General features: G+C 41.6%; 1 protein-coding gene across 2 annotated transcripts; it reads right to left on the reverse strand.

The window, feature by feature from the left end:
* Positions 1–6,797: 6,797 nt before the first annotated feature.
* On the reverse strand, positions 6,798–37,129 carry GOLIM4 (golgi integral membrane protein 4). 2 transcript variants are annotated; one of them, XM_068406197.1, is made up of 16 exons: positions 36,684–37,129; positions 24,173–24,247; positions 22,735–22,784; positions 21,961–22,014; positions 21,292–21,442; positions 19,871–19,953; positions 19,181–19,264; positions 16,120–16,287; positions 14,968–15,300; positions 13,496–13,734; positions 12,221–12,300; positions 11,618–11,730; positions 10,258–10,425; positions 9,445–9,513; positions 7,364–7,444; positions 6,798–7,039 (listed from the first exon to the last, which is right to left on the reverse strand). In XM_068406197.1, exons 1-16 carry the CDS (start codon positions 36,868–36,870, stop codon positions 6,881–6,883), a joined length of 2,094 nt encoding a protein of 697 aa, XP_068262298.1. In that variant the 5' UTR covers positions 36,871–37,129; the 3' UTR covers positions 6,798–6,880. The 2 variants fall into 2 exon arrangements, with proteins under 2 accessions (XP_068262298.1, XP_068262299.1); XM_068406198.1 differs by lacking the exon at positions 19,181–19,264.
* Between the last annotated feature and the right edge of the window lie 13,771 nt (positions 37,130–50,900).

Consider the following 50,900-nt stretch of genomic DNA (forward strand, 5'->3'; position numbering starts at 1 on the left):
CATGTTCTGTGTAAATGTGTATTTGGCTACAGAAAATGTTAATTGCAAAAAGAACTGGCAATTTGTGAACCCAGAAATATTGCAATTTCATATGAACCAGCTGAGCAAGGCGTGGGATTGCCGTATAGAAAGATCAATGGTGATATTATTTTTTTTTTTTTTCCCCCCCTGATGCTTAAAATACAGTCAGTCCATGCTAGATCTTAAACCATGCATCTGTGATGCTGTACCTGGTATGAAAAAATCCACATCTGTAGCACACCAAAGAGAACCAAGGAACTTTTCTAGGAAGCCAGGGCTCTTTAAAATATCCATGAAGCTTCAGCAGTTTGCTAAGATACAGAGGAATTTCAAATAATCTCATCTTCTTTTTCTGTACTATAACATTTAATAGTTTGAGATGGGAAACCTTTGCTGTCCAACAAGATGAAAACACTCCCTTCGTCCCTTCACTCCTTATGACATTGATTATAATTCCTGTGATGCAGATGGTCCACTAACAATGTGGATTCGATATATGCAGCCCAAATTTTGAGTTTAGATTAATCTAACGGTGACATTATCTGCAAAGGGCTTAAATCCATGAGGCTCAACAAAGCAATTTAGTGCATAAAGGAAGATCTGAGGTAGCAGGGCCGTTCGTGTGGATTTACACGAAGAAGTGGAAACTCAGCCCTCCTAAGAACAACTGTGAAAGGCAGGAAACCTCAACAGTATAAACAAAAACAGGGTGTGAAAGGACAGGAAAATGATGTTTTCTCTCAGTGTCACATTTAAGTAGTGGTGGTCCAATAGTTCTTCATGTTAACTGAAGCACTATGACGTGAAGGTTTGTCTGGATGGGGAAGGTAGTGGGCACTAAGGTAAATTGTGAATTTAATGACATTTGCTGTGAGGACAAGCCCTAAGGGGAATGTCTGGCAGTGTGGAACCGCCATGCAGAATAACCTGGTGAACTACTAATTGCGTTACAGTCAAAATCAATATGGAAAATCGAAGCAAGGCTAGAAACTATGACATGGCTTCTTCCCTCATACTTGCACTGACTCACCTTGGTTTGAACAGAAGCACCAAATAACCCACACGATCTCTTAGTTTTTCTGTTTTTGGGCTAGCAGAGCTGGGTATGTTTCCTGGTAGAGTTTATGTGAAATTCCTCTCTAAACTTTTCTATTATTTTTAAACTGCAGAAGGGTTCAGGTTGTCCAATATTTGAATTTTAAAGACCGTTTCTCCAGAATAAATCTCAATGTCTTAGGAATAACATGGGTTTTGGCTTTGCACATTTATCACTGTGAATTATAACACTTCTACAAAGACTCTCTTCAATTCCAGCATTATTTCTAACAAATTTATTTTAAAGCTCATTAAAATATTGATCTTGAGATTGGAAACATCTCAACATTTTTCATTATTGCACCACATCCCCTAATTTTACAAGCAAATCAATCTGATAACATGGCTACCTGACATACTGCTAAAGCAAGAAGTGGAACCTTTTCCATCTCTTCTAGAGTGTTTGGAAGCCCAAGGAGTGTAAAGGAGTGCAGTTGTCTCTTCTGTGCCATGTAATGTTATTGCTCTTTGGTGAAAGAGGCTGGTATGATGTAGATATTCAGAAAGGTCTAACTTGGATTGCAGGAGAAAGGCAATAGCTGGAAACTCGGAATAGCTCATCTACAAGAGTCTTTTCCCACTGTTCAGGTAGATACAATTCAGCACAAACTGTTTCTTTATGTAATATATATTTCTGTATACCTGTATATTCTTCATACATACCTGTATAATTTCAAGGTAACACAAATTGCTCCATGGACACTAGAGCCAATGAAATCTGGTTTCATGTGGTTTTATGTCCCTCATCCCTACACCTTTTCTGGCACGGTAACCCTGGCTATGGCTCCAGTTACTCCACTGCTGCCCACCTCCTCTGGTCCCTTCTGTATCCCCTGGGTTCCCAGGGGTGCTCCAGCACGATGGCTGGTGCTGAATTGAGCTTGTCCGTTGTGGCTGATGGAACACCTGTGATGCTCAGTACTTGCCATGAGGCCACTCTTAAACTTTCAAAGGCGTAGCTGCTGCAATAGGCATTTGCATATGTTCATTTCTAATACCTGGTGGTTATTCCTGTGGTGAAATAGAAAACTCCTTTAATCTTTCTTTAACATCAGTTTCCTGGCACAGGCCCTGGCTAGCTATGGCTTAAATACAGCAGTTTTCTTTGGCACTGCTGTTGCTCTGAACAGACCATGCTGGAGGTGTGCCGAGGAGCCTGGCAACAGCCCACCTGCCATTTGTGCTCTGAGTACCCTGATCCCCTCTATGTCTTCCCAGATACTGATTTTATTCTTTGGCATGACAGTATGAAACTACTATTAAAGCTAAATCCAGGTGGGATCTGTTTGGATGTGAGGACACTGTTTAGTATTACAAACCATCTCAGCTTAATATATAGGAGCAATCTCATATCTCACCTGTCACTGTAAATGACCAGAAAATTGGCTCCCTGTAACATGGGAGGGCTGTTCACATCCAACTTGCAGCGTCTCCTGTACGCAGACAGCTCGGGGCTTCTGCAATCAGGAGTATCTTGCACAGGGCTGGCCTTGGTTGTTCACCACAATTACTCCTTTAGAAAGGTACTTTGCAGCTTCTGCCAGGAAAGATTGAGCTTGTCTTTTCTACAGGTCAGGGAGAAACTGCAGGTCCTGCCATTTTCTTTGGCACCAGTGGAATAACGTATCCCAAAGAGTCTGTGAATTAATTTAATAATCTCATTTTTACACAACTTTGGCTATTTTGTTCTGATGAACAGCTAACAATTTCCTTTGTTCATTAATTAAGGATGCTGCCTTTCCCAAAATGCCATCTAGGACTATTTTTTGTTCCCTTGACATAAGGCAGTGTATAAAACCCCCTGTGAAGTTTAACCTTTCACTAAAGCTCACCTTTTCTATCTACTTCAGTTCATAGTTAAGGTCTTAATTGCACCTCCTGGACAAACGTAAAATGGTTGGCTTTGACATGACTATGAGCTCTCAGGAGAGTAACTGCTAACTTATTTCTGATGTGAACCAAAATCCCTGATAAGGAGAGGGAGTATGTAAATGGCACACAGAGATGGACCAGTTAGCACAGATACACAAGCAAGGCAGCATTCATATGTTGGCATGGTTGGTTGGGAACGGGACTCCTACCCAACTTGAAGCAGCAGAGCTGTTTGTGGGCATCCTGTGGAAGTCTGTAGGGCTATGAAAATGCTGGGAATTGTGTCGATTCATCACTAAAGGCAACTCTATGAAAACAACAGCTTTTCTGGCCAGTTAGCTCTGTGGTGGACATTGGCGGGAGGGTCTGCTCTGGTGGCTTTGAGGGCACCATGAGTGTTATCAAGGCATTTTGTCATGCATGTGGCTGATATACATAGCGCTTACAATGAAAAAAGTCCTGATAGTTTTGCCACCTCTGAAATTTTGGTGGAGCATTAATTTGTGCAGTTGAAATGCAGATGTGGAGCTAAGGGAACACATAGGCCGCAGCTGACATCAGAGGTGGTGCAAAGGAAGGCTAGGAACTCGTGCAAGTAAGGGCTGTAAGAATAAAACTGTGAGAGATCAGCACCAGGTTGAAAGTCTGTTGCAAAATAATTTTTGCACTGATAAAATAATTTTGCTGTGTGGTTGCAAACGTGTGGAAGATACAGATTAGTACTGGTGATCACGATCAGGAGGACTTTGGGGCTAAGCTCAGCCCCAATCTGGTCTCTGTTCTCAGGTTTCCTCTCAAAAACCTTTTCCAAATCACTCGCACTGCCTTGCCTCTGTGCTTCTTTCTAAGATGGGGTTTAGCACTTTTGTAAAATGGTTTGAGATGTGCAGATAAAAAAAGGCTTGAGAACAAAATATTTATTACAGTGCAGTGACTGTGTTTCAAGGAATCACAGGTTATTGACATCAACGTGCCTGTGAATTTTCTATTGTGTATTTCAGCGTGGAGGAAGAAGTAGAGGCATCGCTAATCTTGTCAGCTGAATCCCTGACTATGACAGAGCTGATAATTCCCTTTAATATGCTGAACTTCTAATAACAATTTACAAATACTCTCTTAGTAGATATGGCAAGGATATTTGGTGTTTTATTCCCTTTAGAAGTGATGATGATGAGAAAATAATGAATAATTTTGCCTTTGAACCAGCAAGAACTATTAAAGCAAGAACTGTGGAAGGGAAGGGAAGCCTGTTTGAAGGCTGATGTGTCAGGTGTACTGAAGGCAACGTTTTATCTTGCTCTGGATACGCAGCTTTGGGTTTCTCATTCTCTTCACCTGCAAATATTTTGGCTGTAATAATATAAATTTATTTCCTGCATGTAGCAGCATAAGAAGTTCTGTGCACACAGTAAACACACTTTACGTGCTCAGACTTGAAAAGCTGAGTGAAGGCTGTTGTTAGCAATGACTGCTCTGCGGCTCCTTTGTTGGGAAAACCTGCAGCAGAAGTGGACAAAACTGGTCAGAAACTAGTTGGCACTTCACTGACAAGTGCATCCGTGTGTTTCATTCCTAATCACAGCGATTTTTTAACGTTTGCTGTAAAGCAGAGCTATCCAGCTCACATTTTTGCTAACATGAGTTAGCAGGCTGGCATTTAGTAGGTTTGGGCAAAACCTGGGTACAAAGCATGTTTGCACGCCGGTGCTGGCTGCTGGTGGCTTTCAGCCTGCAAGCGGTTTCAAACTCCTGCAGAATGAATTCCACTGGGTTTTATTTTTTCCATGGAGTGTTATTGTTTCATGGATTTTATGGCTAGAGGATGCTACTATGATCCTCTTGACCGACCTTTCAATTTGTCTTAGGTAGTAGGACGTCTAAGACAACTTAAGAGCACATCTACAGACACCCAAACTGCCAAAATCCCTAATGTTGGTCCCAACCCTGCTCCGCTCCCCTGAAAATGCCACTGTGGCTCCCAGCTCCCTCCCCTTCTCTGCTTGTCTCTGCTGTGCCCCATTGAGTCTGAACACAGCAGGAGGGAAACTAAAACAAACCACCACACTCGTGAAAGATCAGTACCTATATTCTAGTTTATTGACTGCAGTCAAGTCTCATTATGCCTCAAATAATTAAATACTGCAACCATGACATTAAAAATACAGGCCAATTTACCAAAATAATTGTATTCTGAAGATTATGTACATAATATACATTTTACAGTATCATGTAAACTTTTTTTATACATAAGATAAATCTGATTTATGGTAACTAGAAAACCCAAAATACTTGCTGACAAAAATATTCCTATGAAACATAAGCACTGGATCTGGGACATTAGCAAAATTTGCAAAAAGAATGGAAACCAACTATAAAACATAATATAACAGAGTTAGTAGAAAAATGAATTAAATTACATTCATATAAAAAGTTAAACTAAAAACCTTGCTATGCATTGGTATTAAAAAAGGGAAAAAATCCCCAACGCTCTCCTTTTATATATTAATCCATACTTTCATGGGGAGCTTCTGTGCGCCTCATTTCCAGCAATGGGGCAGCCGAGGAAATCCAGATTCCCCTTCTCCTTTTAACAAGGATTAAATACCCAGGGTCTGTACCAGCACAAATAGTGTAGGTGGTCACGCACTGTGGTTATGGTCACAGTAGCCAACCAAGGCACAGTTCCTGCATCCCCCCCCCCCAATACATTTCAGCACGCAGTGCTAGAGATGTTTGCTGCTCAAAACGGTTCTGTGGGATTTGTCTCCAGTCTGATTTTCACACGAGGGGACACAGAAATCCTTCCAGCATAGACTTCAAAATAAATAAGTAAAAGAAGGTAAAGGCCTTAGTTCAACATCTTGCACCAATCATGTCAACTCATTAAGACGCCTTAACCCTCTCTGCAGTCTCCACAAAGCATGTCACCGAGGTGATGTCATTATAGTTCTCAGGTCAAGTACTTTATTGTTCTTTCTGTAAATCTTCATCCAAGTGACAGCTGTAGTGTTTTGATTTGGCATAATCGATCTTCAAGTCTAAATTGGTTTCTAGCTCACATCTCATCTCAGCATCCCATCCTTTGCATCAGCTGCTATGTAGTGCGTGTCATTGAAGTACCTAGGTATGCTCATTAAAATAAATGCATAATTTAACTGTATATAAACAGCTGCCAAAATTAACAGCTATTAACCTGGCTGTATTTTGAAGGCTTGTAAAACTTGCATATTTTATAAGTGTTCTGCACCTATAAAAGGCCTGGTCCTGCAAATAGCTAGGCATGTGCTTATCTTCAGGGATTTGAAGAATCTCATGAGCTTATGATGACTGAAACTACCCCTGGGCCTCTCCGAGCACCGCAGATCGTGCCTTGGATGGGGCGTGTGGCCAGCCATTGGTCACCAAAGTTGTGTCATGGAAGACAATGAGAGCTGGAGTGGCTAATGGCAACTGGGTTTAGGCACTAGATATATTCCCTCAGATATTGAATGTATCTGAAGTCAGACCAAGTGTCTCTGTGGGACTTGGACAAGGTGGAAGTGTATTCCAAAATGGCCGGACTTGGACAAGGTGGAAGTGTATTCCAAAATGGCCTTTATAAAACATGCCCAGAATTACAAAAAATTAAACCTATATGTCTGTTTATGTACAGCTGTAATAGAAAAGAAATCCTAATCTAGAGTATCAAAATACCGTATCCGTATAAACGTATGAGAGCATCTAATAGAAAAACAAAGTGTAAAATACAACCTTTGTTTGGAAATTAAATATCCCAAAAAACTTGTTGGGTTTTTTTTTTTTTAAAAAAAAAAAAAAAAAACAAAACCACAAAAAACCCCCAACAAAACAAAACCCCAAACCAGGAATTTGTGTGCTGCAAAAGAAAAGAGGACTACATCTCCCCTCGTCTACGAGTTTTTGCTGCAACAGCTCTGCCTTCCTCCTCCTCCTCCTCTTCCTCCTCATAATTTTCTTCATGAACTTCTTTCTGGTTGTTCTCTTCTTGCAGTTTTTGCTCTTGATCTGCCCCTCCATTATTCTTTTCATCTGCCTGATGGGCAAAAACAACAACAGATTCAGTGCAACTGCCAGTTTCCTTATAGTTGATTTTGGGGGAATGAGAGTTAAAGGGAAAGTGACTGTGAGCTGGAGTCACTAGAGCTGATGGACAGAAACAGGAGAAGATTTCCAAAGGCCTCCAGGCAGCAAGAATGGGTGGGGGAGGATGAGCAAAAGGAAGCTGGGACAGCGTGAAATTTGAAGGCCTATGATCTAAAGCAAGCGACAACAATTATGTCATGTCACTGTGACATGAGCACAGCTATGTTCAGTGTTTGATCATGTCACTGCGTGTGGGGGTTTACCCAGTACTTACATTTTCATCATTTTCACCATATGGCTCTTCAGCATTGCGTTCCAGTTCTCGTTTCTTCTCTTCAGTCAAATCCTCCTGGATCTACAAAGCACAGAGATGTTCTGTATATTTTAATTTCCTTTAGAAAAGTAGCCTGTGGCATAAATGTACACATTTTTGCAGCTATACTTCTACAGAATGAACACTCAAAAGAAAGGGAGAAGAGGGCATGGAAAGGTTAAACGAGGAAAAAAATAAACCACCACCCAACCATCAGGAAACTCACTTCCTCCCAGAGCATATTTAACTGTAACCACAATTTTCACAGACCCTCTCATCATCAGCAAACATATTTCCATTCCCATTCCATGTTTTGACTTTCCATATGTATTATTTTCTCCTTGTCCTTCATAGGGAGAGTGTCATGACACAGCAAAGTCATTACCGACACTTCCAGCCCACTGTGGACTCCTAGAACTACTTCAGTTCTGATACACAACGGAGGTATTTAATGGCAACTTTGCCCATGTTTTCCCAGCAGTTGAGCGATCCTCCTGCCAGCTGCTCCTGGGAAACCACACAAAAGCAAAGGGGGATCGGGAGTGAAAAATCATCTCTTCCAACTCTATAGGTGAAGAGAGAAGGAGGCACACTGATCTGTTTTCCAGATGTTCACGTCTTATCTATCACTTCTTTCTTGTATGTCAGCACCTTCCCTTGCTTCCACATCACTTTATGCTTAGGTGCAAATCTGAAAGAGGTGTTACACAAATCTGCTCCAAATGGTGTCCTGCAAGCTGGGTAAGATGCTGCCACAAGGCCACACACCTCTCCCCATGGAAAAAAAGCTGTTTCACCTGGCTGGGAAGCATTCGCCACTCAGTGCTGCCACCTACCCCTGCCACAAAGAGCGAGGATAAGACTGCTGCTTTTCACAGAGCTCCCTCCCTCTAGCACCTGTATCACATTCTCCTGAACAGCAGCAGCAACAGCCTCCTCAACATCATCAGCAGCAGGAGAGGATATTCAGCAGCTGCCTCCAACAGGAGGCAAAGCTGCCTCTGAACACATTCTTTGGGGTTAGGTATGGCTGCCAGCAGAAGGGCAGCCATCAAACCTGGGTCACCTTGAGGGATATATGGGAAAGATTTGAACAGCACCAATGTGTAATATTTGGGTCAACCCTACTAAAGAAACTATTCCTGATTACAGCATCTTAACTCCTTCTTGATTGCTCATTCGATCACTGCTCACTCTTTCATACTTCCAGTAAGAACACTGGTCATAGTCCTTTTCAAAATGTGTATTAAATTGCTTCCTGTAAGCCAAAGAGTAGTTGCCAAAGGCCAACTCTTCCCAGTTCCTAATGACCTGGTTTGATTTAAGTACCCTCATTTTGAACTGGTGAATTCTAAGTGCACACCAGCTAATTTAGACAAAGTGCCTCCCCATAAGGGAGTAATGAGTAGCTGTTTCTATTGCCTTTTGTAAATCATTATGTATGAAGTAGAAAGGAGCAATTGATGAGGTATGTATCGAAGAACTGCAGGGCAGCTTATGCTGGCGCATGCATAACCAGCATGCCATTCAACATAGGAAGGAAAAGGTCCCTTCCCCTCCTTTTCTCCTCCAGTTCAAAGCAAGGTGCTAACAGCTTCCCGACTGTTCGACTCCAGGAATAGTAGGGGCTTACAGAACTGGGATGGCTTAGGAGGAGCACAGATAAATCAGAGCTAAAGAGAAGTAACTGGCCAAGGAAGCCATTTGCCCAGAACAGCAGCGTGTGATTAAGGATGCGAAGTTAGTTAATGAGGTTTTCAGGAATTTTTCCTTGTGTTGTGAATGGCTTAATCTTTTCAATTATGGCACAATTAATACCGTGTCACATGGAAGACTAAAGGATGGCAGCATATAAGCATGAATAACACTAGAAGTGTCCAGAAGTGGACAGCAGAGTAATGGCAAAGACTTCCTAGGTTTCATAAAGTCAGACAAAGTGATTTGGGTTCGTTTTGCAGTTACAGAGAGATACCAGTGTTGAAGGTTAATGGAGATGCCCTATGCTACCTGAGTCCACACATGCCTTATGTCTCGTTTCTTACCTCCTCTTCTCCCTCTTCCTGGTATTGTTCATCCACGTTATCTTCCTGCTGGTCAGGATTTCCTGCCATCTGCAGAAAGATCATATAAAGATTTAGCTCTCTGTGCATGCCAATTAACTTTAGAAGACTGAAGGTTAAAGCTTCTTGTTCTGGAACCAAAACTTTATGTAAAGCCAAAGTAACAATAATAGCATAAGGAGTTATAGTGCGTTCATTAGCATTAATGATAGCCCGGCTACGTGATTTAGAACTGCCCTAAATTAAAAAACAGACAGCAGAATGATTATAATAAAAATTACTTCACAGAATAAAGCAAGACTTTCCATACTAAGCAGGAAGACAATGAAATATTCATACCATTAAAGACCAATGCCATGAAAATACAGATTATCTCTGCCTAGAGGAGTTTACAGTTTAAACACAGTTGAAACGCGCAGCATTCACTGGAACGGCCTCAGAAGGCAAGTGACACCACTGCTTACAGTTGACTGAGTGTTGATGGCAGGGAAGTGGCAGAGAAGGGATTTGTGCAAAGACATGAAGATTGTATGAACATGAAGATTGTTCTTGCAGGGGCCTGTGTGAAGGTAAATACAGGGGCCCTGAACTACAAGACGACAGAACCTTGCTGAGCAGAGCCAGTGATGAAAGACATTCCAGTGTGTCACCAGGAGTCATTCCCCACTTTGACCTGCACATGTCATATATGGCTTAAAAGAGATCTTTAAAAATCCCAGTTCAGTGTTCTCTCGCCAAGCTGTGCTACACTGTGCTTAAAGAGGACTTATAGATGCCTCCTCCCCCTTTACTGACCACCAGGTGCTCTTCCATTCCCGGGTGTCCTTGTTTCTGACTGGTTTGCTTGTGCTTTTCATTTTCATCTGGCAGATTTTCTTCTCTCTCTTGCTCAGCTTCCTCAAATTCATCTTCTCCCTGATTGTTGGGGTCATCAGCAGGATTCACATCTTCCATGGCTGCCTTCTGTAATTTTCAGAAGTGAATGTTAAATACATATTTTTATCTCACAGTCAAATTCTATTTCACTGGAAGGCCACCCTACTGTGAGCTATGTTGGAGCCAACTCCACACCCACTGAAACCAGCTGGAACCTCTCTACAGGCACCAAGGGTCACTAGATTAAACCCCAGCCAACACAGGAGTGTCAGTTCCTGAAAGAAAAAGTACTTCAGCACTGAACACCGACAGAACTGCAGCATGGGCACCTGCCTGCTAAAAGCTGGACTGGATCTGATGACTTATTTCACGTAGGCTGTTGAACTCCTTTTGTTTAGTACCTATCTGACAACTGACAATGCCTGATAAGACCACGTGAAAAAAGATAAGAGTTTAAATGCTCGTGGCTCAAAAGAGCTGATGTGATCTTTCAGTACCAGTCTGTCCTGCAATATTGCCCTTGTCTACATTTATAATAAAAGAAAACACTCACTTTTCATCATACTCTGTCATTCAGAAAACAATAATTTTCTTTCTGCTTATCATTCAGTAAAAGCATTTCTGATATCTTTATAGCTGACAAGTTAAAGATCCTTTAGAAATATTTACTATACAACTTAACTAGCTGAGGGGAAGGGGAGTGAAGATGATAACGCTTGATGTCCCACAACGCCAAGTGAGATGGAACCTGGGGGAAGGCACAGGACTGAATCTCCTGCATCCAGATCTCTGCAGTCGATACCGTGGCTGTGTTCAGTGCTGAAGTATGTTCCCTTTCAAGATCTCACACTTCTGTACTAAACCCAGCTGGTTTCAGTGGCTATTGAGGTGGCTCTTACCCTCTTAACTAATGACAGTATGAAAAATAGCATCACCACTCTTTTTGACTGACCACCAATGAGTTACTCCTGTTATTTTTTTGAATCCAAGTTTACCTGTTCAAGTCCCAGCTAAGTCCAAATCTTTATTGCCCCTAAAGCACAGATCAAAGGAATGTACAAAAGCAACTTGCTTCCAACAAGGAAACCTTTTTTGATTTCGTCCCAAATCAGTAAGGACAACTTTAAATAGATCGTAGATGTAGTTTTACTGTCAGTCTTGTCTTCCTAGCAGACCTCTGGTTCATCTTATTTTTGTAATGCGCAATTATGTTAGATGAGACTTAAGGGGTTTCATTTTAGTAACGATTGCAATCCATAGCATCTTAATTCATACTCACTGATTCATCAGCCTGCTGATTTTCTACTTGATGCTCGGGTTCTTGCTGTTCATTTGCATTATTTTGATCATCATCTTCACCTTCATCCTGGCGCTGGTTGTCACGTTCATAAGCTGACAAATTTTTGATATTATTATTGTATTACAGCAGTTTCTAGTTAACCCTTTTAAGAAAGTCTCCTATATACTAGCTTCCATACGTGCTTTTAGCAGGAGGCAGCCTTTCCCTAAAGAGCATTACCTAACCAGATAATGCAAACAGAATTTTACTGCTAGTAGGAAACCAACACTGAACAATTATGTAATTTGAAGAGATCAAACAAAATCCTAGGCAGAGCCAGGAACGTAACCTAGATCCACAAAGCCCTACCCCAGTAGCTCAATCCAAAGGACACTTTTCCTTTCTGGAATGTGGATATGATCTTTAGTAATACCTGTATTTCAGTCAGTCACTTCAGTCAGTGTTATTTGAGCTTCTGGTTTTAAATTGCAAGTTTATATTTCACTTGAATCCAAGCTGGATATGCAATAATATTAAAATCTCCCACGAAAGGCAGTGTACAGCAAACCTGTGAATGTGGTAGGGACATAAAATTTATCTTACCTCCTTCCTCTTCCTGAATGCCTTGCTCTTCTTCCCCTTGTACAATATCATGGTCCATGTTATCATAATGAGCCTGTTGGCTGAGAAAATTACATGCCAATACATCATTTCAGTTCCAAAAAAGTGTGTTTCTGCTTTAACAAAGAAACCATCCTACTGTATCTCTGCCTCTCCCAGCTCCTGCCAGAACAGGTTCCAGTTTAACTTCCTATTACCTAAAATTTTCTCCTATCATCTTTCCTGAAATACACTTTATAGGACAAAGACTTTCTTGTCTTACTATACTAACTTCTGTGCTTGTATTTATACATCAGTGGGATCTGCCTTGTATTTTCAGAACTCCTAAGCTAGTATATTCCATAATCAAAGCACAAATACTATGAACTGGAAGCAAAGAACCACTCAGATAAAGACAGACTACATGAATCAGATATTTTGTTGAATAAGCAGTTTTAGCTTTCATCTTGAAAGGGGTTTACTTGTGTGGTTGTTCTTGCAGGACTGAATATTTTGACTATCAATTTATGAAAGGCTTTCTCATACCAAAATCCTTTTAGAACACGGGTCAAGTTAATAATTAATATTTCAATGTTACAGCAAAAAAAATTCAACGGGCTTAATATTCCAAAAGATAAAATTGTCACTGACAATTTTAAACTAAGCAGAAGCATAAGGAAATACGACAGGGAGGGTGAAAGGCATGTAGAAGGTACAATACCATAAATATAACTGCATTCACAATAACTTTATGACACTTAACAGGGTGTTGGTTTCTCCTGAAATCACGCTTTTGTCTCTACAATGCAAATAACACTAGTTGCTCTCGGCCAGAAAGTCTTCAGGAAATTACTTAAAAATAGCATCTCACATTTAAGAGGAACTTTAGCTTAGGTACCTTAACACATACCTGAGACTGGAGCTCCTCAGTACTACAAGATCATAATAGCAGAAAATAATTACTCATTTTAAGACAAGGCGTGTTGTACGCCAGAAGCCCCTAACCTCCTCCAAGGGTGTGCATGGCAACACGCACTCATTACTCCAGACTTCAGAGGCTTCCATAGTAAAACGAGAAAAAAAAAAAAAGGATGGAAAAAAATCTGATTGATTGCTATTTTAGGGTTTTACCCTTGGAAAGAAGATGAGGCTCAATGAATTTAGTTTCTGGGCAGTCTAAGTTTACAGCATTAAACCACCCTCTTTCCAAAGGCGGTATGGTGGAAGCCATAAAACCCAGAGCACAGACCATGACAAACTCATGTAAAAGAATTTAACCTTAGCTGGTTTTTATAGAGTTTTTCTCCTTGTTCTGCCTGTTTCTGCAGCTGAAGCTCTTTTTCTTGCAGCTGCTGCTGCTGTAGTAGCTGTCCTCGCAGTCTCTGCTGGTGCAGTGATTCCTGATGTTCTCGTAGCTGATAGGCTTCCTCTGCTCTTTGGGCTGCAAGATGTTGCTGCTCTAGTTGTTGTTCATAAGCTGGCTTATGTCTTTGTGTTACAGCTTTTGTTGACATTATCTGTCAAAGAAACGTGTTAGTCATAGATTAATCATAATTTCAATGATCAGAAACAAACATGCAGAAACTTGTGACGAGGGAAAATTATGCAGATGCTATGTGGAACTGGCAGAATTACAGCAAAGTTATTTTAAGTTTTCCTGTCTCTGCTTAAAGTTTAATTATTTTTTTTGAACACAGACTGGAAGTGTTGGGGTGTTTGTGGAGGACATGGGGAAGGATGAGGAGATAATGGGCTGGGTGAAGCCATGCTTTTCATCAATCATAATAAAACCCTCCAACGTATTACCAGTAAAAGCAAGTTTTGATGGCTGCCAATTAAGACAGCAAATATGTTTCCATTGATTTAAGTGGTCATTTCAGTAGGGGCTGCTTTGAGCCTTAAATGAGACATTGCACGTTTTTTACAGCCAGCAGTAACTTAAACTAACTCCAGTTTCACACCTTAACCTATTGCTGCTGTTCTAATCCACTGCCCCTCTTCAACAATGGCTTCTCATCACACTGGAGTTACAGGATTCATCTGCTAAGAAAGTAAGCGTTTACAGAGCCTAAGGTGAGATCAGTAAAATATATTTTCCACTGGAGATACGGGATTTGCTTGTTTTATTTAGAGCTGCATAGAGCAAGACCTGCCATTGCTGCACACTGATTTCCCCTGGCTATTTCAGTCATGTTCATCATGCAGTTAAAATTTCCCGTCAAACGACAGCGAACGTTTAGATGGAAATGTGTTTACAGAAGGCAGGTATATCTGACAAGGAAACACACTGCAATTTGCTGAGATGCATCAAATTAGTAAGGCGGGAGAGCTCTCCAAAGAGCTGAAGATAAATCTCGTTCTCATCAGCTATCTTCTTCCCATCAGCTACCACAGGCCTCAAATTTAACGTAGGAGATGGGATTCGACCTGTCTGCTCTTTTTTTTCCATTTGTTGCTTTTCATCAGCAGAATTAACGTTCATGAAGCTGCATTTGGCGAGCTCTGCAGTATGTGTGTGCTGAAGTCCAGCCTGAATCCTATGCATCCAAGTGCTTTGAATCCCAAATTTTCTATAAATATGAAAATTTTATGTAAAAAACAGCAAGTGCTCTGAATCCCAAACTTTCTAAAAATATGATGCTGATTTTACCTAGAAATAGGCGAGTACAATACAGGGCCTGCAGTGGTAAGAGACACCTCCATTTAAACAGCAAATCAATCAATTCGTAGAAAAGAGCAGAGCTCCATACCTCTGAACGAAGATGATCACCCAACATGTTGGTTTCTTCTTCTTTCTGTTCCTGTTTTTTCCACTCATTCTCTTCCGGTACTTGATCCTGTTCCTCCTCTAAGCGCTCAGGCTGACCTGCCTGCTCCATTTCTTCCTCTTCAAGTTCTTTTTTGCGTTCCTCTTCAACTTGATCAACATGTTGCTCATCATCCTCTCCAGCTTCTTGTTGCTCCTGAATATTTAGTTCTTTGGCATGCTGGCCCTCATTAGCCCTTCTTTGCAGATGAAAAGGCTCAGCTCTGTCTTCTTTTTCCTGGGTATTTATTTCTTCTCTCCCTTTTGGCTTCTCATTCTGCAAAACACACACAAGATTATGTGTGCACAAGATATCATGGATTTCATATTTTCAAGAGAGCCAAGGACCAGACAGGGATGCCTTTATTCCAGCCTGCGGTAGCAAAGCTGTAGGCAGGAGAGCCAGATGCCTGCTTTGGAACAAGCTACCCCTCCTGCCAAACGGTACCAATACCTGATTCTTGGCTACAGCTACACAAAGTGTTGTACAATTGCATCATAAAGTAGGTTAAGCCTCATTGTAACTGAAGTGAAACAAAAAAAACCCTATTACAATTCTGTATCTACCAAGGAAGGTTTGTATTTTATCTCCTGTAGGTTCTGCTGGCCAAGAACTCTTGTAACATAGAACCACATCTGATATTGTAACTTCTAGACTTTACCCACAACTTCGCTTTTTTTCTTTCTGAACAGCAGATAGTGTGGCTCTTTTAAATATACTGACTTTAAGTGTGCCACTGAGACTTTATAAAACACATGAAAAGACAAATTCTTCAGAACATGTTAAAGCTTTTCTGTAACATGAGATATCTAAAATTTGAGAGACCGCTTATTATTCAAAAAATTAAGATTTTTAGCAACTTCTTGAAACAGCTTACATAAGCCAGTTTTACATGCATTTACAGTCATGGGAGAAAAGGTCATCATGAATATATTTTTCTACTACTCAATAAGATTAAACTGTTCCTTACTACTCAAGAACTGACAAACATGTACAATTAAACATACGCTTCAAATGGAAGTTAAGCACGTAGCTAGTGTTTTGCTCAATAAGAACCATTTCCCACAGCGTCTGGAGCCAGTCAGTACTTTATACCTCCTGATGCTCTTCAGCCACAGCTTCGCGGGGCACCGGGAGGTCGCTGTGGGGAGACGGTGCTCGTGCCTCTGCCTGCTCGTTTGGTCGTTCTAACTTCTCAGGGTGCCGGAAGCCTGGCATTTTGTTGAGTGTGTCCTTCAACTGTTTGTATTCCTCCACCTGGGACTAAAGACAACACATTAATTATAGTGCGTCCAAATCAATTTCTTAATAAAATATAGTCACCTTGGAGTGAACTTGCTGGCAAGACATATGGTAGAGAGACTCGATATTCACATCAGAGCAAATACCAGGGAGGAGAAGGGACAGGAGCTTTTAAAATTGGTTATTTCCACGCAGTAGGCAACATTGACTCACGACAATCTTCTCAGCCAAAGTGCGCATGCACACAAAGTATATTAGAAAAATATCGGTGGGACAAAGACGAAGATTTGTTTTATTCATGCCAAGCAGGAGAATTGTCAAAAGGGGATGATGCAGTTTTCTTGGCAGACTAAAGCGAGGGAAATTGAGAGCACCACACTTCTTTACTGGTAGAAAGAAGTGCAGTTCTTTCAGAAACAGTAGTTTGAAAGTATATATACATGTCAGGAAAATGCCAAATCCTCAACATTGAGACAGGTGTTACACAAGACAAGAGCCAACATAGAGAACTGAGGCAGAGTCACAGCACACCTTTGGCGAAGAGCAAGAAAAAAGAAAAAAAAGAGAAAAATGGGAATTTCTAAAGTCTTCCTGAAATGCAACAGTAAAATGTTGTAATTTGATTTGCTGTTCAACTTTGTACAAGATCAGGATACTTTCAAAAAGCTTTAAAGTCCAGTATGAGAATCCAGACTGGTTGGTACACCAGTCCCTGCCTATACAGCAGATGTATAAGAAAGACTGTCTCATAAAGTAAAACTTCTGACATGGGCAGGATTTATAAAAGCTGACCAGCTGCATGTACAAAAGGTGCTGCCCCACGAGAGGGTTTCTCTGTTGCTGCAGTGGAGGTGGTGGGTGTTTTACTACCCGGTTTGAAGTCAGAGGTGCATTTCATAATCCTTTTTAAAATTGAAGTTAAAAAGTGGCTACAGTTTACACTCGGTGACTGCATGTCCTTCTGTGGTATCATAGCAATCAATAGTACAGCAGACAGGCCTGATGCATTGATGTACAATGCAAAACGCTCATACAAAACAATATCCACAGTGCTACAGATTGACATGATGCAATGCGTAACAGCTCCGAAGCTAGACGCACCTCGAAGCATCTTCAAAAGACTATGGCATCCCATAAAACAGACGGGCCTAAAAGCAAAGCAGAATGCACAGTAATTACTCTTGTCATTCCAGAGGGATACTTCTGTTTCCTGATTCACTGTTGGAGAGTCCAGTAAGAAATTTTAGAGGAAAAAATAGTATTTACTTAACATAAGACTAATATGCAGGTCTCTGATTTTTTTTTTTTTCTTTCCTCACTCACTGACCATGCAGAGGGACTAATATTCCAGGATATTTAAACAGTGCACGTCCAGATCCAGATCAGAATTCAAGTACTCCATTCCACGAGTCATTCTAAGCTGAACATTGTGATTCAAGGCCAGAGCCTAAGAGGCATTTATACTGGCAGAAAGACAGGGTTTATAAAAAAATATAATGAATCTGTCTGGCTGTTGAAGCTATGGAAAAGTACAAAAATTACAATGCTTTAAAGATTCAGGTCACAAATTCATTAGTGCAGTATTGACTACTGATATTTAATGTGTAGAATACACCTAGGAATAGAGGGATCATTTATTGAGCTGTGTTTCTAAGCAATAATCCCTTGTGAACTCTCTGTAGCGGGTTTGCAGGAGGAACTGTGCAACGGTGCTAAACACCTTCTGTTCTGAAAGAATGTGCAAGACCCTTCTGTTGAAGGAAAGGTTCTCCATGTGAGAAATGCCACATTCTGATTGCAGATAGAAAGGCTTTGTGTGTCACAGGTTTTCTAATTAAAGAACTGAATCAAAGCCAGGAGAAGGATATGGAGCTTCCCTTTGGATTTGGCGAACCTTAAATCAGACCCTGCATCTGCCCTTGTGGAATTCCAGATGTTAGCTAATACATACCAAGTAGCTAACGTGGCCAGTGGGAGAAGAGCTTAAAATTAGCTGCCAGAATATTTCAGTACTGGAAATTAAGATTCTTCATATATTTAGTCTGTGAGGGACTTTCCTGGCCTTTCCCTGTTTTTTGAATATCTACACATATTGACATGCACAACAAGCAGAACTGGGGAAAAAAAAAATGTAATGCTTTTAGTGCTGCTAATGATTTTGTGGACCATGAAAATACTTAAATGAAGAAAATTAGTCAGGAATAAAAATAACTTCACACTGCCTCATTGCTTTCCCCTCTGATCTTTCAGCAATAGCCTTCCTCTGCTCCAGCGTTACTCCTACTTTCAGATTCCCTGTGGCCTACACAGCTTGTACTGGCACAGCTGACTGAATCTGCAATAGTCTGGCAAAGCTTGTGCTTCATGGGTAGTTCGCTTGAAAATGCCATTTAAGACAGGCAATGCTGCTGCTGCTTTTTAACCAATTTGAGTTCCACCTGGAGTTTACATTCCTCCATATATACTCTACCTCTGTTGCACTGATGTATATTGCTATATAAACCTTCCAGTCACACACAAAAAGAGACTTTAGGGTATACCAGCATCCAGGTCTTTATAATGATACACGTGAGTGTCAAAGTGTAGGATGTTAAACAAACAGAAGTTCTATCAGAGAAGACAGAGAAAGGAAGGTATTCGACAGCTCTCGGGGAAGCAGATACTCTTCTTATCAGTAATACATGCACTCTTGGGCCTATAATACAGCTTTTTATTTTCCCACAGCCCTATGATTTGTTGCAGCGTCTTCTTAAGAGCAACCCTTTACCTCATGCACGTCCCTGCAGCGCGCAGCATGGTGCTACCTGCAAATTCCCCATGCGAAAGGCTACATGCACAACATTACAGTCAGCTGAACTAGGAGAAACGAGTTTTAGGAGGGTTAGAGCTCGCAGAAGCTGCTTTCCTTTCTGACCTGTGCAGCAGCTAGTGCACTCTTGTGGTCTTCCAATGTCACTACAAGCTGGTTGTGTTGGGAGAGTAAGTTCTTATGCTGTTGCTACACAAAAAGAAGAACATGACATGTTTCACATAAAGCTCATTCTAAAGGTAAATTAGGTAGCCTGGGGGATTGTGAACTAGGAAGATAATTCAATTTATTTCAAAAAGAAAATCCTGAGCTGGAATGACAGCATTTATTTATTTAACATGGAATGCATATTAAGCACACAGAGAAAGCGAGCATGCCAGGAAACAAAATTTTGGAGGCCAAAATTTCTGTAACTAAAATAAAGTTAAAAGTTGGAGTAGATGTGGATGAACGTTTAAAAAAAAAAAAAAAAACAGAGCTGGAAAGCATTCACTTCAGCAAACTCAGTTTGCCAAAACACAATTCTTAACTTACAAAGTCAAATTTCCAATTCCAATTTCTATACTAAATATTTCTCTTCCAATTCTTTTTTTTTTTTTTTGTTTTCCCAAATGAGCACGTACCTAAAGTGCAGTGGCAAAACACAAGAAATCCAGTTCAGCCATATTCCTCTCTTTTTTGCCACATAACAGAAACTACAAGTCTTCAGCATAGCCCATTTCTGGCTTGTTAAAACTTGGGAACATTGTTCTTTTTCTTAATGGTCTTGAAAGTTCTCCTCAAACCAAACCCTACCTTGACATCTTGTAGCTGGGTGTGAATGTCTTGGTGAGCTTTTCTCAACTGTCTGTTCTCCTCCCGTAAGTTATACAGGGATTCTGTTTAAAAGAAATGACATACAGAATTTAAACCTGGTCACATTTATAATACTAGATTAAGCACCAAAATTAAGACTATAACACAAGCTACATAAAATCCTACACAACTGCTATAGTAAAAATGGAGTAATTGCACGGCTTCTTTAAGTTACATCTCTCCCCACCGCTATTTCAAGCGGAAAATTGTAAATTTGGTTGAGTTTTATATTAGCACACCCAGTTTGCAACTGGAATTATGCACCACTGGTCATGCTGGGGACTGCAGACAGCAAAATTCATTATGGTAATCTGAATCTTTAAAATGCAGAGAGGAAGCCACCCTCCTCTCTTCCCCCACACTGCATCTGGTGAGTGAGAATTTTATGTCGTAGGACTAAGCTATTCTTTTGGAAGAGGTGCCCAGATGGCCAGCATACTTAAAAAGCTTTACGGTCTGGGACCAGGGAGAGGGGCTTCTCTTCCCACTTCTTACACTATGTTGATGTGGAATATTGCAAGCAGACACAGGCAAGCTCTTCCCACACTCCAAGCTGCCAGGCTGCAATCCAGCTCAGTCCAAGAGCTAGCTGTATGACTTCACTGGGGTGGTGCCAAGGCAGAACTAATAAACACGGCCTCTGCCTGCAAAACACAGTGCAGACAAAACTGCAGACAGCTCCAAAACTAACTCGTGTTAGTGACACATGGCAGAGAGTGGCTGAAGGCCCTTGGTGGGGACAGCCCCGTCCTTTTGTTCTGTGCAACTGTGTAGTTAGGATTGAACAGGTCTGCAAACTGCAAAGAATCTCTTTAATAGGAAACTGGATGCCAAGGGTAAAAAATGAATACTTCATCATCCAAGTATACAGGTGCAACATGTTCCAGAGAAGCTGATACATATAGAGAAAATGAGGTCTAAAATGTATATAAAGTCACTTCATAAAGAGGCACAATTAAACCTGACGGAAGTGGCAAACATTCTTAGATTGCCTTCCACTTACAAAAAAAAAAAAAAAAAAGAGCAAAGAGGTAAATCAATTTTTCCAGGTTTATACAAGTCTTAGAACTAAAAATGAACGACTGAATAAACCAGCCACTCACACTTGATGGGCTTTTAAGCGCTGTGTTTCTTACACAGCTGTGTCTCTAATCTAGACAGAAACACAAAGCACACATATGAGTAGATATCAGAAAGAGGCCCCAGAAAATCATCAGTAAAATGCAACCTATCAGGAGGCATAAGATGCATGAATGACCTGTTAGTGAGAACAGAGATGATGCCTTTCTGCCTCACATCACACAAGACACGACAACAAATACACATTTTGATACAGGCAGCCAGATACAGGCTGCACATACCCTTCAGCTTAGAGATCTCCTGCTCTTTCTCCTGCTGCAGCTGTAAGTATCGCTCCTTGTGATCACTGAATGTTCTGCTAAACTCTTCTCCTTGTTTTCGGTGATCTTCCTCAAGGTCAGCATGCTGTTTCTTTAGTTCTTCATGTTGACTCTGCAAACACCAAGTTGGACACTGGAACAGTTCTGTATCTGCATATCTGGCTAATATTGTCTTTGGCAATTTGTTAAGTCAGTGCAGATGAATAGGAAGCATTCATAACAAGGAGTTTATTATTCAAAGCATGCATATTTCAGCTCCTCTCAAACACAAACTGATCTCTGTGATAAGTAGCCTCCTGTTCTAGGGCTACGTCACCTCACCCTGCAGTTGCACTGTCCCACTGGGAGCTGCTGAATGTGGTTAAGAAATGCCTCACATGCCAAACTACGTACAGTCTGATAAGTCAGCATTCCGTACAAGTAATTGCATTTGATAAGGTTAAATCACCCACTGGAAAGCCTGACTAGGAAAAAGTGCAGTAAAGCGTCTTTTAATGGTACTGTTGTAAGAGGAAGGCACCGTCGATGTACTGACATTCTGTACTGAATTTCCAGAAGCCAGTGAGGCCGCATGTCCCTGACACAGCAGAACGCCAGTGTCCTGTGAAACTGGACATCTCCGTTACCCACCTTCAACATCTGGTGTTGTACACTCAGGGCGCTGTATCGGCTGTTTGAGTCTTGCTGTGAAACAAAAACACTGGCGTTAAACACGACGACACATTCCTCTAACCTCTGTACACGCAGTTATTTAGGAGTCACAAGCCAAGGGACATAACTCCCAGGAAACAAATTAATCTCTCCACTTGCTTTGGGACACAGCAAGCACATACACTTTGCAGCAGCAATGTATTTTAACTTAGGTTACTCAGCTCACAAACTGCTCCCCAGTTTCAACATGAAGTAGCCAAAAAATCCTAATTTACTCGTATAAAGAGTTCTCTGCAGGTCTCTGGGCCCTCTGCCAGATACAGCTTTCCTTCTGGCACTTGGTATGTAAAACAAAGTTTCTTGATGTTTTTATACTTTCCAGTTCAAAGACCATGTGTTAGAAAGTTGCCACTGTCCTTTTCCCTGCGGACTAAGCTACAAAAAGATTTCTAATTTATTATTCCTCCTTCCCCTTAAAAATGGCAACATTACATTTGAACTACCATAATATAAACAGAAGGATATTTTCTAAACTAATTTTCGGGAAAGATATTAGGATCTCCTATTACAGCTCAAATAATTAGGAATTGCAAAGCACTTACGCATGCAGAGTAGACATTGACTAAGCGAGCGCTCATTCAATTAGTCTTTTGCGAGATCTCTTTGAACAGTTATAATTGCAAAGCATTCCCTTTTTCTTGCAACTCAAATAGCATCAACTGTTACAAACTTGTACCAGGAATGACGACTTACCCTTCCTTTATTTAGTGTTTCCTGTGCTTCTAGTTTATAAACAAGAAAATCTACAACATAAAAGAGAAAATATTGGTAAAAAACCCAGGAAGATTAGAATCTGAACTTAAATAACGTAACTGTTGCATACATAAATTCTCTTAAGAGCTGAATAGTTATGCAGATATAATTTTCCAAAAGATCTTCAGAAAAACTATGGAGAGTTTAACAAAATGCCCGAATTTTGGCGAAATATTTTCATTAAGAAGTTTCATATCTTAGTGCAAGATATATAAGTTGTGGTTGCCCCCTCCCTGGCAGTGTTCAAGGCCAGGTTGGATGGGGCTTGGAGCAACCTGGTCCAGTGGAAGGTGTCCCTGCCTGTGGCAGGGGGTTGGAACTAGATGATCTCTAAGGTCCCTTCCAACCCAAACCAGTCTGTGGTTCTACGATATAGGGGGTACAGGCTCAAGACTACAGATGGGTAATTAAATCTGTTACATGAACTCTCTCACTAGAGGCCCAGTAGCACCATGCAAAAGAAAAAGGACATTTATAAATGGTGTATTCTTGTATTAGGATAAACAAATAAGTACTTTAAGAAGTGTGAAAGTCTAGGCTAAGTTTAAATAAAACAAAAATTTCCCCTTTTGTTCCTTGCTCCTCTTTTCAGGATTCACAAACACCCACTCACCTTTGCACAGCAACGGGACAGCTCTACACTAGATGGCACCAGAAAGCTACCCAGAACTGCACACTAAGGATAATTTCTTACATGTTCTTCATCTTTGCTGAAGTAGTTGTTTTAATTCAGCGGCTGAGTCCTCAGTTTGAGGAAGAATACAGGCTTTACTCTGAAAATTGTAGTGAGTTTAGAACAAAAGGCTCGGAGAAAACTCAGAGGACTGCATTCTGCTGAAGTTTCATAGATGGCAGACGCATAAGAAATACAATGTGTGCCAACATTTCCCCCTCACACACACCTAGAACTTAGTTTTAATCAGAAAAAGGTATGTAAGCATGTGTTTACCCTTAAGCATGTGTAAAAGTACTGATTCAGAGTCTGATTTCACGGAATGCTGGAAAAGATCCTGTGTTTTTGGTACAAATTTTAAATCTTCAGCGTGCTGGAACAGGATTTACACACACCCATACTCCACATACCTGTCACTTTTATGTACAATGATATAGACACATTGTGTATACCATGCCACGTTGCAGTGATCTGTAAACAGTACTAAAAAGATGTCTGCTTTTTAAAAAACATTAGATGATAAAAATAAATTAAAAAAATAAATTAAAAAAGATGGACTAAAAAGACCACCACAGATCTGCTAAGGTGGCCCTGCTAATTCGATATACGTTGGTAACTCATTGAAATTTGCACTAAATACATCCAAAGTTACTTTCTAAAATATTCCAGTTATCTTAAATGTCAAAGTGCAAAGCATGTTCTTACCTTCTTTCGCTTTCTTATGTTCAAGCCTTTCCTTTTGTAATGACTTTTCTAATCTTGACCTGTGCTCATAGACAACTGAAAAGAGAAATTTTGTACACAATTCATTTTAACAGTAATATGTACAAAAAACTCTGCCCAACCCCAGCACACCCAGAGAGCATTGGCACAGAATGCACCAGGAAAATACAAGTGGAATGAGGTCATAGGATAGAGGACTGCTCCTATCGTTTGGGACAGTAATGTTTTTCTTTTTTCATGCTTTCTTGACCTCGATTCTGGGTTACGGCCATTGCACAAACACAGATTAGGATAACCATGGAAGGGATTTCTTCATGGAGACAGTCAGCTATGGTGGATCTACACGAAAGCTACCAAATCATCTTTCCCTCTTAGGCATGCAGGTACACATTTTCCCACGCTTTCTTTCTCTCCTGCCTTGTTTGGAAAGAGACAAGGGAACGGGACAGGACATCCTCACCGCCAGGGCAAATCCTTGCACCAAACAAACTGCCACAAGGAGGGAACTGATGCACGAGAGCAGGACGGCTCAGGAAGGCGCAGTACTACACCAGGCAGGCTGCTTAGTCTCAGACATGGAGAACCTGAGATCCATTCCTAAATTCTTCCAAAAACTTGGGACAACTCAGTTTTCTGTGGCCTCCTTTTTTGTAAAGCCCAGATCCTTCACACCACAGTGCTGCTGACCCAAGACTGCACAAAGAAATGCTCAGGTATCACGTCCTCAGTTTCTCAGTAAGCACAAGCCAACAGCAGGGTGTACATACGCTAAAGCACTCTGTACTTGCATGGAATATCCACATCATCTGAGGAGAAACTGGGGTTTTTTGAGGGTGTTTTTTCACCCCTTAGTTAAGGGGATAAGGCAGGAAGAACAAAAGAAATCACCTGAAGAGCTAGGATAGCTGAAGTATAAAGCTAAACTGGATGCTTCTCTGTAAGGTTAGGGTATCAGAGCGTGCTCACCAGGAAATCATTTCAGTTTGAGAGTAAAATGTAATCTCCACTGGGTTTTAAATCCATTTATACATTTTCTTTAGATGCAACAGTCTACAGATGAATGAAGAAGTGCTCTGTGTACAGGGCTTCAGGCAAAAAGCAACAAGCTGAGGTTTTAGGGGCACCACTCACAGTACAACCCGCAACGTCCTCAGCAGACCAGGTAAGGGTAGTCCTGCAGCGTGTCACGCGTGTGCTGCTGAGCCTGCCAGCGGGGCCACTGGCTACAGAAAACTGCACGTGGTGTTTTGGGAAGATGCTCCGACATCTTTGCCAAACTCTGCAAGCCCTCTGAGCCAACACGGCTACCAGAAGAGGTGGTTCTGCTGCTTGATCTGGCACTGGCCTTCCCTTCACTCTCACTGCTCTGGGTGATGGGACAGCAGGACCTAGCAGTTGGGGACAGGGCATGTAACAATTTCTTCTGGTGGCAGTGCTGGCCTGTACAGACTTTCAGAGAGCAGCAGTGATGACTGGCAGTGACCTGGAATGCTGGGTGGCACGGCAGGAGACTGACTACTCCAGGTTTGATCACAGAAAGCAGAGACAACCTTATTTCTAGAACTTTACGGTATGACAACTACTCTTGGTGATATCAATGGTCCAACAGACCAACCGTGCCATCGCTCAGGACCTGACCTGAGCAGATGCCTAATACAGAACACACACAATGAGTTTGCAGTATTTCTTTGGCAGTGTCTCCCAGCAATTTATGACTCCCAAGGACTATCCAAGGCGCCTGCGGGTCCTTTGCGTGGGCCATTCCAAAATGGATTTTACATTTATGAATTTGTCTAATTGTTTGTTGCATCCGTGTGTATTTAGGACACCCAATATCCTCTGGCAGAGAGTACCACCACTTAGCTGCCCGTAAAGCAGCAGTTCGTTCAGGCTTGTGTTTTGAACATCTGGTTTCAGATGTCTCTCACAAGCGATGGGGCACATCAGTCCCCATTCACCCTTTCCTCACCACTCACTGGACTGAAGGATCATTACCCGAAGTGGCCTACCAAGTCTGCAGCAAAGGAAAGATATTAATTAAAAATCCCGCAAACAGACAATTATATTTGCTCAAACTCAGTTTAACACAAGTACTTTTCACTGTCCAAACTGTAATTTGCACTCTTTTAAAGAATTATTAATTTGTATTAATGGATTTTTCCTTCAAAACCAGGAAACTCATTTTCTGAGAAGTAAACCGTTCATGAACATAAGCTTTCAACAGGAAGCATCAAATAAAGATTTGTATCTTGACAGCCACAGAAAACTCCTCTTGCACCTTAAACCGTGTTCTTAATTCCACCAAGGTGCATTCTGCAGGCTCTTTAGCTACTGGCTTATCTACAAGTGTTTACATTTTGGCTTAGAAGCCGGATTGTTAATCAATCCTTGTCACCTATCTCTGCTTTCCTATTTATCTTCTAAAGTCAAGGACATCAGTCAAGACGAACTAACACATCAATATCCTCTGCAACAAAACAAGCATGTAATAAATATTCACAAAGTCACCAGTAAGCTTCCAGGGAAAGAAAAATGGCAGCGCTACAGTTTTATCTGGGCACCAAAGATTGTGAGTGCCAAATTACATCGCAAAAGGCACAGGGGCTGTAGGATAGCAACTCAGGAGAGAAATGGAAATCCATAATGGTTTCCCCTCCCACGCAATCAGGGGTGGAAAGAGGCTTTTTGGCAAACAGACTAAACCACAAACGGATTCAGAGGTAACATCTTCCATTTCACCACTTTGCCTGCAAGCGCACCTTCCTCAGCTCCTCCTAGGGAGTTTTATTGAGTGGGTGGGGGGGAACCCTGCCCAGCAAACCCATGGTAAGGGCAGGAGGAAAGAAGAAAGAGAATGCAGCAGTCTGGGTTTTCGGGACCGCGGTGCTCTGTACCTTTCAGAGCTAACTGCATCTGTGCTGAGCTTCGGCTTTCCCATCTTCACCCTGCACTTCGAAGCCATGTCTCTGCACCCCTCTCAGGCAGTGCATCCTCACTGCTACCTTCTGCATGCTGACCTTTGAATTACTGGAACAAAGCTGGCAATGGCTTAAAATAGCCCTTCAGATGGCCAAAAAGGGCTAAGAAAAACTTCCTCCTACACGCCTCCCCTTCTAGTTCATTTACTGGTTGGTTCAGCAATGTTCTTCTCTGATAAAAGCCAATAATGTGCAACACAATGAAGATTTTGATAAAGAAAAGAACTATGAAGAAAGCACAGCTTCCATATTTTCTCACTTGCTCTTTTGGGAAGTAGGTTGCAGGTCAGATTTTTTTTTTAGTACATACAGGAGTTTATCGCCCATAAATGTAAATTATTCCCACCAGTTGGGAACTTCCTAGGCAAGAGTCCAGACTACAAGGCTTTTGTTACTGCAGCAGGGGATTTCTCCTGCTTCACCACCAGCCTGGATAGATGTCTGAGCAAGAATCTCAAAGAAATAAAAACATTGTCAAACATGTTTAAAATGGTTTTATACTAGAAAACCTATGTTTTCTAGTACAGGTTTCCTAGCCAGGGGAGTGAAACCTATATAAGGAATCTGGTAAATTCCTACTGGTGTGAGGCACCGACATGGCACTCACCCTATGAAAAAATTACTTGTGACGTTCTTAATTTTGTACTGATCTTTCCACAAATAATTGAACTTTGTTTCTATGTTATATTTAATAGAACAGTACAAAAAAGGGGGAAAAACATTGTCATCTAATGGCTAATATGCACTATTCCAACCTACATGGATGAACAAAGAACAACCCGAATCCACAGAGAGGTGATCCAGCCTCAAAGCCCACAAACAGAACCGGTAACACCACAGCTGCTTAAACCACCTCTCGCCTTCAGCAAGGAAATACATAACAGTCCTTGAAGTGATCCCAATTAAATCAAGTCCTTGATTTAAGATTTTTCTCATACAGAAACGATGGAGGAAAAGGCGGAGGGTGGGGGGCGATGCTCTATGGGTTCTCAGAAGATTACACCACTTTGACCATCGCTGAACGTTAATTGCAACACCGGAGTCAAGCGCTGTGATGAAAGCAAGCTTATTTAACAGTCATGTTTATTGTTCTTATCTTTGCTTTGCACCTCTAAGCAGCAAAACTATTATTAAGCAAAATAAGCCATTATTGTATATTTAAAAGAAAGTATTTCCTATTCTACATTATCAGCAATTTTGCAACTGTTACTTTGGTATTTTGGTCTGTCAGAAGCATGACTCCAGAGTCTAAAATGCCCTAGCTCCCACCATCTTATGTATTGGAAAATTAAGATTACATTGGGATTTCAATACACGCGATGCAAGAAATTTTATTAATTTCAATGTTATTGTTTCTGATGCAGTTCTGCAATCTTTCTCTGAGCTTACAGTAACACCTTTCCTTTAAAACCAGCAGATTTCCGTAGTCTTGGCAACATTCAATGTTATTTTCTCTCAGACTGTGGCAGAGTTGAACTGAACCAGCAGTGTGTGGTAACCCACACTGGCACTTTTCTAGTAACACTATGAAGGTTTGTCGAACATAGACTTGTTATAAAAATACAGTTAATTTCCAATTCTTGTCACTGCAGACAGAACCATTTAAAATGCAAACCCATGCAAATAGCTTTTCTGCTGAGAGTAAAGCATTTCCATGAGCCAAGGAAGAATCCCTTCAATATGAGATGTAGGGTAGATTTTCTAGTCCAATTACAATAACAAAAATTTTTATCTCAGAAGAGATTTCTTGACCCATCTGATGCTAATGTTTCATGCTGGGAGAACACGTTATTAGTGTAGTAAGACCTGCTCCCCAAGCTTCCAGCTCTGGATATGATTAAGTCAGTAAATCTGACTTCAAACAAGGAGATCCACTATATCACCAGTGATAATCTTATCAGAAACAGATTATCAAGCTGTGGGTAGCTCCTGGACAAGGATCAGGATTCCCTACCACAGCACAACCCATACTGCTCACAGTATACACTCCACCTATTTCAAAGGTTCTCAATTGAGAGTTTAGCAATAAACAGATATTTCAGTGACTTTGCAAACCTCTAAGAAACAATGGAAGTATTCCCACAATAAATACTAGGAAAACTGTGTTTTAAGTATAGTGCAAGAAAACAACATTACAGAAACCATGTATTTAGAATACATTGAACAAAATATTGATGTCCTTGAATATTTGATGCCCTTGAAGTTTTCTGTTTTGAATTTATATAAAAAGGACAGAAATAGAAGCCAAGTAATGTGAAACTGATTGTGTCTGAAAAACAAGCATTTTTCTGGCTTAATTATGGAACAATTTTGCATAGAGGCAAATGGACTGCGCTCATGTTGTTCCCTGAAAACCACAGCTAGCACTGTGTGCAGTACCACAATTGCATTTACTTTAAAATAAACTCCTACACTTTTCAATTCACTGACATGAAGAACGATCAAGCAATAGCTTTGTCAAATTACAGCCAGTCACTGCAAAAGAGCAGAATTCCTCCTGGCAAACTAAGCCATGCAGTGGCAGTTGGGCTTAAAAATAACCACTGCTTTGACTTAATGCTCTAGTCATTTATGTTGCTCAGAATATTAATAATTTTAAGAGATAAGTTTGTATTTAACATCTGGATCTTCATATTCAGGGGTTTTGTAGTGTTTGTCGTAGACCTACGGCTGATTTCAATTGCATGAGGAGAAAGCAGTAACATCTATTGCTTTCAAAGATCCTGCACCAAAAACAATCTATCAATTAAAATAAACCTGTTCCTCTAACTTAGTCAATACTCCAAAAAGAAACTACAATTGGAGAATGGGACTTGAGCAAATTCCTCAACATCTCTGCAACTAAGCCCTGGAAATGGCTGCCAAACTCGGGGATCTGAGTCACCTCAGGAAAGTAAGATACTAGGCTAATTTCAGCTACCTTAGGGGGGAAAAAAAGTGTAGAGGAAGAGGTAAAGTAATTGCAGTTTCTTTTATTTCTTAATTAAAGATACATAGTAGGAAATCTCGTAAAGTTTGGTTTATGCTAGATCACCAGAAAAAGATCAGAATCGCACCCAGCTCAGAAGACCCTTCTTTAAACAAGGAACAGCATCCAAACAGGCTGAATTCCATAAGTGCTTGCCTCAGGCTCCAACATGACTACAAATTCATGCCCCTGAATCCTAAAAATCCCAAGAAAAAATCACCCATCTAAGATTCTGCCGTAATTAGTTGTTCTGCAGAGTTAATTTTTTTCAGTAATCTGAATTATTTAGCTTTCATTACCATTAAACTTCAAAACAGCACCTGACTTTTAGCAGGACAGATTTAGTTACTTCGTGTATGCAAGGATCCTATTCCAAAATGAGCAAAGTGAACTAGATCAGCCACAAATTGCTGGCAATATCCTCACCGCTGCACAAGAGATGCTACAATGCATACTCATATCTCACTGCGGGTGGAAACCTTACTCAGAAGGTTGCCCCACCCAGATACACAGGCTGACAAGCCTGGACCCTGCCCAGCCAAAACAACCAGCCCGATGAGACAATGTGTTTGGAACATCATATTTAAGACTGGAGATTCAGTTTTGCTCACGTAGGAAGTAAGGAAGTAACTCCACCCCGTTGTTTAGGCTTTGGTTTTAACAGTAAAGCAACAATCTTAACTGAACCACTCCAGATACTAACTTTAAAGTTTTGCCAGTACAACTGCAAAGTCTCAACCACCCTAAAACTCTCCCCACAGTGTGTGCTTAGCACAGACAGATATCACAAACCATGCTGTTGACTAGAGGATTTCAGTTTCCAGCTACAATTGTCAGATCGTGATCGTGGCTCTTTCATCCTCGGCTTCTCTACTGGTCTCCCTCCAACAAAGCTTGTGATGTTTTAGGTGATGCATCACCTAAAACATCACAAGCTTTGTTGAAGCTGCTGTCAAACCTTTGCTGCTCGGAATATGTGACAGAAGACGACTGTCGAAGAAGCCAGAACGCAAACTCGCCAAAGCATCCACCCATCTTGCATCCCTCCTCTTCTCTCAGCTCCCAAGTGTTCACAAACCCAGACAGATCAATCATTCACAAGCTTCAAACTGATTTGTTACATCACCGGTAACAAACAGTTTCAGGATATTGGTTCCATCTTGCACGAGTCTGTTAGCTACCAGGTCCAATATTAAACTGGGGGCAACAATAAAACCCAGGGGAAAAAACCACCCTCTTACCTCATGCCGCCTAGCATTCCTTCAGACTACGTGCTCTGTGATCTTCAGCCCAGATTCCAACTTGGGTGTAGACGTAACATTGCAACACTGGTAGAAACTTACCCTGGAAGTATTATGTCTACAAGGAAAGTGATTTAAGAGCATTCGGGCATGGATTAAAGGAATGAAAAAGATATAAATCTGGGTATTTGCTCAATTTATCTTTCCAGTGATAGAATTCAGCTGCTGGGACTCCTACTTGCTATGGATGGACCTAGAAGCAACAAACCAGCTCCCCGAGTTAACTGAACCGAACAAAGCTCTAGCACCATTTCTGTCCTCGGATTATGAAGAAATCTGGATAATTCCAGATAACCTGAAATCTTCAGGTTGAGCTGCAAAACCGACATATATCTATCTAAATATACATTTTATACATACATATATGGACATACAAATGCATGTATGAATGTACCTTTATAGCATATAGATCTTCCATGCTACAAGTTTGCACAACTAATTTCAAATGTTTAATGTGTTTTTAAGTATGTAGAATATTAAATACCCAGGGGAAAATGAGGATGGAAGTACAAAAGGCAGATTCTAGATGCGGTCAGAAACCAAAGCACGCCATTTCAGAATGGGAGGACAGGATACCATAATGGTAGCAGCATTAGGGATGTTTGTTATATTTGCTGTTTCATGCAGTACTGTACCTCCATGCCAACTGCACACGGGGAACTAACCTCTACTATAACCATGCTACCACAGATCTTTCACATCTCAGATAGCAACAAACCACAATCAACGTTAGCATGCTGACAGACAGAAGAAATATTAACCACTAAAGTTACACAGAACTATGATCCAGTATTGTGATGCTTTATGCAAGTCTCCATACATAGAGCTGCTAGAGCTGCTATAGATCCAATCAACTTCTAGCAGGTCACCTCCAAGGAGGGGCCTCGGTTTAGGACAAATGGCACAACAGGCACAGAGGAATTCTGCATTTGCTTTTCAGCTGGTGCTTTCTAGCGCTGGATCAGATAGCTTTGAGGAAATCCAGATCTTGTCTACAGCAGGGCAAATGCTGAACTCTCAAGTTCAGAGTCCCTGCCGGGTTGGCTCCCCAGATTACAGTATGGTCTCAGCCTGCACAGGGGTTGCCTGAAGCCATCAGATAACGTTAAGACTCTAAGAGAAAGGACAGGAAAATTAAGATAGTAAAAGGCACTAAATGTAGGTCACTATTAGGATTAGGGATTAAAACAGATTAAACAGATTAAAACAGCACACAAGTGGTTACTTAATACCCAGAGGATGAGAAGACACTTGTAGATACATTCAATCTTGAAGCAGTCAAAGATACAATCAATCAGGTTCATCTACAGCTGTCAATGCATACCTGTTCTAGCAACTGCGGCCTGTTCCTATATGGTCAATAGCTTAAGACTTAGTCTGACACATCTTTGTAGGAGGCAAAGAGTGACAAGTTTTGGTTTTATCAGCTTAAGAAATACTAAATAAGATTATCTTCATGTTTCAAACATATAATGCTCAGAGAATGAGATTTTTAATCAGCATACTGCGAAGATCAGCTTATCTATGAAAGCGCTCACAGATAACAATGGCTTTGGGTTTTCTTAGCAGCCAAGAGATTTTGTATCATCTCTAAATTTTGCCTCTGTGGGTTACAAAAGCAGCCCTACTTTCTCCCAGCCCATCAGAACTTTTGTTAAAGAGACAAAAATGCTGAAGTTTGACATTCTTTTTTGTGAGAAGTTCAGCTTTCAAATACAAAATCTTCTAAAATGCAAGATGTCTAAAGGGGGTGAGCTTCAGACCCCAGCCTCTCCAAACCAGTTATTCTTATCATGTTCCCCAAGTCTGCCATCCTTCCAATCACATCCTGGTCTTACTTCAAGAGGCACAAATACTTCTCAGCTGAGCACCTGAAGCTGCAAACACCAGAAAAAGCAGAACTCCCTACAACAACAGTCGTATGCAGCCCTCTTCAGATCAGGTGTATGGGCTAAACGGTTTTGAGACCCCTTCCTGCACCACTTTTGTACAGTGACCTGTACATTCTGCTTTGGTACATGTGCTTTCCCACATGTACAGAAGATCCAGCCTGGTTCACATGCTGCGTTTGAGCAAAACAAGGCAATGAAAAAGATTAAAATCTAAGACTCCTGGCTTTTCAAACAAAACCAGAACGCACTGCTCATTCAGGCATGAAGAACTGGCAAGTACCAAGAAGGAGGTTCTTATTACCTACACAGACGAAAAACCTAAAAAACTGTGCAGACATAGAAAAATAGTAGAGGGGATAGTAGGAAGTGAAGGGAGGCTACGCTCCAAGCTACATCTGAGCATCCTTAAGACTTTGGGCGGACTAAAGGCATGCAGGTTCAAAACTGTGACCTTATACGTAAACTTAGGAGTTGCCTATGATCCTTAAGCACTTCACAAACTGACTCAAGTTTCACCCAGAAGCCCTAACAGTGTTCCTCGCTGTACAATCAGGAAAGCAACTGTCTTTATAGGCCCCAGCAGTCACAACAAAACCCAACCAAAATTCAGAAAACAGGTGGTATTTCACTGTCATCCAAGCGTTTCAATCCAGTTGGCCTTCCAGAAGCACAGCCAGCCTGGCACAGTACAGCCTCAGGAGCCTCAAAAACACAACTTTAACAAGTTGCCTTTTTTTTTTTAATTTAAAACAATAAGCCTACTGACGAAATGTTTGTTCAGGAAGTAGAAGTCCAAGGTCCAGTTCTCTCCTGAGCTTTTAATGAGCTTTAAATTCTTATTTAATCACCCAGAAGAGAGCTGTAAACACTAAGAAATCAACCACTGTTGATACAGCACCCTCTTTTCTTCCTGGCAATGCTATGCCAGTGACCTTGCCCTTTGACTGGTTCCTGCTTAAAAGATTTCAGAGTGCTCCCATCATACTTCAGGCCTCAAAGTTATCTCTAGACCAGCATCTGTAGAGAAACTGATTACACTGCATGGAAAAGATAAGTTGCACTGCTTTAGCAGTGATACATTTTGTTGTCCTCATAAAAGAATAAACTCAAAGAATAATCTCTTGTGTTGTTAAGGACAGCAAAGAGGTGTAACCTAGATATTCTTAAGAGTTTTTGGTTTTGGCAACAGAAACATTGTTGATTTAAAATCCAGGCCATTCAAAATCAAAGTTCAAAGTGCAGCCAGATCCTGCACCTGCAAACACAGGATTTTGTGTCAGCATTTTATGTTGTTTCAAAGTCTCTGTTTAAAGAAAATTCCTTCCTGCTGTTCCATACCAAAGAGTTAAATAGGAAAGGTTCAGAAATGGTTTTGGTGTTGTCTATCACCCGTTAGCGTGGTGCTTGTGAGCTGGGCATAGGCACAGGTTCTGCATTCTCTGTTCTCCTCACTAATAAACTGCTACTGCAAAAACCCAGGTGGTTATACACAGCAGGCCATCCCAGAAAGAGTCATGAAATGTACAGGGAAAGAACCAATTTTATCGTTACGTTATGATTTTCCACGTATTCTGTGACTTAATTGCTAGTAATTTGTTTTGGTTTTTTTTTTTTTAAACGTTTCCAGCTACCATACTAAGCACAGGTAAGGTCTGCTTAACAGGCTTGATACATTGGCGTGGGTCCCAGAACCATGTGAATTTATTGCACTGACAATCAATCATTAATATTTTCAGATTCTGGTCCATATTTTACATTTCTGATTGATACAATGAAACAAGTAAGAGAATACTCCTATAAAATGCAGCATCGTCACCGCATTTATCAACTCCTAGTTGCCTGCTGTTTCCGTGAACTTGCTTGGATAGATGATGGCTACTCAAAATAATGTTTCAGACACGGAAAGTTTAAACTCACAGTCCAGACTCAATATCTCTGATTAAGAGAATCTCTCCTCTGTGTTAGAATAAAGTTTGTTGCATGCTCCCCTTTGGAATAGCCAAAGCAACGGAAAAAGCTAACTTGTTGAATTTTAGCTTGAGAACAAGATGTTCCTGTGTCCTCTTCAAACACTGTTGGCAAATATACAGACTAGCGAAAGTAGCCCTTTAGCCATCTGCCACATCCCCATCTCCCAGCCAAACATTTACACCTTTTTCGTGGCTAAAATGAAGGTTTCTGTCAAATTTTTCCATGGCATTACCCGGAAATGGCCTGAGATTGAAATACTAAGTAATGATGGTCACAGATCGTAGCTAAACATATTCAAGTAACAAATCACTATAAGAATCTAACAGCATAAGCCCAGTTCCTCGCTCTCTGCATAAAAATTGTACGCTCCCACGCATGCTTTTACGTGTGCTTCCACAGTGAAAAGCATGGTTGAAGCTCACCCTGTAGTTAAGTACTGCTACAGCTGCTAGAGCAGACCACTCTTATTCTTGTTTTATATGGTTTTGAGAAATAAAACTCTAGAAAGAGTTTTGAAGGTTGGCTCTGGACTTTGTACATGCCAACCTGATCATCTTGCACTTGACAATTAGAGAGGCGCTGAGGTCTTGCACTTCCTAGAGCACCGATGCTTCAAGTATACATCTGCTGCTTTGCCTCTGATTTCTGGACATGCAGATGTCAGACATCGGCATCTTTTCATCTTCAAGTACAGGACGCCCACATTTTGTGCACCCTTAAACCAAGATGCACAAGGATCTGTATTTATGTGGCAGCTTTAAGGCAAAAAATTCAAAGTTATTCCAAAAGTAATAGAAGAGCCTTATCCAAATAATTTATTTGAATTTTACTTTCAAATTGCCCTGTAAAAGAAATGCTTTATTAGAATAGCCCGCTCTCTCCTAGAGCTATGTAAGGTTTATGCTGCCCAGGAACTGCAGCCTTGCATTTTTGCAGTTGAATGTTCTCTCAGCAGCATAAAATTAATACTGCTAAGATAACACAGACGCACGCAGAAGTCCCAGAACTGGACGTGGTCTGTACTGTTAGACAAGCTGCAGGCAGCATGCCTAACTTTTCCATTTACACCAGGAACTGCAGTGATGTGCAGTCCTTTGGGAATAAGAGCCACTCTATAAAACGCGGGGGAGCGAGGGGGAATTAGAGCTCCCTAGGAGACCGTGACAAAACCTCACACTGACTTCAGTGGGGCTAGGAACCTAACCACGGTCAGAGAGCAAAACCCCACAGGCTGGGGGGAGAGAAGGGGAAAAAGCACATAAGGAGCAAAACTTTGTGAGAGGTTGGACAGACTTCCCAGAGGACAAGGAGGAAGAGGAGGAGGAGAAGGGTGTTCTGCAAGCCTTAGGAAAGGGTGGCAGAGGCTCCCGCCGAGGTAAGTACCTTGTAACTGAGCTGACAGGGATTCCTGATGCTGCTGGTACTTGAGCGCCGTGGCCTCAGCCTTCCTCAGCTGGCCCTGCAGCTCGTAGTAGAGCATCGCCCCGTAGAGGAAGCCGAACACCACAGTCAAGAGCAGCAGGGTCTGGAAAATCCGCTTCTGTTTTCGGGAGCACATCCCGTTGCCCATGTCCCCGGCGGGGTCCCGAGGGCCCCCGCCCCTCACGGCTTAGCAGCGGGCAGCTGGAGGCGGCGGGCGACGAGGCGGCGACATCGGAGGCCCCGGGTCCGTGCCGGAGGAGGAGGGAGGGACGGAGGGAGGGAGGGGTCGGCCGGGCACCTCAGCTCCTGGGCACCGCCGCGACGCCCCGGGCGGCTTCCCCCTGCGTACGGGCCCTGCGCGTCGGAGCGGAGCCGGCGGGACTCTGCGCGGCGCGGGGCGGGCGCCCCAGCCGCATGCTGCGGCCGCAGGCTGCCCGGTGCTGCCCGGCCCTCCGGCGGCGGAGGGGGCGGCCCCCGGCTGACTGTCCCGGCCCCCGGGTCCCCGCGGCAGCGGCGCTGGGTCCCGCGGCCTGCGGGGCGGCTCCCTGCTCTCCTCAGGCGGCGCCTGCAGCCCGGCCCCGCCGCGGGGACCCACCCAGCCGCTGGCTCCGCCGCCGCCACCTGAGAGGGACAAAGGCAACTTCCCCGGCCCCGCACTTACGTGTCACCCCCGCTCCGCCGCAGCTCCCCGCCGCGGGATCCCCGAAGGAAGTCCCGCTCCGGGCGCGGCCTCATTGGGCCCAACCGCGGGTCTCTCCCCTCCCTTCGGGGCGGCAGCGCCTGAGCGCATTGGGTGCCCGCCGCGTCCGTCCGGCCCGCCGGGCGCTCCGCTTCCCTCCGCCCGCCCCTCTCCTCACGCCCGGCCCAGACCGCCCCGACCCGGTGCGGGGGGCGCCGGGGGCCGGGGTGGCCGGGCCCGGTCCGCAGGGACGGGGCGACCGGGGTCTGTGTGCCCGCCCGGTCCCCGTGTGAGGGGACAGGGGGGTCTGAGGCGGGGTGGGGTTGGACTCGATGATCCCTGCGGTCTCTTCCAACCTGGTTGATTCTGTGATTCTGTGGGTGACACCGCGTGGGACAAGGCGCGTGGCGGGTGTGGCACGGCCTGGGGCAGCCGCCGGGGCAGGGGGTGACAAGGCCGGTGGCGTTTGGGGGTGCCCGGCCTCCTAAGGCGTGCTAGGGCCCAGCGGGGCCTGCGGGACACCTGGCTCCTGGGGGTGAGGGGTCTTGTACTGAGCAGGCAAAGCCCCAAAGAGCCTGTTTTTATAACCAGGCACCTGATTTATTTACACTCTTCATCAGATGAATTTATTCTCTTCATAGGGCATTGGCCGTACTCTCTATTGGGGTGCCGGCCGCAGCCAAGAGGTAACAGCGTGTCACGGCCTTCGCTGCTCTCTGCCTTCTCCAAGAGCCGAGCTCAGGCCGATGGTGGATCTAAATTCAGGCACAGAGTATGTCTGTGGTAATGGCTCGCAAATGCCGCTGTCATGCATAAAAAGGTGAGGCAGGTCTTACGGCATTTATCCTTAACCAGTAAGATTTCAGAATTAGCATGACTAGAGTTCTCTCTACTAGTGTGTTTCGTTACAGGAAAAAACCAACCACCAAGGCTCAAGCTAAACTAGAAGTAATAATAAGCAAAAGTCAAAGACATACTCCAAAGTAATTTTTTCTAAATATATCTAACTCGTTGATCTGTGTTTTTCACAGGCATTATTCTGGTCTTAAATGAAAAATTACATCAAAGAGGCTTAAAAATTAGTTATTCAAATATTCTACATACACCGGTAATTAATAGCAGTCAGTACCACAAGCTGGTATGACTTCTATCTAAATGTATTTCGAGTTTGTATTTGTTGTCTTAATTAAACGGACTGCCTTGCTCTCCGTTTGAGGATTGAAGTGCTCAAAATTATAAGTTAGACACCCAAGAAGAAACTGTAATTGCTTTGAAATAGTGATACGTTAAAAAAAGTCATATTCTTTTCCCTTGCCTTTAAGAAGCTTCCTGAAGTTCTTGAAGTTACACTTAAAAACTTTAGATCAAAAACATGAGTGTTTCAAATTGACTGATCTTCATGCAGATTTACAGTGTTCATTTCTTTCACAAAGCAGTCCCAGTAGGTTTCTCAGTATTACCCAGACTCCAGCTTCCCCTTCCTCTCCCAGACTCCTTCAGAGATGTCCTGTGCGTTCTTGCGTTACCAGGCTCCGCAGGCTGAGCTCTGTTAAGTAGAATGAGACAATTTATTTCTAGACTGAGATTTGGAAATCACTGAAGATGATTTATACTTCAGTGTTGCAGCTATTCAAATTATTTAATCTCTTGTGTTTCCACTTGTTGCTTAGATTACCTTTCATAAAACCAGTCTACGCCTTTAGTTTTGATCGCTTTGCACTGGAGAACAATTGGCTCACCAGCAACTTCCTCTGAATATGGTAGTCACTTTGGATTACCATCATGATGAATCGACATCATAAATTTAAGAGGACACTGAACATTGTTATTTGATACCTATTCCAAATACATTTAATTGATTATGGTATAAATGTACTTTATCTGCTTGTAGAAAATGTCAATATCATTAACAAATGCTGAGAAAAAAGCAAATTAGTATCTCCTTTTGCTTAATCAAATATTACTTATATTCAGTAATAGCTAGTGATAGATCTCCTCTGCAGCTCATATAAATTGTGATTCTCCATGATCGGAGTTAAAATGAGGAATTTATTGGGAGCAAGGGACTATTATGTGAAGCTATTAGGCAAATTTGAATTGGAAGTCCCAAAATAGAAAGGTTTGGACATAAAAGAGACTGTAATATATTAAAAAGCATTAAATTAGTTGCTAGGAGAGGAATGTTACTTTGACTGATCACTAAGTTACTGATATAATCAGGAAAGATGGGGGATAAGTGCTTTCTGAGCCATGTTGTACTGTGGGAAGTGTGCTCGGAGGCTGCAACAGGGAATTCATGGGCAGGCATTTATATACACGTCTTTATCATCTTTAGCTTAATTTGCTAAGCAAATGAGGCTTGTGCAATCAAACCGTCTGTCAGTTTGTGCCTCGTAAGTACAAGCAGTTGGCCAACACATTGGCCAATTTCAGACATCCAGGTTGTAGAAATGTTGAGCAAAATTAAGTTCCTATAAGTTTTGAGAAATTAGAGGAGCAATATATAAAGTATAACCCTGTAAGTTCTCTAACAGAAGGAAAGGCTACACGTGCTCAGACTCAGTTGGATAATAGAACCTGTTCAGGGGAGAGAGGTTAGAAATATCCCATTTCTTTGGGAAATGGGTTCTCACCATCAACCACAAGATATGCGAAGCCAGTCCTCAGTAAGTCTGGACATCACAGAACTGCATGGTCTTTTGTTTCTTTTTTTTGTTTTGCTTCTCTTAATGTAATTCTCTTGTATTTTTTTTTCATTCTTTCAGTTTTACTAAGCTTGATTCTGGGAACCAGTTTCTAATAAAAATGATCATTGAACAGCTTTGAGTTTTTCTGGAATGATCCAATGAATACAGTGGTTAAATAGATCAGGCAGCAGATCTTTTATGGTTTTTTAAATCTTACCCATCAATGGATCAAGGATCTGAAGTGATAGAAATGTACCGTGAAGGTTGTCCCACACGAGTCACAGCCCATTCACTTGGTTGCCAGAAGTTAAGGAATGTACTGGCAAGACGTATGTTATTACCTCTCCAGCTACAAAGCACATTCCAGCTACAGATGTTTAGGCAAGAATGACCTTTCTGTCCAGTGACTGAAGCTTGCTAATGTGTACAAAGATTGTTTTAACACTCACTGTCATTTATTAGTAGTCAGGAACTGAATGAATAAAAAGGTTGGCGTTGAAGAGGTGAATGCTCCTGGGAAAACTGAATTTATCTTTGCCTGAGGTCACAGTTGGTGACATTAGGGGAAGTCAGGCTTTTTATAGCTGACCTATCAGCTGCCTGTGAGTGTCCAGCCTCAGTAATCAGTTGAACTCTGTTTGCTGATGTCCTAATTTGAGGTGAGGACAAGGAGGGCTGTGTTTTAATGTAGAAAGTGCCAGGCTACTTAATGTTATGAAAAATAAAATCAAACATAAGGTATCCCAAACTGGACACTCCCAAGTTAACACAGCTTTGACCTTTGTTTCCTGGTGCCTTGGTTCTGCTGTAGAACAGTAGCTGATGACTGACTTCTGCCTCATGGATGCATTTGAAGATACATTTTTCTAAATCACTCAGCATTCATAGAATCATAGAATCGTGGAATCGTTTTGGTTGGAGTAGGAATGGGGATAAAACACCGGTAAGAAAATTCTGCGTAGGGACACAGAATACTGTAAAAGGCATTCCATACTGAGGTGAGAAAATGTGGTTACTAGCGGAGATGAGTAAAGAGGCTACACTCTGACTTTGAGTATCTTGGTTCTGGTGCTTCCTGACTTAAATAGTCTTGTCATTTTACTGGCTCCAAAACATTATCCTTTGTAAATAATTAATGCAGGTAAGCAGATGGATTAAAATGTACAATTGTTTTAACAGGACTAGGAAGTAATGGAGCTATGAATGCCAAAGATCTACAAATTCACTGTAAGTGTGACACATCTAGGATGCATTTGGAATTGCCACTTTATGTCACTGCTATACAGTCATCACAGAGGAACTTCAAGGGGCAGTACTCCAGTGTATCCTGTGTGGGAGCTATTAGTTGCCTATCAAGGCAGAACAACTTGTAAGAAACACTGGAATTTGATCAGCCTTTTGCTGCAATCCCCAGAAAAAACACTCCTCATACCATTACATGCTCCATTGCTCTTAACAGCTACCATTAAAACTGATAGTAAACACTTAAAACAAATATTAGGATCCCAAATCATTTAAATACCACGTTAAATCATGAATTGACTTTAAACAGTGGTCGGATGATCCACCTTATAAGAAACTTGCAATTGGAAACCCCTGTGTTCCTGTGGGCTGGCGTTTTACAAAAAAGAAAAATAATAATGTTTGAGTGCTAATGATAATATGAATGCTCTTACAATCACAGGGCTGGATATTTGAGCTTTCAGGCACTTATCTAACAGCATACTATTTGCATAGAACAGAAGTGCTCCGAGACAGGGATCTGGGTGTATTTTGGTTCTGTGTGTTTTGTTTATACTACAGATCAATCTGAACCACTCGGTGAAATGCAACCACCAGTAACGCTCAGTCTGCCCCACGCAGGTGGATGTGTTTTATAGTATGAGCAACTACACCTAAAAGGCGTGGGGCTGTGCCTGCAGTGAGGTGGGAAAAGGAGACAAATCTGACTCCTGGGGGAGCACCATGCAAATACAAGGAGAACAGTCTGGATGCAGGAGCCTGGAGGGTTTTCTGTGCAGTAGAGTGTTGGGGAATCCTGTGTCCTAGCTGAAAAATTCTGCGAGGGAAGTGGGTTTCCCCATTTTGCTGTTTCAAAAGATAGCAGTTGCATTCCAAATTTTATGAGTTAGAGGAAAATGTTGAACTTGGGAATGCTGACTACAGGCATTGTTTTTTCTGATACATAGAATAATCCCCAGTGATTACATTTTCCTGGTGCATTTCCCATCGGGCTGTCCAGACTGGAGGCTATGGCAGATGGAGGAGTAAATAGGTCAGTGAATTTTGAGTTGTTCCATCCCCTCCTTTTTCCAGTCTTGCTGGACTTGTCTATTTTTTCACAGTCTTTTGGTTTTCCAGCACCTGAATAAAAGCCAGGGTCTGATATCCTACAGCTGTAAAACTGTCTGACCTTCCAGAAGAGAGAAATCTCCTCTTTGTAATTGTTTCCATTATCATTGCACTGCAAGATAAGGTAGTGACTGATGAACTAATGTAAATTTCATTGATGTTTATGATATCTTTGTGATTTTTTAAGGATCTGAAAAGAGGCTTTTAAGCAGGGTCTGGAAAGAGCTGTTTACTTTGTAGAGTTAATTCAAGGACAGAAAACAAGCACTCAGGAATTTATGTATAAAATCTGAAGCAATGTAGCTAAGGACTTCTAAATGAGATTAAAATGAACTCAGGACTTTAACAGACATATTCACATTAATTTTCATTTTCATGGGACTCTCCGTTAATGATATTATCATGGCCTGCCAGACTCAGAAATAGAAACTGTTTTTCCAGTCAGTTACAGGGTTATCCCTGGATTGTAGTTTTATTTTAGTTATTTACTTCTAGCTTTTGTGCTGCTCTTACACACCAGGAAAACGTGTGCAGGCTTCTCTCACAAAGCATGACTACCTGTCCTAATTGCTAGTCTTGGAAGTGTTTTACTGTTACATTACAAAATAAAATTAGTTCCAGTGCAAAGGAATTTTACTGATGTGTTTGGGAACATAAAAGAGTAGAGAAAATAGCTGAATTTGAGAAAGACCTGTCAGGAAAATCTTAAGCTCTTCTCCTGTAAGATTTGTAACATTTGTAACATTTTGCGTTTCAGGTGCAGGGTTGAACTCAGTAAGAGTGGTTGCACTTAAACATACACATACTTGTTTGCAGTGTCTAGGCCTCAGTTTGTAAAAGACTATCTAGGAACTCACTGAGCTCTTGCTAAAGAAAAGTCCTTAATTTAAGTGAAAACCTGATTCATTTGCTGTGTTTCAGGAAATTCTGCAATTTGCCCAATTTTTTCCCCCTAGTTTTTAGGACTTCATTGTGTGTGGGGTTTTTTGGTTGTTTTTTTTTTTAATGTGTTTACTTTTTGTGCAAGTATTTGCCTTCCTGGTAGCTCAAATGCCTTGAAGAATTTGAGTGAAATTCTTCTTTACCACGTGAGCTGCTGTAAGATTAACACGGTCCTGGCATTCAGATGGCTCAAGGCACATGACTGGACACCTTAACAGATGTGATAATCCCAGTCCCCAGGTTTGCAAACCTTTTCTCCATTTCACTGATACATGTACAGCTCTTCACTGTGTTTTAAATCGTTCCTCTTTGTGCACTGTGAATATTTTATGTCTGAGATACCCAAAATTACTTCAGTCCTCTTGGTGAGGAATTACTCTTCACTGCTTCCTGTTGAGAGAGGGTTTTTTTTTTGTTTGCTCCCAAAACCTCAGTGAGTCACTTTTTGCCTGATTCAGTTTCTGTTTGAGTTCCCTTCTAAGGGTTTTGTGTAGCACACTCTCTCCCTCCTCCCAATTACCAGGAGATAAATGCCTGCTGGCAGCTCTCAGGCACTGCCACATCAGTTTTCCTCACAGCTTTCCCTGTCTGTCCAGCTTGTCGGTCAGTCTGGGATAACGAGTGTTCTTGCAGAAGTTAGGTTTATTATGCATGCATATATAAGTGAGGGTGACAAAGTAAGGAACCACTAAGGACCTTTTATATGGAGATGGTCCTTAAAGAAGCAATTCATGGTTATACCAGTAAAGTTCTTGAACTAGCTGTAGAAACGACATTGGAAGTTGATCTTTTTGTCTGTGAAAAAGCATAGCTTGTCTTTTGGCTCGGATCCGCGCTGCACTGTAAGGACAGAAAAAAAGATCCCAGGAGCTGTTTGTTTTTGCAGTTATTAAAACGGATGAGGTCAGTGTTTGGAAATGCTGCAAAAAGGGAGAGAAGACCTGGAGTACGGCAAGGGAAATGCACAGGCAGGGTGGAGAGAACAGACGACTGTCAGATAGTGGGTGCCATCTAGTGGGAGTTCTCCAGAAGACTGAGTAGAAACCAGGCTGCTGCTTTACACCCTGAAGTCTCGTAGAGGTCAGGTCGTGAAGTAAAGCAATCCTTGATGAGGGTGTGGGTGCTCAGCAGCATCGATAAGCAAGGCAGGGAGTGTGTGAGATGAAGGCAACAGCTGGTGGACCATGTGTGGCTGAAAAAAGTAAAGTTAATTAAATCTCTGATACAGCTCCACTGCAAGGGGACTTGTGTCTTTTAGAGTTAGCTAACAAAAAACCCCTAACAACACTGCTCAGTCAGTGGAGAGGAGCTCTTTGCCTGTGAGGTGACACAAACTAACTGGAGTGTTGCCATGAAAGGTTAGGGAGAGACATGAGACAGTGTGTACATGCATGATTTATTAATCATACCTGAATTGTAAGTGCTTTGAGGCAATGGAGCTCATAAAGTTTTACAAGCATTTACACAGCACATTTACACTGTGAATAAAGAAGTGCTATGGCTGCTATTAAGAACCTTTGTATGGAATACTGCATAATAAATAATGAGCCTTGAGGGTAAAACCTACTCATCTCTGTTATCAGACATTCTTGTGTTCTGGCCATGATGATGAACAGCCTCTGAGAGCCATGAAGTCCAGCTCAGTGCATGACTTCTTTGTTTGAATTTTTTTTTTTTAGGTTGGTTTCCTTAGGAAATGATGCTGTAATCAGCCAAGGGTGTTGTGCTGGTGTGTTGTTCTCTTTAAAACCCTGCAATTCATTGTCTCACTCAAGCAGACTTATCAGAGGGCAGCAATCTCAGATATTACATTCCTGAAAGTTTAATGCAAATCAGTGGCTGGGTGGAGGACGGCGAGCCATGAGGGGAAGGCTGAAATGTGGTATCAACTAACATCTAATAACATGGAAAAATGCTTCATAAATACTGGAAGCACAGGAAAAGCTACCATTACTTTTCATAGTAAACTATAAACCACAAGACTTTCAAAGATAAGCTTCTGTTGGAGCTGTTTGTTTAGGCAAAAGTAACAAAACTGGTAGTAAAACAGGAATGTGAACATGATTAGGGTATTAAGCAGCATCAGTGGGTTTATTCCTGATCACATTCTCTGAAGTGGAATCACATTGCTAGAATACAGTCATCATCATACCCCAGCATGCTGCCTGGTACCATAGCACCATTTAATGCTACAAAAGTTCTTAGCTGGAATACATTTATATCCTGGCAGAAACCCAGAGGCAGTGTTTCTCCTACCTAGATTTCTCTTGCTGTTTCATAGTAGAATATCCCAGTATACTGTGAACACACTTTTGCTATTTTCCACTCATTCTATTTTAAATGTAAGATGACCTTGTCCTCAGGTGGCGGTTCAGAACTACAATGTGTGACTGACAGCAGGCTGAGGAACTGATGGTCCCTCAAGAAGGTGCCCTGTGAGTTAAAGAGGGTGGAAATTCACGTAGTCCTAGGAAGAACAAATAGGAATGGACTGAGCTCCCTATCTCTGTGCTGCCCCTGGGACTCCTTTGCCTCTCTCATGTCCAGGCTCACAGAGACTCTCCCTTCCTCCTCACCTATTCAGCCCTTGATCTGAAAAGAGGAGGTTTTGATTCATGGGGCAGTCAGCCTTGCATCTGTAGGAATCAAAATTGTATTTACCATAAGTCAGGCCAATACTTGAGGATGAGAGAGGGAGAGAGAAAAGAAACCAGCAACCCTGTGGCCCAGATCACTGGTGACAGTCCGGGCGTTTCAGCAAATATCCCAAATCCCCAGTGTCAGGTACACTTGGTGGTGTTTCCCTTTGGATATTTTGTGCGTTTTGGAGTCTCACTTATGCTGACCTGCTAGAGGGCTAGGGCAGGAGATTTTGTAGGGCTAGTTGTACATGCATGTTATTTCTAGCATGTTGTAGTTTATTATCTACTCTTCAAAAGGAATATTCTTTTCAAACAGCCCCACAGAAGTTCCTGTATTTATAAATAGCAACTGTAAAGAGCTTGCATTCTCCTTTTGGCTTTTCTTACATATTGCATGATTCAAGAAAAAGCCTGAACATATAGGGAGGAAGTGACACAGACATATTGCTCATGATGAGAGCACTAAGCAAATGGAAAACAGAAACCAGAAATTTGGCAGAAGCAGTAAGGAAGATTAAAGTACATCTGGAGTAGAGCTGTGTTATTACAAGGGGTAAAATGACCAAAGCAACTGGAAATCAAAATACATTATTGGTTATTTTAGCATTCAAATAACAACGAGGACAGTGAATTTGCCAAATTTTGGTAAAATAATATTTTATTACGGTGAGCTTTCTACAGTGACTCAGGTAAACTTCTTGGTTGCTTAAATTTAACTCGTTTTATCTATAAAATGCCTCAAAGAGTGGAGAAAGCGGCTGCAACAAAGCAACATGGCTTTTGAGTTCATATAGTACCCATAGAATAAACACACTGCTAGGAAGCTGGTGTTTTTCTCCAGTTTCAGATAGCAGAAATGTCCTAATCTGAAGGTTACAGTTAGGTAAAATAATTCCTGACCTCCTACTCTAAAGAATGGTTGATTAAAAGTGCAATTCCTAATCAAATCAAGTGTGCATATATATTTACCTACGGTCTTCACTTCTCAGAAGAGGAGCATACTATGTAATGCGTATTATGTACATAAAACAAAGACTTGAATTCCTGCAGACATTTTTCTGAGGTGACATACTGGTTCTATTAAAATTCCACATCAGATTATTGAATATAGTATACTCAAGATTTCACTTTTACTTTCTTTTGACTTCACAATTTGATATGTGATTACTTTGTTTTGACTTGACTTACAACCTAATGCATGACTAACGCTGATATGAAGTGAGAAAACTTCCTGTTAGAGTACAAGAAACTCTGGTAATTTTATTGTCAGTTTGGACTCACACCAATGTTACAGTGGGGAATTTTTTCATCTTTATTTCCACAGTAAAAGTAAGAGGCTGCAGGTGAAATATGACAGCCAGACTGCATTTTGGAGCGGTTTAGGTCCAGAGCCAGACCTGTATTCTGCAGTCTGAATCCTTTTCTAGTTAAAATACCCTTCATCTACTGTTACAGTGGTGAAGAGCTTTTGAAGTCAGACTCTCATTTTTTCACTTTTGCAGGGTATTTTGAGAAGAGAGTTGTCTCTGGTTTGGGACACATGAATGAAGTTATTTTCCTTTACACCTAAATATTGAGTCTGGAAAAAATGTTTTTTGATGTTGTACTTTGGTTATACTGCTTCTCTGCCCAATATCTTATAAACACCTTCTGCCTTGAAGTTTACGTGGACTTTACTTTGAGGCCATAGTGACCCCTGAGATCAGGACCCTGTTGTTGAACTAAACTTGGAAAAGGGTTTACAAAATACAGGGCATGACCACTTCGTTTTGGATGTGATAAATGCGCGGTAAAGAGCTTTTAACTAGTGTATATCTGCATTGCTAGAGCCCATCTAGTAAAGGCCAATAATGCTGATACAACTGAAAAGAAGAAGATGGAGACAAAAAAAAAAGAGGCAGACAGGCTAATTGATGATAGCTCATTAGCAAGCTTTTTAAAAGAAGGAAAACACACTAAAAGTATCTTTACTCCAGGTTCCCTGATCTGTCTTACTTTCTGTGTTCCTTCTGGAATGCAGCTGCTTTCTGGGCAAAGACCACCTATGTCATGCCATATTGTATGTTTCTGATGCATATTCATCAGCAAGAAGCTTACCCAAGCTTTTTTAGGAATCTCCATGTGGTTTGAGAAGTTGTAACTTCATCTTTTAATGACAATAAGCACCACAAAAGTAATTGACTCAAGTATATTTATGGCAATATGTGAAACATTTTGTGGCAGTTTGTGAAACAAATCCAACAAATCCTTCTTGGGTTCTTAGTAACCTCTCAGATGCTGAATACTAACTGCTTTTAAGTGAGTACATAATCCTTTTTGGGGGTTTTCAATGAAATAGGACTTCATGTTTTAAGATGTGGTGGTGATATGGAAGCCTCTGTATGCAAATCAACTGCACCAATTATCTTGTGCCAATGAGAAATTGTTTTACTTGTTAATGAGATAAGAAACACTGACTAAAGTACAGTCATGTTATGTGTTAAAAAGGAGCAGTGTGTTTGTTAGCCAATTTTAACACCTTGTAATGAGAATATATAGTGACAGAAATATTTCTTACAAGTACAGCCTGGTGGTAAAACGATGAGATGTTCTGGCTCCCAATTAGCACAGTACAGTTCTGCTTTCTGTAGGTAAGTGCGCTGTCATGATGGGGTGGTTGCTTTTAAAACTACTCAGGTGTGGTCCCAATGTTCATTTTTGCATTGTGTTTATCCATTACAGCACATGGATGGCACTGACATGTGACCTTCTTAGCAAAAGCAGAGCATCCCTGGTCACTACAGCAGAAACTACTCTGATCCATCTGGTGCTTCTGTCTGACACGAGGTTTTTGCCAGTAATTCTGTTTGCTGCCATTCAGGCACCTGAGCTGGGAACCAGTTTGAGGTTCATCCTTCCTCTCCTTTCTTCTCTTCTTGTTCAATGATCTTTAACTACGACTTCTTTAAATTTCTGTTCTGTTTCCTCAACAGCAACAGCGTGTGTTCTGCTTTAGATTACTGCTGTAAGGAATATAATCCCAAGGGTCAAGCAGGTGTAATTCTGAAAACACTGTTTTATGTGACTGTTCAGTCAGTGACACTTAGGACCTTCACTCAGGCCCAGGGACTTTGTATATAGTCCCTGTGGGCTACAGAAGACACAGGGGTTACAAAATCCAGTTCAGAGGGAAAATGGGAAGGTTGGACCAGATGATCTTTCGAGGTCCCTTCCACCGTGTTGCAGGTGATGCTGTGGGCCCCAGCGCCTGTCCGCCAGATGGCAACCGGTGACCGACACTTGTAAAAGCGTCCTCTGGCCTCCCGCTGTCCTCACTGCAGCAGAGACTGGCGAGGGCTGTGTCTGATTCAGAGATGGAGTGGCTGGACTGAACAAGGTGTGCTTTGGCTGCATCTTTGTCTCCCTTTTGTCTGACAAAACTAAGTCCTGTGAAAGCAAAACCACTCTGGTTTAGATTTCAGACTTAATAAAATGAAAAGTTCTCCTGAAAGTGACTACGGAGATAGAACTAAACCCCAAATATTCAAACTTCCTGAAAAAAATCCTGGTTACAGAGTTCCCTAAGGCAGCATATTTCTTTCGTGGGGATATATGGAAGTGCTGGGTCCTGAAAGTGTCTTGGTCTGAAGGATCTTTGTGAGAGGATCTTTCAACCCATCTACCCTTTGTATTCCAGGACACCTTTGTGGAAAGCCATTTGCTCTCATCAACCCATTCGTGGCTTCCTCGTTCTCTCGTGCCACAGGTTTCCTACAGGTCTATAGCTGAACGGATTCTGCTCACTGGGTGGATTGTATCTGCCCTGTAGGACAGCTACTTGCTCTTGTTGGTTTTCTGGTCCTCTCTCTGCACACCTACTGCGCTTGTGCAGTTTTAGGTGTATGAGGAACATTTGTCAGCTCTTGTGAAAGGATCTGCAAGACGCTATAATATGTTTGTACTTCTATTCTGCACTGCTCTGATCAGTTTCTAACAGCCTCAGTAAAGATTCTAGTTTAAAAAGTATGTCTGGTTTCTACTGGCGTGAGCTGGGTTTGGAGATGAATTAATCTGTGTACTCTCACAAAGGTGTACTATCTTCAGAGTGTGGGAATTTGGTACACATGTAAATAAAACAGGACTTTTGTTTATTACAATATTTTCGTTATCTGCATTGGGCAGATTCTGGCGTTTTACACGGCAGTTTGACTGAAGAGGTTCGCTACTTGGAGCAACAGCATTTCCTCCCCCTTGAAGTAGCAAATATTATATTGACACTCTTCTTCACTTGAGAGTAGACTCTATCCAAGAAAAAGAAAAGCTAGTTGGGGCCACCTGTCCGCATGTCCCAGTCTTATTTCAGAGCCAAAAAAGAAATTGATAGGAAATAGAAAAAAAAATCTTTCCCCAGTTGGTGGAGAGTTCATCATAGAGGTCAAAGATGTTCACTGGGTCACTAGACAAGAAACTGTAATGGTATGTTCATGTTCATCTAAACTTCCCATCAGCTGATACACTTTCCTATATTAGTTACATGCCCTTTACTATCTTAAAAAAAAAGAATATTGTATTGCATTATGCTTGTGGCTTGGGCCCTGTCACGGACTTCAAGATAACTATGCTCTGAGCATCCTGTCTCTGCTTCTGCTTGACTTGGGACGTGTTACATATTGCCTTTTTCTTCTCTGTGAGTTAGGGATGGTCATTTGCTTCATCCCATGTGTTGTTTATTTATACTATAAAAATTTAACCTCTCACTGTATGTTTTTTCGCAACTGATTTTGCTTCAGTGGGTATCCCTAGATGTTAATATAATGGAAAAAATATTTGACTGCTATGATTTTTTATTGATTTTTTTTTTCTTTCTGTGTATAAATCACTGATAACATTCAGGAAA

Source organism: Nyctibius grandis, chromosome 8, assembly GCF_013368605.1.
Source record: "Nyctibius grandis isolate bNycGra1 chromosome 8, bNycGra1.pri, whole genome shotgun sequence".
Classification (NCBI taxonomy): Eukaryota; Metazoa; Chordata; class Aves; order Nyctibiiformes; family Nyctibiidae; genus Nyctibius; species Nyctibius grandis.

What these genes read in the sequence shown, in the direction of transcription:
- GOLIM4 (XM_068406197.1), bottom strand. Translation starts at nt 36,870, where the DNA reads ATGGGCAACGGGATGTGCTCCCGAAAACAGAAGCGGATTTTCCAGACC. An exon ending in CCTGTCAGCTCAGTTACAAG is followed by an intron (nt 24,248 to 36,683) that starts GTACTTACCTCG and finishes TTCTCTTTTCAG; the next exon opens with TTGTCTATGAGCACAGGTCA. An exon ending in CTCTATAAAAACCAGCTAAG is followed by an intron (nt 12,301 to 13,495) that starts GTTAAATTCTTT and finishes TAATTTTCTCAG; the next exon opens with CCAACAGGCTCATTATGATA.